Below are 72,089 nucleotides of genomic sequence, written 5' to 3' on the forward strand. Positions count from 1 at the left end.
GTTAGGGTTACTATACAGTATATTTACCCTTTGTTGACATTTATTACCCTCGAATTTACATACTTTCAAGGTTTGTCAACTTTAGTCCTTTATTTAATATTTAATGCCACGTGTAAACTCATGACACGTGTTAACACATTATTGGACCCAAAATTTCGAGGTGTTACATCCTCACCCCCTTAAAATAAATCTCAACCCGAGATTTACTCAAACAAATAAGGGTATTTTTCTTTCATCGTGGCCTCAACCTCCCACGTGAATTCGGGACCTCTACGGGCATCCCACTTGACCTTTACTATATGTACATGCTTCCTTTGAAGCTTCTTTACCTGTCGATCTTCAATCGACAAAGGTTTTTCCACAAATTTCAAGCTCTCATCTATATGCACATCTGTATGGGGTATTACCAGTGATTCGTCAGCGAAGCACTTTTTCAGATTGCAGATGTGGAACACATTGTGAATTCCATTGAGCTCTTCTGGTAAGTTTAACTTAAGGCAACAGACCCGACACGTTCGATAACCTTGAAAGGTCCTATGTATCTCGGGCTTAGTTTGCCTTTCTTACCGAAACGCATCACCCCCTTCCAGGGTGATACTTTAAGTAACACTTTTTCACCTACTTCTAAGTGAAAATCTTTACGCTTTGGATCCGCGTAACTCTTCTGCTTATCTCGGGCAGCTTTGAGACGGTCTCGAATCTGGACAATCCTGTCCGTCGTTTCGAAGACTATCTCTGGTCCTGATAATTGGACATCTCCAACTTCCGCCCAACAAACAGGCGATCTACACTTTCTACCGTATAATGCCTCGAAAGGCGCAGCCTTTATGCTGGTATGGTAGCTATTATTGTAGGAGAATTCGATTAATGGTAGGTTCTTATCCCAACTACCACCCAAATCGATAGCACATGCACGTAGCATGTCTTCCAACGTTTGAATAGTACACTCACTCTGACCGTCTGTCTGAGGATGGTAAGCCGTACTAAAATTCAAACGTGTGCCCAAAGATTGCTGGAAGCTTTTCCAGAAATGAGACGTGTATCTAGTATCTCTGTCGGAGATGATAGACACAGGTATGCCATGTAAGGCTACAATCTTATCAACGTATAACTGGGCTAACATGTCGGGGCTATAAGTCTCCTTGATGGGTAAGAAATGAGCTGACTTAGTCAGTCTGTCGACTATAACCCATATTGTGTCATTTCCTTTCCTCGTCTTGGGTAACCTGGTAATAAAATTCATAGTTACACATTCCCACTTCCAATCGGGAAGTTCAGGCTGTTGTAGCAAGCCAGACGGCTTTTGATGCTCAGCCTTGACTTGCGCACAAGTCAAGCATTTGGCTACATAAGCGGCTACAGACTTTTTCAAGCCTATCCACCAATAATTTGCCTTTAGATCCTGATACATCTTATCAGCTCCCGGGTGAACAGAATATTTGGAACTATGGGCTTCCTGGAGGATAACATCTCGTAGTCCTCCATAAATTGGAACCCATATTCGTCCATTTAATTGTAAAATTCCATCCTTGCTAAGAGTTAACTGCTCCTCAGTTACTCTTAACTTTTCCTTAGGATAGTTAGCTTCCAACACAGTTTCTCTCTGTGCAGCTAACACCCTTGCAATTAAATTATTCTTCACTTCAATGCTCTTGGCATTGATTCGGATGGGTTTCACCCTTTCCTTTCTACTTAAGGCATCAGCGACTACATTCGCCTTGCCGGGATGATATCTGATTTCACAATCATAATCATTTAAAGTCTCCATCCAACGGCATTGCCTCATGTTTAGCTCCTTCTGATTAAACAGATGTTGAAGGCTCTTGTGATCCGAATAGATCACAAACTTGATACCATACAGGTAATGCCTCCACAGTTTTAGTGCGAACACAACGGCACCCAGCTCCAAGTCATGGGTGGTGTAATTCTTCTCGTGCACCTTTAACTTTCTCGAAGCATAGGCAATAACCTTGCCTTTCTGCATGAGCACACATCCCATGCCAGTGTGTGATGCGTCGCAGTAAACTACGAACTCTTCGGTACCTTCAGGTAATGTCAGCACAGGAACGTTGGTCAGCTTTTGCTTTAGAATATCAAAGGACTCTTGCTGCTTAGGTCCCCAAACAAATTTTATCTTCTTCTTAGTCAGGGAAGTTAAGGGCGCAGCAATTCTTGAAAAATTTTCAATGAATCGCCTGTAATATCCTGCTAAGCCCAGGAAACTATGAATCTCTGTAGGCGTCTTTGGCTCTTGCCAATTCATTACGGCTTCTACTTTAGTGGGATCCACCTGGATACCACGCTCCCTGACAACGTGTCCTAGAAATTGGACTTCTCGAAGCCAAAATTCGCACTTAGAGAATTTGGCATAGAGTTTCTCATGATGTAGAAGTTTGAGAATACAGCGAAGGTGTTTCTCATGGTCAGCTCGGTTCTTCGAGTAGATAAGAATGTCGTCGATGAAAACGATGACGAATTTGTCTAAGTACGGCTTGCAGACGCGATTCATGAGATCCATGAGCGCAGCCGGTGCATTAGTGAGCCCAAAAGGCATCACTAGGAACTCGTAGTGACCGTAACGAGTCCTAAATGCGGTTTTATGTACGTCTTCATCTCTGACTTCCAGTTGATGGTAGCCTGACCTCAAATCGATTTTCGAGAAATAACTTGCCCCTTGTAACTGATCGAACAAATTGTCGATCCTCGGCAAGGGATATCTATTCTTTATCGTGACCTTATTAAGCTCGCGATAATCGATGCACAGACGCATCGATCCGTCCTTCTTCTTAACAAACAGGACAGGTGCTCCCCAGGGAGACGAACTAGGTTTGATGAAACCTTTAGCCAGCAGTTCATCCAGCTGGGTCCTTAACTCCTTCATTTCGGTTGGTGCTAGCCTGTAAGGTGCTCTAGCAATAGGTGCTGCTCCAGGGATGATATCGATCCTGAATTCCACTTGCCTATCTGGTGGCAAACCAGGTAGATCTTCAGGGAAAACTTCTGGATATTCCGAAATGACGGGAATGTCTTCTATCTTCGGTTTAGGCTCTTCAATAATCACCTGTGCCATGTAAATGACACAACCTTTCTTTAGACATTTTGAAGCCTTGAGCATAGTCACTTGCTCAGGCAATCCGTACTGGGTATCTCCCCGAATGGTAAGCGATTCACCAGACGGAGTCTTTATCACTACTTGCTTTCTGTTGCAGACGATTTGGGCCTGGTTGTGAGATAACCAGTCCATACCCAATACTAGGTCAAAACCGGCCAATTTAAAGGGAAGTAGAGATAGAGGAAAAGAGTGGTTCTTAATGGATATCACACATCCATCTAACACAGTGGAGACGGTTTCTATGGTGCCATCTGCTAGCTCTACCTCGTAATTCACATTTAAGGTTTTGACAGGCATATTCAGCAATTTGCAAAATTTATGATCTACGAAAGACTTATCAGCGCCTGAATCAAAAAGTACTCTTGCAAAGATATCATTTACGAGAAAAGTACCTGTGATCACGTTATCATCCAGCACTGCTTCTTTCGCCTCCATCCTGAAGACTCTTGCATTGGTCTTCTTGGCCTCTTCAGGCTTCTTGGCATATTTATGGCAGTTGCTTTTAATGTGCCCTTTCTCGTTGCAGTTATAGCAGGTTGCATCTTTTATCTTCTTGCAGTCCACGGTCTTGTGGTCCTTGGACTTGCACAACCCGCAAGCATACGACTTCGACTAAGTCTGCGAGTTTGATTCGAGCCTACACTTTCCAAAGTGATGTCTCTTGCAAGTTTTGCACTTGGGCTTCTCACCAGACTGTTGCCCATCCTTCCTTGACTCCGACCCCCTCTTGTTATCACCGTTTCCACGGTGCTTCTTGCCCGACCTCCGTGAAGTATCATCTTCACGCTTTCTCTTTTCAGCCTCTTTGTTCCTCAGCGATCTTTGTCGGACCACATCCAGAGTAAGGGACAAAGATATGTCGGCTACAGATCGAAAAGTCGCTGGCCGAGAGGCCTTCACGCTTGCCTTTATTTCGGGGGCTAACCCACCAATAAAACGAGCTATTCTCTTCGGCTCCGGGGTTACCAAATACGGAACCAACCGGGACATCGTGTTGAAGCTCGTTAGGTAAGCTTAAAGTCAAGGTTTGTCATCACCAAGGACAGGAAGTCAGTCTCTATCTTTTCAACCTCATGTTGAGGGCAGTAATTCTCCTTGATGAGAGAAACGAATTCCTCCCATGTCATGCTGTATAGAACAGCCTTTCCCGAGGCCTGAACTAACGACCTCCACCAAGCCAGGGCCTCGCCCTTGAATGATTGAGACACAAACTTTACCACATCTCTTTCTGCACAGTCGCTGATGTCCACTACGGTGTCCATCTCGTCAAGCCACGTCATACAATCGACCGCTCCTTTCTCCCCAGTGAAGTCTCGGGGTTTGCATGATACAAAGTACTTGTAGGTGCAGCCTCTGGCGCGAGACGCATCAGTATACACTCTCTCTTAACGGACACTGTTTTCATTGGACGAGTGATTATCATCGTCCTTTTTCGGCTTAGACAGCGGTTTGCTGTGAGATTTTGAGTGGGTTTTCGGCTTTGAGTGTGGTTTGGATATGGTTCTGCTCCGAGATTCAGTATACTCCTCGTATTGTCGATCCAGAGCTGCCTTAACAACATTGTCGACCAGAGCTTTCAGTTATGCGCCCGTCAAATGAACCTGGGCGTTATCATATTCGTCTTCTTTCGAGTGGCTATTTTCTCCACTAGGATCAGCCATGGTAACTTGAATCTGTTACAGAAGATAACGAAAATTTTATTTAGGAGTTTATTATGGAATTGTCTTTTATGGCAATTCATTAACCATGGTAAACAGAGACCATATCTGGTTAATTTGTTACTCACTTTTATTTAGGATTTGAATATAACTTATCCTAATTACAAACAATATTGCTAGTGGCATAAAAGCCTAGTCACGAGGACGTTTTTATAATATTAGCCAGGATTACAGAGAATCAAGGCATGAAGGTTTGAACCATAGTCCTTTTACCCTTTCTGACAGGGAGTCATAGACCACCACTGTCTTTTGTCTTATATGACAATAATTATGGCCCGTAGGCACTACATCACTAATGGATGTTTAATAAGTTTGGCCCGTAGGCACTACATCACTAATGGATGTTTAATAATTGATCATCTTTATTGACGATTTAACCCATGATTTATAAATCATTAATTTGGGCTTTGGAATCCTTAGAAGGATTCTTATATAAGAATGACGCGTGCGATTTTAACGAATCACATCTGCCATGAACGTTAACATGATTACAGAGGTTAACAGGAAATCTGAATCTTTTAATCAGGTCTTACCATCTTGGCCGGATCTTATAAAGACACCTGGCTAGGTTTCACTCTTAAGATTCTTTATTTTAGGCAGATTTTAATTTAAAAGGAATGATTTTTGATTTATTTCATATATAATAATAATAAAAATGAAATTTATAACATAACATTCCATAAATTTCAAATATGATTACACGCTGCCCTAAACGGGACTTTTAAATAAATAAATACCTACGCAGAGGCTCATAGAAAAACACATCCACGCAGGGACCAAATACAAGATAGGTGTCCTCGTAGGGACTAAAAGATAAGTCCACGTAGGGACTGAAATACGATAAATGTCCACGCAGGGACTAAATTGTAAATACAATATTACATAAGGAGACTAATGGTCTCATTTCTTCCTTCCCTTCAGTAGGTTTGCTAAGCCTTTGAGAAATCCACTATTACTCTTTCGTTCTTGTTCGAAGTCTCGTTCCACACGGTTTAAACGGTGGAGTATTTCTTCTTGCTCCGGTGGAGAAAAACGTGGCTGCTGCGCCGGTTGCTAAACTGGAGGTCTAGGAGGTATTGGATACCCATGAGCTGAGTAATCTGGTCTCCAAGAGGTTCCATGAAGGGCATTACAATTAGCCGCTACCACATATGGATCGGCATCATAGTTATAATTGTAGTGCGTGTGAGTCGGCTGCTCAAACGGATTGTACGCCGTGGAAGCGCCATACGCTGGTATCGGATTGTCATATCCGAATGGTGGCGGAGATGGTGCAACTGGTGCAGAATTCACCTATGCAGGGTGACCAGAAGGTTCCCCTAATTGTGGTTCTTCTTCAGGTACTGACGGAAAGTGACTAGCACTCGAGTGGCGAGGGGTGCTGAAATGAAATTCCCCTCCTCGGGTAGACATCCGTGCTCCTGATCTTCTACGCCTTGGCGGATCTGGAATTACTGGTTGAACCGGTGGCGGTGGCGGTGGCGTAACTGCCACAAACCGCGAATCCTCAGAAGGATCCTGTTGTTGCTGTTGATCATGAGGCGAGAAGTGATGTGAACGTGTAAAGTACCAATTATACTGGTCAAACCTCGCCTGGTAGCTGTCGGGACCTTGATAGGGTGTCCCATGGAAGGATAACCCATCCGAGATCTCGATTGGATGATTGGGAGTACCCCTTGCAGGCTCGACGGGATCTGTATCCTCGTCCATATCCACTGCATTGTCTTCAGAAAAGTGATCCTCTGGTCCTAAAGGGTTATACCCTATTGGCTCTTGGACATAATCCGCCGGGTTAAATTGTCCTACGAAGAAAGGTGAAGGATCGCCATAAGAACGGTGCAAAGCAGATCGCTGGAGAGGTATAAAGGATGGTTGAGGGTTATTGGGATTGTTTTCCGAGTCTGGTCCGAAAGAATGTCGGTATGAGGGTGTTGAGCTATGCGAGGTGGAATGTCTCGCAGGTTCAAAGAGGTTTCTTCTTCATCTCTGTGGTTCTTCACTCCTTGTACTGGAAGGAGCTCACATGTTCGAAGGTCCAGCCTCGTGATCATTGTGAGTAATGATCGTTCCTTTGCCTCTTCCTCCTCTTCCTCGTCTGATTGCAGGTGGCATATTCCTGCTTTCAAAACTTTAAATAACAATAAACAATAAAAAGACAAACTTGGAATAACAATTCGAATTTGTCCTATGTTCTTGTCTAGACTCAAGTATGTGCAATTGTGTAACTGAGATTAAACACAAAGGTTAGTGTTTAATTCACTCAGTGTTGGCTCTGATACCAACCTGTCACACCCCGATTTCCACGTGTCTCACCGGTGGGCCCGGTGGGGGATTACCGTGACGTAGTTGGCAACAATATAGTCAAACCACACAATATATGAATGCACAGCGGAAGCATAAAGATAAATATATATTTCAACGTTAAGTGTAATATCAAAGTATCACCATTGTTGAAATAAAATCCACAGGGGATCTAATAATAATAACAAAAGTATTGTTCAACAGACTTCAGGCATCTTAAGCTTGCGAGACTTCTAATGATGCTAAGGAGAAATCCCATCCAATTTCGCATAGTACCTGCATTTAGTCTTTTTGGGGAAAATACGTCAGTTTACACTGGTAAATACATTCAACTGACACTTTTGTAAAATGTTTAATAAAATTGGTTTAAATGCTCAAGGCACAAACTCTTTATAACTTGGGATAATTTATAATCAAATCTTGTAAAGAATTACATGTTACTATGCGTTCGGTCGCCCTGGTCGTGCCGGGTTAAAGTTTAATAGACACGCCACATAGCATAAAACCATGGCGGGTAACCAACGGCTACACTTTTATAGTCATGGACATAATGCCGGGTGTACGCCTACATCCGGATGTCGAGGTCGTGGCCATTCGTAAATGCTGCCAAGGATATCCGGGACATGGTCATTAAACCCCCAAAGGCGTAAAGCCAACAAAACAAGTTTTTAAACGGGTCACATTGATAATACCCAACTACTAATGAGTTGGGGTCAATTTCCCAACCAAGCGGTATTCTAAATACCGTAACCCAAGCCCGTATAACGGAAAATAAGTTAAAAGTATTTACCTTTGCAAGTATAATTCCTTAAATTGAAATAAATTGCAGATAGCTTTTACGGGTCCCCTAATCTGGAACGAAGGTTTAAATTAACCTATTAGAATCCTAACGGGTATTTAATTTAGCCGTAGCTTAGACCGGTCAGTTTCAAAGTATAGTTACGGTTTAATCGCGTGAAAGGCGAAAACCGTGAATGGAGTGTGATTTTGACCCAACAAGTTTGAAGACTTGTTTTATATGGGTATGATAATCATACTCTGGATTTTGGGGTCAAAACAATATGGTTTGACCCGTTTTGGCTAATTTATGTAAACTAGTTACATAAGCCGAACCGTGCGCGCAAAAGGCGCAACGGGTAACCGTAAGAGTCCTACACTATTTTCCTAAGTCAACATGCTTTAAAGAGGTTGTGGTATCAGTAGGATACCTTCCATAATGCCCGTAACGAGTTTAAGTTCATATTATGCCCTGTAGGGGTATTTCGGTCTTTTTAAAGATTATGAAAGAGGTTTATGAGTTCTACAGGAAATCTGAGTTTCCCGAACAGTTTATAAGGTCTAAAATACTTTATTTATTAAGTTATGGTCGAAAAGGGTATATCTGGTATTTACCGAACTGTTGCCATAACCGCAGGTTATGGGCAGGTTAAAAATAATTAAAAAAATCTTTAAAAATCCCAAAATATTATTTTACATCAGTGAGTAAAAGGTTTGGTGTCGAAATCCGGGTTTAGATAGGCGTTATGCTAATTGCGCTATTTAATTACTAAAGTGTCGCAATTTGCGCTATTTAGCATATCTCCTATTCTGGACCTCGGATTGACATGATTTTATTTTTTAGGGACATGCTTAGAAATCAGTAACTAAGGTTATGATTCTTTCACATGTCCGAAATTCTCGTTTTAAATTAAAAAGGGCGTTACGGTCAACTTTTAAGCATTTAACGGAAATGTGTAAAAGACTCGGACAAACAATGAACCGGTCACAGAGGGTTATACCATCATGTAACCTGGTCCTAAGAGAGTCCTAAGGCATATCTAAATCAAATTTTAACGGGTCAGAACTGAAGTCAATGCAAAAGTCAAACTTTTGCGACTTTCGGCTCCGAACCGGGTCTAAACGGAAAATGGTCGGATCAAACAAGCTTAGACTAGTTTATATACTTATTATCATGTTTTATGGGTGTTCAAACAGGTTACATATCATCTACATTACAGATTATGCAAGAAATCGCAAAATGACATTTCTGTTGACTTTTTCTAAGCACGTTTGACTCGACATTCGGACTAGTTAGAATGGGAATCAGAGGGTGCCCTTTTAGGGGTTTAATACCCACATGATTACTATCATATAACTATCTTTGATTCGACAAACCACTGGACCATTCGTGATTTATCGCAAAGTCAATCGTTAATTACGACGGATTGACTTTTAAGCTAAACTAAGCAAAAACTAAGCCATAAAAGGTTAGACACACTTACAGAAGCTTGGTGCACGACTTAGAATGTTAGAAGAGTGCTTGAGAGCTCCAGAGATGGTTTAGAATGCAGGTTTGAGGTGTGATTTACTTGTGCACAATGTATGGCCTTTTATAGTAACATTTCTTGCATAAGATCATTACACATCAACCTACAAGGCATCATGGATGTTCAGCAGGTGGCCCTGGGTGCTAGGGGGCATGTAGAGGGCGCCCATGCTTCATTTATTGCTCAAATGATCGTTCACAACTTCAAACAGCAAGTCTGTCTAAGAATTCTGCATCTGGGACTTGTACGCGGCCCGCATTAGATTCAGGCTACATGCACGCGGGCCGCCTGAATCTTCATGTCAGGAAATGTATCCACAGGTGGCTCGCGGCCCGCATTAACTTGCTTATTTCACTCAGGCGGGCCGCCTGAGGCCTGATTTCCAAGATTTTCAAATCTTTTGTAATCATTAACCTGACCTTTCGGTTTCGAAGGGGTAACTTTGCGATTTGGCCCTCGATTATTTACCGTTAAGGGCCTCGTGACCTTTACTCGCATTATTAAGTCCCCGGTTAGTTTAATTACTATCCGAAAAGCCTTAACTTTTATTGTTGACGCTTTTAACCCCTCTCATACGAATGTGATCATAACTTTCTCGTTTTAAAACGGAACTTCGCGGAATTTATATCGTATATTCTAGTGAGCGTATTTTACTGTTACAAAGCCTCGGGTTCGTCAAAGGGTCACTCAGAGGTATAAATTAAACATGTTGACACAATTAACCCTTGTAGCTTGTAATCTCTCACTTTCTTCCGCGTTTCGCTCCGTACGATCCATGATTTATTCGTTTGAAGGTACGAGCATCCGTTAGGGTTACTATACAGTATATTTACCCTTTGTTGACATTTATTACCCTCGAATTTACATACTTTCAAGGTTTGTCAACTTTAATCCTTTATTTAATATTTAATGCCACGTGTAAACTCATGACACGTGTTAACACATTATTGGACCCAAAATTTCGAGGTGTTACACTTCATAACGAAATTGCCAAGGACGCCCAAAGGCCACGATACTATTTGGGTAATAGTAGACCGGTTAACGAAATCTGCGCATTTCTTGCCCATCAGAGAAAAAGACAACAGGAGCAAATTAGCTGAGATATACATGAGAGAGATCGTTGCACGTCATGCAGTGCCTCTCTTAATCATCTCTGATAGAGATGGAAGGTTTGTGTCAAGGATTTGGCAATCCTTTCAAGAAGCATTCGGATCTCAGCTGAATCTGAGTACAGCTTTTCACCCGCAAACGGATGGACAGAACGAACGAACGATTCAGACTTTAGAAGATATGCTGAGAGCTTGCGTAATGGATTTAGGTGGAAGTTGGGATACTCACTTACCATTGGTCGAATTTTCATAGAATAACAGTTATCACGCAAGTATTCAAGCCGCACCGTTCGAAGCTCTTTATGGACGCAAATGTCGATCACCAATCTATTGGGCTGACGCAGGTGATAGATAATTATTTGGTCCGGAATTGGTCCAGGAAACCACAGACAAGACTGCACAGATCCGAGAACGCATCAAGGCGGCTCGCGATCGTCAGAAGTGTTATGCGGATTGAAGAAGGAAACCTCTGGAATTCGAGGTGGGAGTGTTACGCCCTAATACGTATTTGACTAAAAGTCACAGCGGAAGTTCAAGCCATAAACTTTCTTTCATTATAAACACCTTAACTTATTTAAAAATTAACTTTAACATAACTCTTTCACATAAATCCATCAATCGACTTATTTACTAAGTAAAAACATAGCTTATGTTTACTACATTATATACATCAACGTTCCCGTACAATCTCACTAGTGACTCGATCCTCGATCTCTGTTCCTTGATGATCCTTATGACTCGTACTACCTGCGCTCACCACATTAAATTCATAACATTAGTACGCATTATAAACATACAAGATTTATTCACGTTTACTTTTGTTCCGTTAATTCTTTACATCCCAGCTTTCCATCTGATCGTACATTCCGTGGTGAGACTTTCTCATTGTACCTGCGTTACACTTCGTTCACAAGGCACACTATTATTATCGTCAATACTCAATTTCATTGAATACATGCGTATGTACTTTCATACATACTTACATATGTGCATCCGTTCACACATAACTACTTACAAACCTACGTACCTACGTTCATACGTACGTTCCTACATACGTGCATACCTACATACATACATGCATACATGTCTACATACATACCTATTACATGCCTTCTCACAACCCTACATACGTGCACACACTTTCGTACATACTCACTTGGATATATATATACACATACACATACTACCTACATACACACCTACATACATACATACATACATACATTCATTCATACATACCACTTATATTCACACATACATACATACATACATACATACATACATACATACATACATACATACATACATACATACATACATACATACATACATACATACATACATACATACATACATACATACATACATACCTTCATACGTATCTACTTAAGGAAATTCTTAACTTAGAATCCCACATTTAGGTACCATATTACTACATATTCTTTAGGATCCCACATTTGGGTACCATATTACTACATATTCTTTAGGATCCCACCTTTGGGTACCATATTACTACATATTCTTTAGGATCCCACCTTTGGGTACCATATTACTACATATTCTTTAGGATCCCACCTTTGGGTACCATATTACTACATATTCTTTAGGATCCCACCTTTGGGTACCATATTACTACATATTCTTTAGGATCCCACCTTTGGGTACCATATTACTACATATTCTTTAGGATCCCACCTTTGGGTACCATATTACTACATATTCTTTAGGATCCCACCTTTGGGTACCATATTACTACATATTCTTTAGGATCCCACCTTTGGGTACCATATTACTACATATTCTTTAGGATCCCACCTTTGGGTACCATATTACTACATATTCTTTAGGATCCCACCTTTGGGTACCATATTACTACATATTCTTTAGGATCCCACCTTTGGGTACCATATTACTACATATTCTTTAGGATCCCACCTTTGGGTACCATATTACTACATATTCTTTAGGATCCCACCTTTGGGTACCATATTACTACATATTCTTTAGGATCCCACCTTTGGGTACCATATTACTACATATTCTTTAGGATCCCACCTTTAGGCCCCCTACCCGTCGGCGACGCCCTCTAGTTTTTTTGCAGTTTTCTGCAGGTTCGTTTCGTCGTCCGTACGCACTAAAACGCACGTAACTTTTGAACCGTTTACCCGTTTGACCTCCCGTTTCTTCCTACATGCTTGTAAATTCACATTCTATCATAATGAACATAAAATCTTACCTCCGGATTACGGAAATCCTTAACTTACATACATTCGACTTAACTATTTTCTAACTATTTGACCCGTTAAGGGTATTTGCGCATTAATTGGTCTATGACTGACCAAACCATCATCCCCACTTCCATACCTGTCCAAAACATTACTCTAATCGAATAACTTGCTTGTAAACCACTTTTAAGTTCGTTTACCCCAAAATACCCATCATGGGCATTTTGGTCAACCTTAAACCCATCATTTACGACGAAAGACCTTAACACATATTTGACCTCAAACATCATATTTAATTCATTACAACACTTTATTACTTACTTGTACTACGAAGTGATTACGGAAATCACTTACCTCGTGCATCCATGTTCGTAACCGCTACCTTGCCCCATTTCGACCCGTTAGCCTTTCATGCTTGGTCCATGCTAGTGTGGTTCCTATCCTTTCATGTCGTCATGCCATAATAATGTTAGTACTCATGCTTATTCATATTAATACACATTTTCCAGCTCTTATCTACATTGACTTTCACTAACACGCATACAACATAAATTGTCAACCACATTGTTCAGTTAAACAACCTAACGTAATTCATAACATCATCCTTTACTAGCATGGTCATATATTATATATTTAGTACACATTCACTTCTTGATTGAAATTAAGTGATTAATAAAAACACATGGGGAGCATCGCCCGTTCAAGCACAATGTACAAGCTTCTAATGCATAGTCTTGACCAACACATACATTCAACCCGAATTCTTGTATGAGTTCCATCTAAAGCACATTCCTCAAGTTAGTATACTACTAATTACATCATTATCATGTTTCATTCATATATGTCAAGCCATTTCATACAATCTCACATCCTAACTTCACCTAGACATTTCATCAAACACTTGGCGTGCGTACTACTAGCTATGCACAATGTACAACTAATTTATGCATGATCTTCCAAGTTCATACATAATTCATCAAATGAAACTAGAATAAACTAAATTACATACCATACTCAACCTATCTAGCAATAGTCCATTACATACAACATACACATTGATGATTCAAGCAAGGATTTGACATGGGTGAAACACCTATGTCATCATCTTCACCATAGAAGTGGGTTTCACTTCTAATCATCAAATTACTTAAAATCCTTCCCAACACAAGTTCTATTTGGTGATTCTAACACACAATCATGCTTAATTTCATATAAATTCACGGATTAATCATAACCCACTTCATACAACTTCACCAAATTACAAATTTCAACATACCTTATGTAGAGAACTCTTAGATGATTAAGAATTTCATCACATGCATAAGAATCTTGTCCTATTTCATCCTCAATTTGCTGAATTTCTACATGTAGTTGAAGAGGTGGGTTTTGTTTATTTCTTTCCTGCTTGAACTCGACACACACACATAAAATGCCCACCATTTGCTAAAAGTTTGTGTTTTATTATTTTCATAGCCATATTTCACTTTCAGCCCCTCATGTTTTCATAACATGTCATTTACATATCTAACCATTAACCAAGTTACTTTCCTCTTATTTAGTTTTATTCATTCTAAATAATTAGACTTACTAGCAAAATTAACCGACTATTATTATTGTAATAGTCTAAAATTACCATCTACCCTTACGGCATTATACATATAGTTTATATTAAAAGATATGAAATTTGGGGCGTTACAAGTCTACCACCCTTAATTGAGGTTTCGTCCCCGAAACCTTTCTTACCTTTATTTAACACCAATTATTCCTTCTTTACATGTACTCGACACAACCACGAGCTCATCACAATGACTATCATTCAATTTCAAAAACATTCCTATTAATGTTTCTTTCATGTTTATTTCATTATTCATATCATTGACTTCTCCCTAACAATTCCATACCTTCCTTATCATAATTTCGCATATCATTGTCATTTCCTTGGTCTGACAACCACGGTTCAATATACATACTTCTTTGACTTGTAATCACACACACCTATGTACTTAACTCTAACGTGATCATCCTTCTACGTTTTCTACAATTACTTGTACCATGCATACCTTTACGTTACTTTCTAACCATCTTTTTCATTTCACTTTACAATTATTCTCACTTCGTGCATTATTTAGTTTACATACGTATGTGTATCATGTATTTCATCTTACGAGAATTTAACTATTACCCGAAATCTATACATACTCATATATGCTTAACTTTAACGTTAACCTTAATCTACCTTTTCTACATTTACGTATACCTTGCATACCTTTATAGTATCTTTAAATCATTCCGTTCATTTCACATTACTATCGCTTTCACTTCATGCATTACTTAATTCACGTGTATAGACAGTTCATATCTCTCCAATCATGAGTTAGACATTTTACTAACCTCTTTTTCATTTCCCAACCACGATCTGCAACCCTGATCGATCATCTTCTCCTCGTGCACTAGCCGTACATGCCAAGTTTCATTCCTTCGTGTTATGAGCTTCCGCTCGTGCACGTCCTTTCACCAATACGATTGGTTTCATCGCCTCAGTAGTTCTAACATTATCATCAACAACATCGGCGGTTAGCATATGTCATTCAAACATTCATAACACTAGGTGATTACACACCTATAATTCTGTTACATATTTCCTGCGTACATGCTATAACACATCTTACATTCCATTTCTTACACGCAATTCTTTCATTTTAGTTACTTATTTCGTCAACCTTTGCAGTTTGACCTTTTAAGGTTAAACTGAATTTTCTTACTTATCATAGATGCATTGAAGTACACATTCGTGCTTCCTTCCATTCATGCTTACTTACAAAGACATTCATTACATCGTTTTAGTATTCTTAACAAACTTACCCTTTTTGTTCATACTTAAACCATTGTCTGGGTCATAGCCCGTCATTCATTCTGACTTCTAAGAGTCGATTTCTAACACATTTAACACATACCTTGTTCAAAACTTCCTTCTTTCGTTTTATAACTTAGGTCTGCATGCTCATTACGATCATTCTTTTGTTTCTTTACTTTACATTTGCCCATATGACTCATTTAACACAATCACGGTCAAACTATCGACACTTCTTATGTAGACTAGTTTCGTCTTTTATACCTTAAATATGTTTCGCGGATTCGAATGCATTATTCATACCTTTCGTACCTTCTATGTTTTGAATCCGTCTTGCGGATTCAAACATTGTATTCGCATCTTTCATTCTTTGAATCCGTCTCGCGGATTCAAACATTTCATTCATACATTGCTGATCCGTACTGTCTTACGGATTCAACATTCTTCATTCTTATCACTCATACTTTTCACTCTTACATAGTACTCTCAATTTCCCGAGAGTCTTACTACCCATTTCACCGCACGCCCACCTGTTACCCAGTTCTACCGGACACACCTGCGATAATTACCACGGTCTCACGAACGTCATATGCTTCTTGCGTACTGGCCAGGTGCGCAATCCACATACTAGTTTCGTGCCTTCGTGTAATCATCGCCTTATGTCCGAGAAATGGGTTTCAGTTTCGTGCACATTTCTAAAATTTCCCCAAGACCACATCATTGCCTTTCGTTTAATAATTACCTTCCCAAGGAGATTTCTTCCTTTTTCTTTCAACATTGATACCCATACATATTAACAGTGTGTACCTGGGGTTCATTAGCTTATTTACACCTTTGCCAGCCTTAGTATTCATCCTATCCTGCATCCACGGACCATCCTCTTCAGACACTTATGTTTACCTTGCACATATAAAACCGTTAGTTTCTTTATATGAATGTATTCATACATGCTTTCATTCCATTTCTACCTTTAGATCTTGATCGAGTCGTGGATTGTACGGGTTCTTTATCACAAGAGCACACAGGTTTGAGTTCAAGTATTTATCTCCTCGTACTTGATTCGCTCAAACCAGGGCTCTGATACCAACTTGTTACGCCCTAATACGTATTTGACTAAAAGTCGCAGCGGAAGTTCAAGCCATAAACTTTCTTTCATTATAAACACCTTAACTTATTTAAAAATTAACTTTAACATAACTCTTTCACATAAATCCATCAATCGACTTATTTACTAAGTAAAAACATAGCTTATGTTTACTACATTATATACATCAACGTTCCCGTACAATCTCACTAGTGACTCGATCCTCGATCTCTGTTCCTTGATGATCCTTATGACTCGTACTACCTGCGCTCACCACATTAAATTCATAACATTAGTACGCATTATAAACATACAAGATTTATTCACGTTTACTTTTGTTCCGTTAATTCTTTACATCCCAGCTTTCCATCTGATCGTACATTCCGTGGTGAGACTTTCTCATTGTACCTGCGTTACACTTCGTTCACAAGGCACACTATTATTATCGTCAATACTCAATTTCATTGAATACATGCGTATGTACTTTCATACATACTTACATATGTGCATCCGTTCACACATAACTACTTACAAACCTACGTACCTACGTTCATACGTACGTTCCTACATACGTGCATACCTACATACATACATGCATACATGTCTACATACATACATATTACATGCCTTCTCACAACCCTACATACGTGCACACACTTTCGTACATACTCACTTGGATATATATATACACATACACATACTACCTACATACACACCTACATACATACATACATACATTCATTCATACATACCACTTATATTCACACATACATACATACATACATACATACATACATACATACATACATACATACATACATACATACATACATACATACATACATACATACATACATACCTTCATACGTATCTACTTAAGGAAATTCTTAACTTAGAATCCCACATTTAGGTACCATATTACTACATATTCTTTAGGATCCCACATTTGGGTACCATATTACTACATATTCTTTAGGATCCCACCTTTGGGTACCATATTACTACATATTCTTTAGGATCCCACCTTTGGGTACCATATTACTACATATTCTTTAGGATCCCACCTTTGGGTACCATATTACTACATATTCTTTAGGATCCCACCTTTGGGTACCATATTACTACATATTCTTTAGGATCCCACCTTTGGGTACCATATTACTACATATTCTTTAGGATCCCACCTTTGGGTACCATATTACTACATATTCTTTAGGATCCCACCTTTGGGTACCATATTACTACATATTCTTTAGGATCCCACCTTTGGGTACCATATTACTACATATTCTTTAGGATCCCACCTTTGGGTACCATATTACTACATATTCTTTAGGATCCCACCTTTGGGTACCATATTACTACATATTCTTTAGGATCCCACCTTTGGGTACCATATTACTACATATTCTTTAGGATCCCACCTTTGGGTACCATATTACTACATATTCTTTAGGATCCCACCTTTGGGTACCATATTACTACATATTATTTAGGATCCCACCTTTAGGCCCCCTACCCGTCGGCGACGCCCTCTAGTTTTTTTGCAGTTTTCTGCAGGTTCGTTTCGTCGTCCGTACGCACTAAAACGCACGTAACTTTTGAACCGTTTACCCGTTTGACCTCCCGTTTCTTCCTACATGCTTGTAAATTCACATTCTATCATAATGAACATAAAATCTTACCTCCGGATTACGGAAATCCTTAACTTACATACATTCGACTTAACTATTTTCTAACTATTTGACCCGTTAAGGGTATTTGCGCATTGATTGGTCTATGACTGACCAAACCATCATCCCCACTTCCATACCTGTCCAAAACATTACTCTAATCGAATAACTTGCTTGTAAACCACTTTTAAGTTCGTTTACCCCAAAATACCCATCATGGGCATTTTGGTCAACCTTAAACCCATCATTTACGACGAAAGACCTTAACACATATTTGACCTCAAACATCATATTTAATTCATTACAACACTTTATTACTTACTTGTACTACGAAGTGATTACGGAAATCACTTACCTCGTGCATCCATGTTCGTAACCGCTACCTTGCCCCATTTCGACCCGTTAGCCTTTCATGCTTGGTCCATGCTAGTGTGGTTTCTATCCTTTCATGTCGTCATGCCATAATAATGTTAGTACTCATGCTTATTCATATTAATACACATTTTCCAGCTCTTATCTACATTGACTTTCACTAACACGCATACAACATAAATTGTCAACCACATTGTTCAGTTAAACAACCTAACGTAATTCATAACATCATCCTTTACTAGCATGGTCATATATTATATATTTAGTACACATTCACTTCTTGATTGAAATTAAGTGATTAATAAAAACACATGGGGAGCATCGCCCGTTCAAGCACAATGTACAAGCTTCTAATGCATAGTCTTGACCAACACATACATTCAACCCGAATTCTTGTATGAGTTCCATCTAAAGCACATTCCTCAAGTTAGTATACTACTAATTACATCATTATCATGTTTCATTCATATATGTCAAGCCATTTCATACAATCTCACATCCTAACTTCACCTAGACATTTCATCAAACACTTGGCGTGCGTACTACTAGCTATGCACAATGTACAACTAATTTATGCATGATCTTCCAAGTTCATACATAATTCATCAAATGAAACTAGAATAAACTAAATTACATACCATACTCAACCTATCTAGCAATAGTCCATTACATACAACATACACATTGATGATTCAAGCAAGGATTTGACATGGGTGAAACACCTATGTCATCATCTTCACCATAGAAGTGGGTTTCACTTCTAATCATCAAATTACTTAAAATCCTTCCCAACACAAGTTCTATTTGGTGATTCTAACACACAATCATGCTTAATTTCATATAAATTCACGGATTAATCATAACCCACTTCATACAACTTCACCAAATTACAAATTTCAACATACCTTATGTAGAGAACTCTTAGATGATTAAGAATTTCATCACATGCATAAGAATCTTGTCCTATTTCATCCTCAATTTGCTGAATTTCTACATGTAGTTGAAGAGGTGGGTTTTGTTTATTTCTTTCCTGCTTGAACTCGACACACACACATAAAATGCCCACCATTTGCTAAAAGTTTGTGTTTTATTATTTTCATAGCCATATTTCACTTTCAGCCCCTCATGTTTTCATAACATGTCATTTACATATCTAACCATTAACCAAGTTACTTTCCTCTTATTTAGTTTTATTCATTCTAAATAATTAGACTTACTAGCAAAATTAACCGACTATTATTATTGTAATAGTCTAAAATTACCATCTACCCTTACGGCATTATACATATAGTTTATATTAAAAGATATGAAATTTGGGGCGTTACAGGGAGACATGGTTTTGTTGAAGGGTTCACCCTGGAAGGGTGTGGCACGCTTTGGGAAGCGTGGAAAGTTGAATCCGCGTTACATTGGCCCATTCAGAATCCTGCAAAGGATTGGGCTTGTAGCATACAAGTTGGACTTACCTGCTGAACTTAACGGTGTTCATGATACATTCCATGTATCAAACCTGAAGAAGAGTCCGACTCAAGAGATGATAGTCATTCCCGCATACGAGATTCATATTGACGACACGCTCCACTTTGTCGAAGAACCCGTCGAGGTTACTGATTGGAAGATAAACAAAACACGCAGGAGTAGTGTCAAGCTCGTCAAAGTTCGATGGAATGCAAGACATAGTCCAGAATTCACATGGGAACGAGAGCATCGTATGAAAGAAAAATAACCCCATTTATTTCCTAAGACCCCTGCGACTAGAAGCAGAACCTAAAATTTTGGGACGAAATTTTCTTAACGGGGGGAGAATGTGACAACCCTCACAAATCCAGGTATCCGTACAATTAATTAATATTTAATTAATGCTTAATTACTGTGCTTGATTACAATTATGATTAAACTGCTTTCTGTTTTTTGATACATACATACTCATGCATCACACTTTATTACTGTCACTCCATTTATTACACACAAGCAATAGTGACAAACTTGATGCACAAAGCATAGTTAGCACGGTGAGCGGATAACCATAAAGACATGCTGACAATGCCAGCACTAGACAGACAATATTTTTGAGGCCAGTATGAGCCAGGAATAGAATACTACACTAGTAGGGAGTGTAGGGAGGTGAGGATCATAAAACTGCGTCACTAGGTGATAGTTATAGTGCCCGGAAGTGCCTAAAACATACTTAAAGTGCAGAATTCTGCACTAAATACCAAAAATTCAGCATTTAACAATGCTAGTAAAGTGCAAAAACTTGGCAAAATAGTCCTAGACACTTTCCAAAGTGTTGGGAATTTAATGTGTCACTAAAAACAATATAAAGGACACTTTAAAGCTTTATTTAGCACTTTAACGGATCAACATCCAATCGAACAACCGGACTTTACCCGGAACATAAAAATATTGCCAAACACATTGTTTTTACTTTTCTGAGCTAGTTAGGGTCCCCGAACACCCTAACACACCTTATATTACATAACACACACTAATACACTAACTACGCACTTTAGATCCTAACTAAATTGTAACTTTACCATTACAACCCAACCCCCTACCCCCCCCCCCCCCCCCACTTCGACGGTCACCATAAGGGTGACCCACCCTTGCATTCTTTTGATTATTTTATTAAGATATGTTGGATGGTTAAGGAGCATAATGTATGTTGGTTAATAGAGAAGTTGGTTTATAAATATGTATGAGAGTTAATCATCCTCTCACTTCTCAAACACACATCAACACAAGCTTTCTCTCTTCCTCTCCTTCCCCACCTACGGTCGCCACCACTAACCACCATAACACCACCATCAAGCCACTTTCAAGCCATCCATACATACCCAAAGGTGATAAAGATCATACAAGTAAGCTTGGTGCACTCGGAAGCTCAAGGACCACTCTTGTTTTCTTTTATCCACCACTTTTACATTTTGTTTCTCCCCTACCCTTGTGCTAGTAGTAAGTGCTTCAAATCTTCATCTTGTTCTTGTTTTTGGTGGTTAGTAGTTGATTGAATGGTAAAATGTTAAGAACACTAATGAACATAATCCAAGTCTTGGACATAAAGGATAAAGAGTGGATAAAGAGAAGATGTATGGTTAAATGATGTTGTAATCATGTTAATCTTGTGTTGTTATGCTTAATACATGTTGTTTGTTAATAGAAGTAAGATGGTTCATCACCTAAACTTGCTAGATCATGTTTAAAAACATGAACTAACAAGATGTAAAGAATAAAGATATGAAGGATGATGAAACCATCCACACATGAACCTTGAACTTGAATAAATATAAGATTTCTTGAAAAATAAAGATGTAAACTTGTAGATCTAAAGATCTATGAGCGGTTTTTCAGAAGAACCAAGTGAAAAATACAAGTTTTGTTAAAACCCAGATCTTGTATGAACTAAAAACATTTTTAGTAAGTAAACAAGTGTATGAACACTTGTGTAACAAGAAAATTTTACAAAGAAATATTTTTAGAAAATATGACTAGAAGTTGTGAAAATACACTTTCTTTAAAAATAAAGTTTTTAAGAAACTAATCATATTTTTAAAGATAACAAGACCTACTAAGTGTGTTGGTGATTTACTATATATTTTTACAAACTTTCAAGTTCAAGAGTTTATAATTTAGGCTTATTTTTGTCAAGATTAGTGATTAAAGATTGTATGTTGTTGATTGTTAAATTGTTTGATTGATTTTACCAAAGAAAATGGTATGCTAAAAAGCATGGACACCTCCATTTACAGAGGAAACTCTGGCGAAATTTTTCTAGAATTACAACACTTAGAAATATTTTTTCTAACAAGCGTTTACAAATATATTTTTAACTTGGTGTTCAAAATAAACTTCGCCATGATTTTTATTACAAAAATACCAAGTACCGGAGGTGGATTTTCATAAATGAAATTTGTTAAATATATATTTAGAATATATTTTATAATAAAACGCTTGTGTGATTGTTTGTTATTTTATGTACTAGTTATAATATTTTTAGGGTAAAAATAATATAACTTGAAAATACTGTGAAATTACGACTCCAAAATAATATCAACGCTCTCACAAAATAAATATTTAAGTTACACAAGTATTGTTATTACAACGCGAACTTTAAAACATAATTTAGGTATATTTCGGAAAATACTCTCATACGTATATTTTTGATAAAATAATATTTTTGGAAACTTATGAAATAAAATATAATATTTTTGGGAAAAATATGTATATCTTGAAAACTAAGATGTTTTATACAAATGATTTAAATATATTTTTCAAGTGAGACTTAAAAATATATTTTCGGAATTATAACGTGAACATGTATAAAAACCTCCATCCTTGGGAAGGAATATACTTATAAAATAATTAAGAAGTGTGAATACGAAATAGTTACCAAACTATTTTTCCAAGAACGTTAAACCCTAAGCCAAGGCACGGCCATCCGTCTAATAGGCATTAGTACGTGTAGGTCGTCACGCAGCAGATTGAATTGGAGATTGACGTTTCTGGATACGCACTTCTGTGAGTTCATGTCCCCCTTTTCTCTTTACTGTTTTCAGTTTTATACTTCGGGGGTGAAATACATGCGACAATTATTACAAACATTTATTTACATGGTATGGTTAGTGTAGGGAGGGTTTATACTACTAGATCATGTGAGGGGTGGGTACAACACTTGAGGCCATTAATCCTCGTTGTAGGACCAAGGGACACAAGAGTGACAGATCTATTTGGGTGTAGCGAGCCCACACCCGTGAGGCCGCGGAGGCCCATAGAGGTGACTGTGTCTTACAGCCGAAGCCCGGTAACAAATTTGCTAGGTTTGAGTTTCCCTGCACCTTCTCACACATACCAGTGGCTTTGCAACCCATTGGTGATCTCTTTTTCCTTATTGCTACATACCAGGGACTTTTATACATACTTTAAAGGTTTATTCATGCTCACTTTTACATGAACTCGCTCAACTTTTTGTTGATTTTTCAAACTACATGTATTTCAGGAAATTAGTGGATCTGGCATGGTATGCATCACGTCAAGCTGCGTAGGAATAATGATGTCATCCGAGTTTAGGAAGTGTGGCATTTGCCTGGATGGGTCACAAGTCTTAAACTGTGTTTTTATTCATGTCTTTTGTTATGTCGTTGAACATGTTTTAAATTATGTCATGTTGTAACTTGTTTTAAGTGTAAACAATGTTGTCGTGTTTACTTTAAAAACTTGATGAATGGATGAACATCATGGGTTTTATTTTCATATAGCATGGTTATGATAATTGCTATGTTATTAAGAAGTCACACCAAATAAACCCACGCTTCCGCAAAAGCCAGGGTGTGACAGCTTTACCTTGGACAAGTGGTTTATAAGCGTATACACCCGGTTTCACAGTTTGAATATTTGGAAAAAGGGTGTCTGTTATTCCTCCATCATCCGTCTTTGTTAATCCTTCATCATCTGGTTGTAGTATCCTGATGCGTGTGTAGTGTAATATATTTTAGATGTATATTTAAGCCCTTTTTACACTTTTAGCCAAGTTTTAAATTTATAAAACACGATATTCACTAACACTAAACACACATATGGGCAAGTGCACCCATCGTGGACGTAGTATAGTGTTGGTAAGATACCGAGGTCGTCCAAGGACACAAGAGCTTTTAGTACCGGTTTATCCTCAACGTCTAATCAAATCAAAAAGATAGAAAAGATTTTTAAACTAAGAAAATGAAAACTAACTAAATGCTGAAAAATAAAATAAAAAAAAATAAAAACAGATAGATAAGATGAATCACTTGGATCCGACTCGTGTATTAGTATAACCTTTGATTATTTTCGCACTTTTGCACTTGTTTAAGAGATTATCTTAGTTATTGTAGTAGGCCCCTCTTTGAAGGCGACGTTACCCTCAACCCAGTAGTTTGAGTCAGCAAGGATACAATCCTAAAGGGTCGGATTATTGAAAGATAATGAATTAAGTTATTAATGCAAATTATGGTAGGCCCCTCTTTTGGAGGTGACGTTACCCTCGACTAAGTAGTCTGAGTCAGCAGGGATACAGTCCTAAATAGCCGGGTTATAGTATTAATAGTAGTTAACTTATGAGGGGGTCAAAGAGTTTGGATCCTCGCCATCCAATACCTATGGGTATTGAAGGAGATCCTACTAAATTTGACCCAGGTCCCTTGCAGGACCTCTAAACGCTGAACAAGGGCAAGACCCTTACCAAACCGTTCCCTTAACCCCCGACCAGGTAGCCAACATACCTCCATATAGACCGTGGAGATATGACTGGTGAAAATCTTTTATTTTATATAGACAGTAAAATAATGCCAAGACACCACGGACAAACGATAAGGAAAGATCACCTTCAACATAAGCAACTAGTTATTAAAGTCATTAATACAAAACCAAATAAAAAGTGCAAAAGATTAAAAATAAAAAGTATTATACTAAACACTTGTCTTCACCAAGTGATGTAAGAGACTTAGGCAAACATGGCCTTGATTGTCAAGAACTCTTACGATCAATCTTGGATCCCGAGACGACTCACACACTCTATGATGGACAATGGATGATGGTGGTGGATGATGGTGTTGTGATGGTGGTGGGTGGTGGATGAAGTGTGAGAGAGGTGGTGTGCCAAGGGATGAGTTGCAATGAAACCAAGCACTCCTATTTATAGGCTGAACAGAAGGCTGGGCATGGCCCCGTGCCTGTCTGACACTCTCTCTCTTCATTAATTGTAATTCGCAATTACAATTAATGCGCCTGTTGTACTTTCGCCACGCCCCCGTGTTCACTGGGCACGGCCCCGTGGTGGGCAATAGAAGCTTCTATAGGTTTGTCTTTTCTGCTGCTTCTTGGGCACGGCCCCGTGTTGGCTGAGCACGGGGCGTGTTCAGTCTTCTGCCTTCTCTATTTTGCTTGGGAGGATGCTGTTGAGGGGTCGGGCAATCCACTTATGTTCCTTTTCTTGTATTTATGTTAGATTTAGCTGTCTTTTTGCTTCTTTTGTGAATTTAAGCTCATTTAATCCTGAAAATACAAAAGGAAGACAAAAACACTCTTTTTCCAACATTAGCACTTAAAAAGGGTTAGTTTTATGCCTCATTTGATGTAATTTATATGTTGCATTTTACACACATCAAATACCCCCATACTTGAATTTTTGCTTGTCCTCAAGCAAAACTCTTTAATACGTGGCTTACACTCCCAAATGAAATGGGTAGAAGAGAAGGTTTTGGCTTGTCATAGAGTGTCGGGAATCCAAGATCTTTTTGGTTTTATTTTTATTTATTTACAATCCTATTCGTTATGATTTATTTAGAACGTTTCATAGGATAAATTACTTATTTGGGCATAGCATGCCTTTTTAAAATTCCATTTATATACAAGTTCACATACCGACGGTGTATTTTTAGTGAATCACTCGAGAGCGGCGTGGAACTTATCCTTACCATAGGCTTGCCAAGCAATCAATCATCCTCCTTTTTAACTTGTTACCTTTGTAAATATCAAGAGGACTTTTTTGGGTAAAGGCTTGGGCTAAAGGTGGGTAGTTGGGTTAGTGGTTAGTAGAAAAGGGCGAAAAGCGTAAAAAGCGTCGGTTTTCGTAAAACATTTTGTTTTAGTGACTTTTTATTCTTAATGAAGTATTTCTTCAAACAAGCTTTTTGTTTTAAGAGCTTTGTTTGTTTATTTCTAACTTTATCATTTTTTTTAGTCACACGAAAAACCGAGCTTGTTACTAAAATAAAGGGTAAAAATAAAAAGGGTTTTGGTGGGTAAAAGGGTTTTAAGGTAAAGAAATGAAAGGTTTAGGCTCAAAGGGGTTAACTAGGGGGAGTTTTAGGTAGCTGAAAAGAAAAATGAAAATAATGGTTTTGAAAGAAAAAGGGTTAGTCCTAATGCCTCCATCATTTACTTACTTGGGTTTAAGTTGGTAAGGACCGGGAATGAATCGTCGTGGCAAGTTCTAGAGTCGTAAGAACCAAGCGGCTATTCACACAAGAAACGAAAAATGAGCATTTAATCTAAAGATGTGCATTTGTATGCTCAATAAAGGCTCAAAACTCACTTTTTGTGGGAATGGGTTTTTCTATGTGATCAAGTATATATAATCGAATTTTAACTAAGCTTGTCATGTCGTTTCATAATTTTCTTATGTTAGTTCTTTTTATCACGACGCTATCGGTTGTAAACTTGCAAAAATATAACCTTATTAATCTTAGAATTCCCAACTTAAACTTTAGACAAATAAAAAAAAATTTTTTTTTTGGGTGATTAGCGGTTCCAATAGAGTTTTGTGTAAGGCTTGTTATTAGGACTTGCAAAATTTCAAGGTTTTAGCATCCCCCCCACACTTAAATTACACATTGTCCTCAATGTGTCCCAAAAATAAATTTTTAGGTTGAGTGAATGTGTAACATGGTGTTTTAAAGCAAAAATTAATGTTACTGGCAGCCTGGACATGGCCCCGTGGGGACCGGACACGGCCCCGTGGTCAGTTGCCAGTAACGATAATTAAGAAAAAGAAACAGAAGCCTGGACACGGGGGCGTGTCTGGTGAACACGGCTCGTGTCCAGTTACCTGAACTGGGCATTTTTCTGCAGGGGGTTCAGCACGGGGCCGTGTTGGCTGGGCACGGCCCGTGTTGAACCTACTGTAACGGAGAAATTGTCGACGTGTGGCCTTGTTCTTGTGCATGGGGCCATGTTTCTCATTTCCCTTATCATCCTTTACCACCATGAGTGTGTTTTATTTCTGCAAATTAAAACTAAAAGATTAAACTAAGTTAAGGATAGTTCCGCGGAGTGCCTCCGTGGTGCGCCACGTTTATAAGAGTCCTTGGCTAGACCCAAAGTGAGGTTATATATTTTCTGAGTGGGATGTTTTGCATCCTATGTTGCACCGTCAGAGAGCGGCATCCAAACTCGAATCAATAACCTTCATGTAGTTGACCGGGTCATCGTCCTCTATTCTCCTCCCAACCCCGAACTTTACTTCATCATCTCCGTACCTTAAGGTGAGCGTTCCGTCATTCATGTCTACCACGGCTTGTGCGGTGGCTAGAAATGGTCTCCCTAGTATGAGGGGGACTTCGGTGTCTTCTTCCATATCAAGTATAACAAAGTCGGCCGGGTAGACAAATTTGTTTACCTTTACTAGGACATTTTCGATGACACCTTGTGGGAATTTGACGGATCGATCAGCAAGTTGTATGCTCATTTTTGTAGGACTCGTTGTTCCTAGGCCGAGTCTTTTGAACATTGATGAGGGCATGAGGTTAATGCTAGCCCCAAGGTCGGCTAGTGCATTACGAACGGGGGAGTCCCCGATCGAGCAAGTAATTGTGAAGCTTCCGGGATCGATTTTCTTTTGGGGGAGTTTGTTGAGTACGAGGGCATAGCATTCTTCGCCTAAGTTAACTAATTGCAACGTTTCAATTTTCTTTTGATGAGTGAGGAAGTCCCTCATGAACTCAGAATATTTAGGCATTTGGGTTAGGACATCAATAAAAGGAATGTTGACATGCAATTGTTTTAGTAGACTTTCGAATTTTGCGAATTGCTCATTGGTCTTTTGACGAATTAACCTACCGGGGTATGGAACTCGAGGAGCTTTGATAGGCTCTGATGATGGAGGGGAGTCCTTTCTTGCAGAGGTGGTGGTGTAGTCTCCTCGGTTGGTGGTGGCGCTTCCGCAGGCCCCACGGTACGGTTTCGTAACGTGATGAGATGAACTTGCGCTTTTGGGTTTGTTTCAGTATTGCTTGGTAATGCGCCTGGTGGTCTCTCAGAAAAATTTTGGGCTAGTTGACTTAATTGTTTTTCTATGTTTTGAATACTAGCTTGTTGATTTCTAAAATTTGATTCTAATTGTAGAAACCTTTCCGAGTTTTTCTTTTCAGTGTCGGAGATGAGGCGAGATACAGTATCTTCAAGCCTTTCTCGTCCACCTTGTTGTTGAGTGAAATTTTGTGACTCATTTCTTGGTTGTTGAAAGTTTGTTCGTTGGTTTTGTTGGTTACTACTATTGTCGGGTTCTCTCCAACCAAGGTTAGGATGATTCCGCCATCCTTGGTTGTAAGTGCCCGTTGGAGGACCCGACGGCCTAGGTCTATTGTCAATGTAGCTTACCGACTCTTGTTGATCGTCCGTTTCTTTCATACAACTCCAATTTTCATGTGGCCCACCACGTCCTTCACAAGCCATAACCGAGACCGTTTTTGTCATTTCCAATTTTTTTTATTTTTGAAGAAAGGGCCTCGATTTGGGCTTGTAAGGAAGTGTTTTCATCAACCTTATGGGCGCCCGGGGCAATAGATTTATTGCCTCGGGGAGTGTGCCACTGGAAATTGGTTTGAGCAATTTCCTCAATTTGGTTATATATTTCATGTGGGCGGCGATTACCTAAAAGTCCCCCGGAGCTAGAGTCAAGTGTCTGCCTTGTGTGTGGCAACAACCCATTATAGAAAGTGGATACTTGTTGCCATATCGCAAGGCCGTGATGTGGACACTTTCGCAATAGCTCCTTGAACCTTTCCCAAGTTTCATATAAGGATTCCCCGTCCTCTTGTGAATATGTATTAATTTCAGTCATTAATTTAGCCGTTTTAGCGGGAGGGAAATACTTATATAGAAATTTTTGGGCTAGTTCATCCCAGGTGTTTACCGATCCAGCTGGGAGGGCGTTAAGCGAAGCTTTTTCTCGGTCTTTTAGTGAGAAAGGAAACATTCGAAGGCGGATGGCTTCATTTGATGCTCCATTGATCCGAAAGGTATCACATATTTCTAAGAAGTTAGTAATATGTACATGGGGATCCTCGTCCGCAAGCCCATGGAACGTTGCGGAGTTTTGGAGCATTTGTATCAAATGCGGCCGAAGTTCGAAGTTATTGGCTTCAACATTCGGTGCATTAATAGCGTCGCCGAGGTTACCTACGGTGGGTCGTAGATAATCCATGAGAGTACGTTGATCCGCCATTGGGGGTGGATTTCCCGAAACTTTCTCTTGGTTTTTGGCTTTTAGTCTTTTTCTGAGAAAGCGTTCGGGTTCTTCTAGAGGTTCTTTTATGTCCTTATTAGAACTGGAGCTCATACACTACGTAGGGGTGGCGTCTGGTTCCAAGTCCTGCAATAAAAACAAAAAACAATGCTGGTCAGAAGGTTCACCATGGCCCCGTGCTCAGTGAACACGGCCCGTGGTCGGAGTTACAGTGATTGTTTTCCAGATCCCAGTTACTGGAGAGTTGGACACGGCCCCGTGTTGCACCGACACGGCCCCGTGGTCAGCCTTCTGTAACTTGGAAAACTAAAAACTGCCAGTAATAACGCTGGGCACGGCCCGTGTCCGACCAGGCACGGCCCGTGCTAAGCTCTTCAGAAGCTAAAAATCTAAGAAAATCCTAAAAAAAATAAAAAGCAAAATAAAAATATGATTAGGCCGTTGATTCCTAACTTTCTTAAAATCCTTGTGTCCCCGGCAACGGCGCCAAAAACTTGATGCGTGTGTAGTGTAATATATTTTAGATGTATATTTAAGCCCTTTTTACACTTTTAGCCAAGTTTTAAATTTATAAAACACGATATTCACTAACACTAAACACACATATGGGCAAGTGCACCCATCGTGGACGTAGTATAGTGTTGGTAAGATACCGAGGTCGTCCAAGGACACAAGAGCTTTTAGTACCGGTTTATCCTCAACGTCTAATCAAATCAAAAAGTTAGAAAAGATTTTTAAACTAAGAAAATGAAAACTAACTAAATGCTGAAAAATAAAATAAAAAAAATAAAAACAGATAGATAAGATGAATCATTTGGATCCGACTCGTGTATTAGTATAACCTTTGATTATTTTCGCACTTTTGCACTTGTTTAAGAGATTATCTTAGTTATTGTAGTAGGCCCCTCTTTTGAAGGCGACGTTACCCTTCAACCCAGTAGTTTGAGTCAGCAAGGATACAATCCTAAAGGGTCGGATTATTGAAAGATAATGAATTAAGTTATTAATGCAAATTATGGTAGGTCCCTCTTTTGGAGGTGACGTTACCCTCGACTAAGTAGTCTGAGTCAGCAGGGATACAGTCCTAAATAGTCGGGTTATAGTATTAATAGTAGTTAACTTATGAGGGGGTCAAAGAGTTTGGATCCCCGCCATCCAATACCTATGGGTATTGAAGGAGATCCTACTAAATTTGACCCAGGTCCCTTGCAGGACCTCTAAACGCTGAACAAGGGCAAGACCCTTACCAAACCGTTCCCTTAACCCCCGACCAGGTAGCCAACATACCTCCATATAGACCGTGGAGATATGAATGGTGAAAATCTTTTATTTTATATAGACAGTAAAATAATGCCAAGACACCACGGACAAACGATAAGGAAAGATCACCTTCAACATAAGCAACTAGTTATTAAAGTTATTAATACAAAACCAAATAAAAAGTGCAAAAGATTAAAAATAAAAAGTATTATACTAAACACTTGTCTTCACCAAGTGATGTAAGAGACTTAGGCAAACATGGCCTTGATTGTCAAGAACTCTTACGATCAATCTTGGATCCCGAGACGACTCACACACTCTATGATGGACAATGGATGATGGTGGTGGATGATGGTGTTGTGATGGTGGTGGGTGGTGGATGAAGTGTGAGAGAGGTGGTGTGCCAAGGGATGAGTTGCAATGAAACCAAGCACTCCTATTTATAGGCTGAACAGAAGGCTGGGCACGGCCCCGTGTCCGCTGGACACGGCCCCGTGCCTGTCTGACACTCTCTCTCTTCATTAATTGTAATTCGCAATTACAATTAATGCGCTTGCTGTACTTTCGCCGCGCCCCCGTGTTCACTGGGCACGGCCCCGTGGTGGGAAATAAAAGCTTCTCTAGGTTTGTCTTTTCTGCTGCTTCTTGGGCACGGCCCCGTGCTGGCTGAGCACGGGTCGTGTTCAGTCTTCTGCTTTCTCTATTTTGCTTGGGAGGATGCTGTTGAGGGGTCGGGCAATCCACTTATGTTCCTTTTCTTGTATTTATGTTAGATTTAGCTGTCTTTTTGCTTCTTTTGTGAATTTGAGCTCATTTAATCCTGAAAATACAAAAGGAAGACAAAAACACTCTTTTTCCAACATTAGCACTTAAAAAGGGTTAGCTTTATGTCTCATTTGATGTAATTTATATGTTGCATTTTACACACATCATATCCCTATACACAAATTATTGAATTTTAATAACTCAGAATCAAAATCGCAAGTTATACATGACAGGGCATGCGAAATCCAAAATCAATTGTATGCATGAAATCACATGTGTATTTAAGAAATTGTATGTGTATATGAAATACAATGTTTATATAAATCGCATGTGTTAATTTGAAATCGCATGTTTACCTTCTGATTCCATTTGTCTGACAGTGTCCACAACATTGGATATGACTTGTTGAGCTTCTTCATTCTCTATACATTTTTCATTTGTTTTATCTTCTTGATGAACATCAGAAGGTGCAGTTTCAGGCACTTGAACCGAATCAGGCGGCACATAAACTGGATTATTCCGAAGTGTGTCATCCCACTGCTTACAGGCTTCCATAATCTCCGGATCCCAAAAACACTTGGTTTTTGCATCTGAAATTAAGTTGTTCATCTCTTGAACAATTTGAACCATTGCAATGTATTTTTTGACATTGATCCTCATCCTTTTCAACTGATTCTATAATATTTTTAAGATAAAATACCATCAATCTAAATGTAAAAATAAATGGATAAAATGAAATTAATATTTGATGGGCTTACCTTTTTATTGATGTTCAAAGCCTCCCGATTTTGTTGCTGGTCTGAACCGTAGACTACAGTGGGTGAAAGTGGAACAGGAGTGCTACAATAGTCCAGCATTTTCTGTGTTTGTGTCCCAACTCCCATCACAAGGTTCAACTGAGACGTTTCCGGAATGTCAAAACTGAAATCCATCATATCATCAGTGTGCTCGTTAGGGTCCGCCTCGGTTTCTACGTTTTCTACTGCAGATGTAGTTCTTCTTCTATAACTTTTTGTGTTGTCAACGGGTCGTATTGTATACTCCTCCGTTGAACGACCCTGTTCATTTTCATTTTCATTTTCATTAGCCCACAGATGTCCGTTATCCGAAATATGTTCTTCGACTTTATCAATCTCCATAGATGTGATATAACGAATAACCGGTATCTCCACGACTTTCTAAAATAGCTGATGCCTCTTGCTGTACTCATGTGTCTATAGAAGCTGTTTAAATATAAAAAGGAGGTAATTTTTTACTTAGAATACGTATTTTTTTTATCTTCTTGTATATATGTTGACAAATGTAGTAAAGCATGCCGTAAGAAAGGCAACAGGTCCCATATACTATATTTTTGTGTTTTTCCAGTCCGCTCTTGTACGACGTAACGTGTCCAGTAGATACGAGCACAAATCTAGCGGTATATCCTGAACAGCCTCTACCCTAAGCAAACATCTATCATTTGCAGTTGTAGCTTTTGTAATCTCTACAAAAAAAATGTCATCCAATACACTAGGAAGTTGATTCTAAACAGGCTTCCACCCTCTCTTTGATTTTCCATTACTGTTGCAATTAAGATATGGGTAATTCTTGCGTTGTTTCCCCATTGACCAATGAATTTATCCATAATACTCTCTCCACTTTTGGGTTCTTTACTCTTTTCAGTCTTCTCAACTTTTTTAACTTTTCTTTTATCGACAATTATGACAACTGGCTTAGCCCCTTTTGGTATTCCAAATACCTCATAAACCGTGTCCGATGTAATTTTGATTTGATGTTTACCTATGTTTAGCTTATCGAACTCGTCGTCAAAGTTTCTCACTAGCCAAAATCCCAAACGTGTCGAAATATGGTTGATATTCATATCTAGAATAGCCTCAAAGCCCATATTTTTCACCTCATCAACTTGTTCTTTTGAAAATTTTTTCACAATTTTCATATATGATGTAGGTTGACATCTCAATAGTATTGCCTCGTTGTGGTATTCAAAGACAGCCCTAGGTTATGTTCTAGGTGGTTCAGACTGACTTGCTTTTTTCCCTTTTCCACTTTCTTTTGAAGGTTTATTTTTCTGTATTTTAAATTTCTTGTCCTGCTTCAGTTTCTCACCCTCTTTCTTCTTCTTTTTTTTTTTTTTTTTTTTTTGTAGTGGCTCAACAAAGTCATAATCATCAGAACTTTCTTCTACAACCTTTTTTTGTTTTTGTTCATGTTGTTCAATGTTTATATAGGCATTTCAAAGTCATCATCATCCTCAATTTCTACAAAATCGCATGTTACATAATTAAGACTTCTCATGTTATAAGAATCACATCTATTTCGCATGTTATAAAACAATCTATTTTGCATATTATAAAACCATCTATTAACATAATTCGCATATTACAATAACCTTAAATAACTCTTAATCACATGTATTTCGCATGTTACAATAACCTATTAACAGAATTCGCATATTAGAATAACCCATAAATAATTCTTACATCTATTTTCGCATATAGTTTAAATCCTGTTTTTCACAACACAATTACATGCATTGTATAATCAGATTCATACAAATCACTTACTAAACACAACTAATTCTTGTCTATTTCGCATACTATAAGGATTCCAACGAATACCTAACCTACTTAAAACCCCCTAATCATACCAAAACACAAGTATCATAGTTAACCATTAACAAAACTCCCTAATCTTATAAAATTGCATGTATCAGACGAAACCCTTACCAAACAATGCTAATCATACAAAATCGCATATGTCATACAAAACCCATATCAAAACACATTATAAAATCGCATGTTTAAGCAAATACCTGGATTCATCTTCTTTGATTGTGGTCTATCGTTGTTGATCTTGCTTCGTTGCTCAAAATTCATTAATCCTCATTTAATCGCACCGGAAAAGTGGAACGGAAGTTGGGGAAGAAGATTGTAATGTTTTCGAAATTGGTTTTACGGTATGATTTGTGAATATGTTTGCTTATTATCAGGGATTATGACTTCGCAATTGACGATTTTAACTTTGGTGGTTTGATATATATATATATTTTAATTTGATTAATTTAATGACGTAAATTAGTTAAGCACGGGGTTTAAATGAGGATGATCGGACGGTTGTGGGTATAGCGTACATAGGGTACGATTATGGCTATTGTACAATAACCGGCCTCTTATTATTATTATTATTATTATTATTATTATTATTATTATTATTATTATTATTATTATTATTATTATTATTATTATTATTATTATTATTTTGAAGAAAATACTTTACGTCTCATAGATTATATTCCGACATAATAACTTATCATAAACTTATAGTATTTATTATATTAGGGTTATAGAAGTTTCGCATATTATAATGTACTCAGTCGCAACGCGTGTGGGTTCTGTTGCGAATTTCTCTGAAGATTTTGGTTATGTTCCCCATTAAAAATAATCTTGGGCAAAAAGTACATGGAGAGGGTTGAGCCTACTTTGAACAAAAAGACAACCAATTATTGGGTGGTCTTATGATGCAACCGGTGTATTAAATAGTTAATATAACATGAAGCGATCAAGTTCTATTACTCTAAACTGGCGGTGCGTAATATTTTTTAAAAGCTTATAGCTTCCGATTGTATAGAATATCGGGTTATATCACACTAATTGGGTCTAGTACCGAATTTAAAGCGTACAACTCTCACATTTTCAACTTATTTCAATTGTATGTTTAGACAATGTTTTTCTGTTTTCTAGTAAATACATGTACGTATTTGCATAAGTTTTATCTTAAACAAACGCCCGTGACCCGTCTGTTTAAGAACTAAAGATGCGATCTCTTTAAAAAATAAGGATCAATTTACAACTTTTTATATTTAATTATATTTAAATATCATTTCCACAGGATCAATTTACAACTTTTTATATTTAATTATATTTAAATATCATTTCCACAATTATTTGTACAGCGCAATACGACAAAAATAATTCGTACAATGATTAGTTTCATTGTTGTAATTTTATATCTTTTCTTTGCTTACTTCTAAACCAAAAATAAAAGAACTTCCTTACTATACGAAATTTAAACAAAGAACAGTTTAATAATTCTTTTCCAATTCTTTTTAATAGTTAGACAGTTAATGTGGTTGACATTCTTCTTCTCAATTGATCAAACACTTCGTATGTGCTGTAATTTAATTATATATTCATTTTCAATACTATAATAATATATGTTAGGTACATCCCACACCCATATAAACCATGCAACCCATTAGCATATACTCATATTTTAGTGTTCACCAAATTCTGAAGAAAACAAAATCAATATTTCCATCACATATCGTAAGGTGCTTATCCCATATGGCTACGAAAAATTTCGACATGTTTAACAAGATCGTGGTTCAAAGAGGACTAGTTACACACTCGGTGGAGAACGGAGCGGTGAGAATGAAGATCTTAGTGAAGAGGGAAGAGCTGCAGCAAGTTCTTGAACAAGTTACGAATAATATTGGTGAGAACAAACAGAATCATGTTAATCTTGGACTGATGTCGAAACAACCAACATCAAAGTCGCTAGAACAGCGGTTGAAGGACATGAAGAGATCACGGATTCTAAGAAGCAGACAAATGAAGAGAGATTGCCGGAGATATTGGAGGCCTGCCCTTGAGAGCATCCCAGAGGCTAGAGTCTTGACCATCTGAATTGTTAAGGTTTCTTTTGTATCTAGGTATTGTTATATTAATGAGGTGATTAAGTATTATTTACATGTGTTTAGTGGAAATTGTTTAATTTCTTTTTTTACATGTATGAATTATTACATGTATTATTTTTTTGAAACAATTTTACTTAAGGATTTTTGTTATTTTATACATGTAGGTAAAAATAAACTGCATAAGTGATTCATTTTATTGTATGTGTTTTCCGGATTCAATCTTAAAATAGAAAAGTACATTTATTCTTATTTACAAAACTTATAGCACCTTAGTTTCATACTAAATTAATAAGAGAAACTAAATTGATCATTCAATTATATTAAACACAAGAGTTAGATTCTATGAGATGTCTTGTATTTAATTTAACCGATTCTATTAAAAGATTTTCTACTGAAACCCACGAGGAATAACCAAGCAGCTTAGCAGAAACTAAGGGTCTGTTTGGTATGAGGTAATGGAATGGACGAAGGAATGGAATGGACGAGGTAATGAAATGGACGAGGGAATGCAATGAATCATTACCATTCCATGTCTTGTTTGATTACCATGTGTGAATGGAATGAGTTATTATTGTGTATTGTTTGGTAGGCAAGAAAAACAGAGTAATAAAATCAGCGGTGAGTGGTGGTGGTGGTGGTGGTCGGTGGTAGTGATTGTGGGTGGTTATAGGTGGCGGTGGTGGGTGTCGGCGGCGGCGATGGGTTGTCGTGGTGGCGGCGAGTGGCGGTGCGGCGGCGACGACGAGTGGTGGTGGTGGCAAGGTGGTCGTTGGTGGTGGGTGGCAGCAGAGGTGGTGGTTGGTGGCGGCGGCGACGGTTGGTGGTGGCATCGACGATGGTGTTGGGCGGCGGCGGCGAGTGTCGTTAGCGGTTGGTCGCAGCTGTGGGTGACAACGGTGGCGAGTGGGTGGCGGCGGCGGCGGTGGTTGTCGGGGTGAGGTGGTGGCGGGTGGCGGCGATGGCGTCGGTGGTGGGTGGTGGTGGTGGTGGGTTGTGGCAAAGGTGGTGGGTTGTGGCAAAGGTGGTGGGTTGTGGTGTTGTTGATGAATGGTGCAAGAGTGGATGGAATGGAAAAAAAAACATGGGGGGTGGAAGGAATGATTTTGAGGGAATGGAATGCATTTTGGAATGGGTGATTCCATTCCATTGACCAACCAAACACCCTTTACTTCATTCCCTCGTAATCATCTATTCCATTCCACCTCTCATTCATACGTACCAACACTACCTAAATCAGTAGAAATTGTGCCTTTGGCCCCAACTGCCCTCAACAATAAATATTGTTGGCCATGAGTAGGAACTCTATCAACAACAATCGAATTGAGTCGTTGCTAGTATTAGTAGCAACCTAACCCATCAACGATGATTGCATTAGCAAAATGTTCCTACTGTTGAGCGCCATCAATAATGAAACATTATTTTACTATTTTTCTAAAATTCTCTGTATGAATAGAGATCGATCCATGTACAAGTGTTAAAACGCAATATTATCATATTATAAATAAGCAACATGTTGTTTCATATGGTTGTACATTTTGCATAGGGTGCTTTTTAAAAAAAATGTTTTTTTACTTTCAATCCAAAAGTCTTTTATCTTTTACATTTTAACTCTTTTGATTTTTTACCTTTAACCCAAAGCTTTTTAATCTTTTGCAATTTAACACAAAACTTTTTTATGTTCAACTTTAGTCTCTCAAACTTTTATCTTTTTCAAGTTTTTCGTTTTATGTTTCGTTCAAAATTTGCGAGTCAACATGACGCAATGTGCGTGTGGGGTTCAATGTTTTATGTCTATTTTTCCCGTTTGATAGGCTAATCGCAACGCGTTTATTTTTCTCCGTTTGAGAAGTTCATCACAACGTGCAGGTCCTAGATCGACTTAGTTATTCTTTTCTACGTTTTTACGTTACGGTCTAATTTTCGCATTAGCATGATGCAATGATTGTGCGTGGTTCAACAATATTTTACGTCTGTTTTTTTTTTTTCATTCGATGTTATTTATTCCTTTTTTATTTATTTTATTTTTACGAGCTTTCCTGATATTGGTGGTCATTGGCAGTGATGTGGCATTGGTTCTACTTGGCACGATTTTACAAACGTATTTAACCTATTAAGTTTTTTACTAATAATTTATTTCGAGCTTACCCCTATACCTTCTTTACTAAAAAAAACCATTTTTTACGTGCATATTTTTATGTATTTGTCGGTATGAGTTCGATTTGCTCTACGTTTCGACGTAAACTTTTTCTAAAAATGAGATAGGTCAAATATAATACGTTTTCGTATAAAAAAAAAAACTATTTTATGTACGTTTCCATATACATTCAAGTTGGTGTATGTTTCGACGTAAACTTTTTTGAGAAGCGAGTCAGGTCAAATATAATATGTTTTCGTGCTTATTTTATGAATGTTTGGTAAAATTTGTTTCGAATCGAGTGGAGTCAAATCAGGGTTTCTTTTTTTCACTTTTTTTAAAGTTCTAATTAATCTCTTTTAATTATACGTGTCAACTTCTCCGTTACATGTGTTATGTTTTCTATGTATGAGTTAGGTCACATATAATACATTATGATTGTACGATAGAAATTTAATTTACTTTATGTTCTGATCCAATCGCAATGCTTATATAGGTTACATTGAGTTCAATCGGGAAACGTCTAAACACACGTTTTCATATGATTAACGCATCACATAACATTTGAACCAATCCATTCGATGTTTGTGACATACCCACCCTGAAACGCGCGTGGGTGTTATTCGTAGTTTGTTATAAATTGTGGTTAATATTTATTTTGGATGATTAGAATATAAGTTATGCTATAATTACTTATTATGCATTGAAGTTCCTTACTATAATTAGTTATACATTGAAGTTCTCTGCATTGATAGTTTGATACCAATTAAACCAGAAAATATAAATCCAAATCTATATTATCTTAAAAGACAAAGTCGGTGGGGTTTCCCACCGGCTTTGTCTTCCCCCATACTTTCACGATGTTGCAAAACCCCTTGACTTTGGTACCTTCAAAGTTTCATTAAATGACAAATTTAGTCCATAAACTACTACTCCATTTACAAATAGTTTGCTTTTGACACCCCCACTTTGTAGTAGTTTCCTTTTCAGCCCCAGCTTTGTTATAGTTTCCTTCTTACGCCAAAACTTTATCAAATTTTATCTTTACTCTTTCTTAGCCCTTAAGTTTAGGAAATGCGATTTTTAACCACTAAACTTTTTATGAGCTTTGTAAATGTCACTTTGACCCCCTCGAGAGTTTTTGGCTTGACGCTATAAATTCGAGTTAGTCGGGTCGCGTATAATACGTTATGATTGTACGATATAAATTCGATTTATGTTACGTTTTGATCCAATCACAATGCAACTATAGGATACATTGAGTTCAATTGGATACTTTAAAACGTGCGTTTTCATATGGTTAACACATCACATAACGCTTGGACTAATCCGTTCGTTATTTGAGAAGCATCAGCGCCGCAACGCGCGCGGGTCTTATTACTAGTTAAGGTTGAATGTGAACCTTTAAACCTTTCTTACAAAAATATATTATTACTTAAGCTCTTAGTAGACGTTTTGTTCTTGACTATTAGTTATTATTTATAAAAATGTACGTACACAAATAGTTGCAATTGGCTTTGCCCATCTTCAGATATCTTTCCCAAATTGGGGTAGTCACTTCGTTTCTTCTTTAGATTTGTCCATGCAAATAAACTCATATTCCATCGTAGATCTGTCAACAATGGTTTGCTTGGCAACATCATAGACCTTGTATGCCTGATATTTAGATACCATCCTGGGCAAATCATTTTGGGTGAGAAGGTTAAAAGACGAGCACAAGATCTCCTTTATGGCTCTTCAAGAAATACAAATGTCTGGTATGCCCGAATTATTCGTGTCTCAATTCTGGGGAAGGGCTGCCCACAGGTCTGTTATTGTAGACCTAAGGGGCAACTCAGGGGGCTTGGTGTCTTGTTGGGATACAAATGTTTTCAACCTAGATTCTATCATAGAAGACCAATTCTTAATTCTTCATTGGGGCCTCAGGGATTCTGGTTTTGGGAGGGGATAGAATTAATATCATGAAGGTTTATGCTCCAAGGAATAAAAACTTGAGGTGGTAATTATGGGATAAAATTGTGATAGCGAGACAACAGCTCCTGGTTTTATGGGTAGCATTGGGAGACTTTAATGAGGTCCGGTCGGTGCACGAGAGATTGAATTCAGAGTTTGATCACAATGGGGTCTGATGGTTTAATAATTTCATCGCTAGAGTAGGCTTTTTGGAGTATAATATGGCAGGTAAATCGTTCACTTACAAGACAGATGACAAAACCAAGCTGAGTAAATTGGACTGTATTTTTGTGTGTGTTGATTTTGCATCCAAATGGCCGTGTGTGTCTTTATCTATGTTGAATCGTTAGCTTTCGGACCATAACCCGGTTGTCTTGAAGTGTACCATTGTGGACTTGGGCCTATTTCGGACCAACTATGTTAGGCACAAACATTTCAAGCCAACATGTAAAAGAGAAAGTCGAGCAAACCAACATGTAAAACCAAAAAACCTTGGTTTTGTTTCGGTTTGACCGTAAAACCGATCTAGGTACACCACCACCACTCTCACCCCCAAGACTGACTAACTAACTAAGCTTATGGCATTATGGCTTAGTGGCATCTTGAGGGTGAGATAAGGCTTGGGGACCATTATGTATTGGGTTCGATTCTCACATGGGGGGTTCACAGATTTGTTGGGTTTCCTCCTGAATTTGTGTATAGGCATTATTGTCTAGTGGAGATAAATATGATCAGGTGGTTCCACGAGTTGCACAATGATACTCTAGTGGTTTGTCAGTAATTTAAATTTAATGTTAAAAAAAGAAAAAGAAAAAATAAAGACCGACCAACTAAAACCTAGGGCCGGTTCACATTTTTATGAGTTTTCGGTTTAGGCTTAGGTCTGGTTTCTACTGTTCCTAGACGGGGGCAAGTGCACTTATCGTTGACGTAGTATAGTGATGGTATGATACCGAGGCTGTCCAAGGACATAAGAGTTTTATCATATTATAAATAAGCAACATGTTGTTGCTTCATATGGTTCTACACTTTGCATAGGGTGCTTTTAAAAAAAAATGTTTTTTTACTTTCAACCCAAAAGTCTTTTATCTTTTACATTTTAACTCTTTTGATTTTTTTACCTTTAACCCAAAGCTTTTTAATCTTTTGCAATTTAACACAAACACTTTTTTATGTTCAACTTTAGTCCCTCAAACTTTTATCTTTTGCAAGTTTTTCGTTTTATGTTTCGTTCAAAATTTGCGAGTCAACATGGCGCAATGTGCGTGTGGGGTTCAATGTTTTTTGTCTATTTTTTCCTGTTTGATAGGCTAATCGCAACGCGTTTATTTTTCTCCGTTTGAGAAGTTCATCACAACGTGCGGGTCCTAGATCGACTTAGTTATTCTTTTCTACGTTTTTACGTTACGGTCTAATTTTTCGCATTAGCATGACGCAATGACTATGCGTGGTTCAACAATATTTGACGTCTGGTTTTTTTTCTTTTGGTGTTATTTATTCATTTTTTATTTATTTTATTTTTACGAGCTTTCTTGATATTGGTGGTCATTGGCAGTGGTGTGGCATTGGTTCTACTTGGCACGATTTTACAAACGTATTTAACCTATTAAGTTTTTTACTAATAATTTGTTTCGAGTTTACCCCTATACCTCCTTTACTTAAAAAAAACTATTTTTTACGTGCATATTTTTTTGTATTTATCGGTATGAATTCGATTTGCTCTACGTTTCGACGTAAACTTTTTCTAAAAATGAGATAGGTCAAATATAATACGTTTTCATATAAAAAAACATTTAATGTACGTTTCGGTATACATTCAAGTGGGTGTATGTTTCGACGTAAACTTTTTTGAGAAGCGAGTCAGGTCAAATATAATATGTTTTCGTGCTTATTTTATGAATGTTTGGTAAAATTTGTTTCGAATCGAGTGGAGTCAAATCGGAGTTTCTTTTTTTCCCTTTTTTTAAAGTTCTAATTAATCTCTTTTAATTATAAGTGTCAACTTCTCCGTTACATGTGTTATGTTTTCTATGTATGAGTCGGGTCACATATAATACATTATGATTGTACGATATAAATTTGATTTACTTTATGTTTTGATCCAATCGCAATGCTTATATAGGTTACATTGAGTTCAATCGGGAAACGTCTAAACACACGTTTTCATATGATTAACGCATCACATAACATTTGAACCAATCCATTCGATGTTTGTGACATACCCATGAAGGAATAATCCAATCGCAATGCTTATATAGGCAGTTAACGTGCTTTATATAGACCGCAAAGACACGAATGAGTGAATCAACAAAACATGAAGGAATACATGAAGGAATGATAGAATAAAACTCACTTTCAATATAAAAAAAATATTATTAAAGTTATTACTACAAACTCAATTAAAAAGTTTACCAAAGATTGGAAATGAAAACTAATACATAAAAGACTTCGTCTTCACCAAGTGTTGTAAGAGATTAGCCAAGCATGGCCATAGTTTGACAAAGACTCTTACGATAAATCTTGGATCCCGAGACTACTATACACTCTAAACTCTAATGATTGTGGTGGAAGATGATGGTGTATTATGGGGTAGGTGTGAGAGAAATGGTTTGCCAAGGGATGAGTTGGAGTGAAACCAAGCATCCCTATTTATAGCTGGAAACAGACCCTTCACATGGCCCCGTGCCCTGCGGGCATGGCCCCGTGTCTTCCTTCTTCTCTATCTTCATTTAGTACGTATGTCAGATCAGTCTGCTACATAGCCCCGTGTGTCAACGGCACGACCTCGTGACCATTGTACTTGCTGTACTATCCCATATATGCAAATTTGGAAGTTGACCACGGCCCGTGTCCAATGGACACGACCCCGTGTTTCTTGTCTGCTTTTGTTTGTCTTTTTCTGATCTGGAATCTTGAAGGGGCACGGCCCCATGCCAACAAGGTAAGGCCCCGTGCTGGACTTCTGATTGGTTGTTTTTGTCTTTGGGGTGAAGCTTGGAGGGTCGGTATAGTGTATCAACTTCCTTCCTTCGTATTTATGCTGGACTTTGCCGTTAATTTTTCTTTTGTACAGTTAAGCTCTTTTAATCCTGAAAATCAAAAGTAAACAAAGAAACAAATTTTTTTCAACATTATTACAAAAAGAGTTCTTTTTATACCTTATTTGATACAATTTATATGGTGCATTTGACACATATCAGATACCCCCACACTTGAATATTTGCTTGTCCTCAAGTAAAACCCTTTTATAATTGTTTACACACCCTAATGGAATTGGTAGAGAAGAAGTTTTTGGGTCTTGTTTGTAGAGTATCGGGAATCCAAGTTCTTTTAATTCTTGTTTTTATATTATTTACAATCCTATTCGACATGATTTATTTAGAACACTTTCGTAAGAAAAATAAATATTTTTGGCCATAACATGCCTTTATAAAATTTCATTTAGCTATATATATACAAGTTCACACACCACATAAGTGATCACTCAACACTCGACCGAAAATGTAGTGAAACGCTCGATACCGGTATGGAACTTACTCCTACCATATGCTTGACAAGTAAATAGACCTCCTCCTTTTTAACAAAATCTTTGTAAATATCAAGAGGACTTTTAATAGGGTAGGTTTTGGTTAGGGGTAGGATAGTTTTATTGAAAAGTGGCTAAAAATGTAAAATGTCGATTTTCTTTTGAAAATTTAATTAATAATATACTTATTTATAAATTACACGTTTATAAGCAATAATGTAGCGAATGAGTGGGTCCCGAATTTTGGTGCTTTTGGTGTTGCTCGGATTGTAGACCCAAAATGTGTTTCTTGTGTTGGCGGGCAACTCAAAGATGCTATCACAGATGACGGGTTCCGCAAGCTCATCCTCGGTATAGAGCCCTATATCCATACCGAACTTTGCGACCGAAATCCCATACCACTTACCACCACACTAGAATGTCACAGCTTCAGTATCGAACATGTCCTCGATGTCTTTCTTGAGGGTAAAAGTGCTTAGGAATTCCAGATTGAATTCGTAAACAGACTGATGTGGTGCCTCAAGAAATAACCGAAGAGGTCCTGTGACAAGGCTGTCGTAACGGTCTCTTTGGCCAACCGTGTCCAAGGTGTCCTAGCAGACTTGCCTTGGCGGCTCTTCCGTACGGGTCTTGAGAATTTCCATTCGTTCCGCTCATTAAAGTGCTCTGTCGTGAATCTGAGCCACTTTTGTGGTGCCATTTCATGTACAGAACAGATATTTAAATAGTTAAGCTCGGTAAAACAGTGAAAATATGAAAAACAGAAGCTTGGGCACGGCCCCGTGTCTCTTGGACACGACCCCGTGCTGCAGATTTTCAGGGGACACGACCCCATGCCTCGGAGGCACGGCCCCGTGGTCGGCTACTGTTTTGACCCAATTTTTTAACTTTTCGCGTCAGTTTTGAAAAATCTAAAATTTTTGGATCCCTGTGTGCGGTATACCCCGAAAAGCAAACCCCAAGTATCAATTTTCACATACCAACCTGTTTTACCATTCGATTTTTAGTTTTTTTCGGTTATGAACAAGGGTTTGATAAAATGGGTTGTAAATGCCCAATTTTTCAACAATTGTTTGATTGTTTACTTATTAAAACACTAATACTAACTACTACTAACAACATCTATGAAACATTTTCAGATTCTTTGGACCGACATGGGTCTATTTCAAGAACCCTAGATTTTTCCCTAAATCTATATGTTATATAACATGCAAAGCGTAATCAAACAAATTTAGATGTTAGTAACATACCTCTTTGGTGGATTACGAAAGGAAAGCGTGAAAAAGTTGCAGGGAACTGGTGGGTGCAGAGAAACGGGGCGTGGCCGTTATGAAAAGAAAGGTCTGCCAGAAGGGTTTTATCCTGTCTGTAGATGGGCACGGCCCCGTGCCTCAACCGTGTCTTATATATATATGGGAAGGTTTAAATGAGAACGCTAGATATCGCGAGAACCGTGAGAACGAATGAAAAAACCACGAGAACTTGATAAAAACAATTCAAATTCAAAATTTCTTTTTACACTTGTCATTATTGTTCGAATACAATATTAGAAATTAAAGTTACACGTTTAAATTTACGTGAATTCGTAAATAAAGAAAATTTACACATGTGTAAGTTTGTCATTTACACATGTGTAAATTTGTTATATTTACACATGCGTAAAAAATCTAGTAAAAGTGATTTTGAGAGGAGAAATGAATTATTTGATGTTGTAAATTGTTTTTTGATGTTGTATTTTAATTACAATGAGGTTTATATTATAAATAAGCGGTTTTGATTGATTTTTTCATTCGTTCTCACGGTTCTCGCAATATTTAGCGTTCTCAAGATAACTCTCCCTTATATATATATATACATATATATATATATATATATATATATATATATATATATATAGGAACGGGATCAGGAGAGAACGCCTCAAAGTGTGAGAACGATTCTCAGCCCCAAGATCTTAGTGGTTTGTGGCTGAGATTGATGCGGTGGCATTTTTTGTAAATAATAGGGGCCTTGGAACTAACAGGAGGCGTAAAATAGGAAGATCCAAGCAAAGGTGCACATGCTAATCACATGCCATTTTCCCCCATCATATTTAAATGACAATAAATTTTTTATACGTGATTATTTTTCGAAAAAAAATTACACCATAAAACTCAGCGTTTTTTTTATCTTTCCAACGAGTATACTGTTGATATACTTTTCAAAAAAAAAAATTAACTGAGTTTTATGGAGTTTTTCTGAACCGGGTGTTTTATGGCGTTTTAGACTATGTATTTTTATGGCGTTTTTCTGAACTAGGTGTTTTTATGGCGTTTTAACTAGGTATTTTTTTCATGGCGTTTTTCTGAACTGAGTGTTTTATGGCGTTTTAAACTGAGTTTTTTATAGCGTTTTTCTGAACTAGGTGTTTTATGGCATTTTTAATTGGGTATTTTCATGGCGTTTTTCTAAATTGGGTGTTTTATGGCGTTTTATTTGAATGCCCAGTTCATGTGAGTGGGTTTTTTGACAATATTACCCCTTAGTGTAATTTAGTATCAATGCCACATGTCACCACCAAAATTGTTCTCACCGTTCTCACAATTTTCATCGTTCTCTCTAAATCCTGTCAGGATTTAGAGAAAACGGTGAAAAGTGTGAGAATGGTGAGAACGCTTATGGTCGTCTGATCAAAACAATCCATGGACTAGATTACGCGGTTGCGTTTTCGTAAATAACATCAATTTTATTATGCGGGACGTGCTTCATTAAGGGTAAAAGGGTCTTTTACCGCTCATATTCAAAACGCCATCAAATGATAACACGCTATTAAAAAAAAAACGCCATTAAAAACAAAACGCAAAAAATTAGTGATAAAACGCGTTGGATATTACAGGAAGATGAAACAACACAGTAACTGAATTTCTGTTATTAACATTTATTAGAAGAAATTCCCTCCTAAATTACGCGCCAAAAACATCATTATATAAACGAGGTAAAACATAGCTTCCATAATCACTTAAATCTATCCATTTCTACAAAAACATATAGCTAAATGAAATATTATAAAGGCATGTTATGGCCAAAAATATTTATTTTTCTTATGAAAGTGTTCTAAATAAATCATGTCGAATAGGATTGTAAATAATATAAAAACAAGAATAAAAAGAACTTGGATTCCTGATACTCTACAAACAAGACCCAAAAACTTCTTCTCTACCAATTCCATTAGGGTGTGTAAGTAATTATTAAAGGGTTTTACTTGAGGACAAGCAAATATTCAAGTGTGGGGGTATCTGATATGTGTCAAATGCACCATATAAATTGTATTAAATAAGGTATAAAAACAACTCTTTTAGTACTAATGTTGAAAAAAATTCGTTTCTTTGTTTACTTTTGATTTTCAGGATTAAAAGAGCTTAATTGTACAAAGGAAAAATTAACGGTAAAGTCCAGCATAAAAACGAAGGAAGGAAGTTGATACACTATACCGACCCTCCAAGCTTCACCCCAAAGACAAAAACAACCAATCAGAAGTCCAGCATGGGGCCTTACCTTGTTGGCATGGGGTCGTGCCCCTTCAAGATTCCAGATCAGAAAAAGACAAACAGAAGCAGACAAGAAACACGGGGTCGTGTCCCGTGGACACGGGCCATGGTCAACTTCTAAATTTGCATATATGGGATAGTACAACAATTACAATGGTCACGGGGTCGTGCCGTTGACACACGGGGCCATGTAGCAGACTGATCTGACATACATACTAAATGAAGACAAAGAAGAAGGAAGACACGGGGCCGTGCCCGCAGGGCACGGCGCCGTGTGAAGGGTCTGTTTCCAGCTATAAATAGGGGTGCTTGGTTTCACTCCAACTCATCCCTTGGCAAACCATTTCTCTCACACCTGCCCCATAATACACCATCATCTTCCACCACAATCGTTAGAGTTTAGAGTGTGTAGTAGTCTCGGGATCCAAGATTGATCGTAAGAGTCTTTCCCAAACTATGGCCATGCTTGGCTAATCTCTTACATCACTTGGTGAAGACGAAGTCTTTTATGTATTACTTTGGATTTCCAATCTTTGGTAAACATTTTAATTGGATTTGTAGTAATGACTTTAATAACATTTTTTTATATTGAAAGTGAGTTTTATTCTATCATTCCTTCATGTTTTGTTGATTCACTCATTCGTGTGTTTGCGGTCTATATAAAGCACATTAACTTCCTGAAAGGGGGTTAGAAGGGTGGTTTGGGTAAAACTCTTACCTCGTTCAGTGTATAGATACTGCGAAGACTTGGTTCAAGCTTATTAGGATCTCCTTTGAGGCAGATAGCATCAAATCGGGGGAAGCAATCCAAAAGAGGGACATGTCACATTTTGCTGTAATAACTCACTTAATTATCTTTGAGTATTCCGGCCTTGTGGGACTGTATCGCTGCTGACTCAGACCAATTTGGCTGAGGGTATTGTTGCTTCAAAAAGAGGAAGTTTATCAAAAGATTAAAAGTATGTACGCACATGTTAGAACATCATAAAAGTGTCCTAATATGTTTTTATTAGGACACTATTTTGGTTGTTCAAAGACATATTACGCGACCATAAAATTGGTTTCATAATCTTATTTGAGATGTTAGGACGCTTTTTTAGTTCCGGGACTTATTACGACCCCTTTACATGAAACGCTTTTACCGTTGGTCCTATTAAATGACAGGTCCAATAAAATAGCATTTTAGGACGTTTTTGCGCGTACTAAAAACCCAGTTTTCTTGTAGTGACATCTTTAACCAAAAACGCCAACTTAACCAAAACGCCAAAAATGGCAACAATCGTTTCGTGAAGATACACTCTGGCAATTAGGCGATTCGTCCTCCGTTTTGACAACAAAAGGAGGGTGTATGTCAAGACGGTCAGGGCAATTATGAAGATGGAAGAAGAGGTACAGAGGGGTATCTTATCCCTTGGCATCGCTCTAGACAACGAATGCCATGAAACACATATGCTTATGAAAGCATTAACCAGAAAATTTGGACCAATCAAAGCAGATGTGAAGCCGGACCCTGTCATGACATCATGGCATTTTGATGATGAAACAGACATGGTGACCGTTATATACGACATCGGAGAGCAAGAAGTCTACTGGCTTGAAAACATAATGACAAAGCAGGGTCTTGGTTTCATGGAAGAATTGCATAACGCCACTTGTACGAACACAAAAATGGACTCAAAATTGGAGTTAATGCAAGACATATTCAAGTGGAGGCTTCAGAATCTTCAGGAACAGGAATCCGATGAAGGTGAAGGTGATGACATGGATGAAGATCCAGATGAAGACTCCGAGGAAGAAGATGACGCAAGTGATGGATACTTTTCGGATAAAGTACCTTCTGACGAAGGGTTTTAATTTTTTTCCTCTTTTTTTTTCTTCTGTGTAATCTTCTTTTTTTAAGGTAATTAAATGATATATTTCTATCTTTATTAGCAAAACGCCAAAAAGATACTAAAAAGGTTATTTCTTACAAAACGCCAAAAATAACAAAAAATATTTTTCCTGCTTAATATTTTGTTTTCTACGTTAATGTATTTTGTCATCTTGGTCTGCATAATGCCATTTAAAAAAACGCCAAACTTAGAAGATGGGACGTCTATCACCTATAAAACTGATAAAAGCTGATCAAAACAGTAAATACAAAAACATAACTGAAAAGACGGTTACTTTGTTACTATCATTTATTACAATAAAAAAGTCCCGCCTAAACTACGCGCCAAAAAAACTCCTATTAGAGAGGGATCTATACACAATGAAATTGATCACACCCAAAAGAACAAACGTCGTATCCTCTAGAAACCACTCACTTTAAAACGCCACATAATGTTAGTTAAAATAACCACATATGGCAAAGCTTTCACTGAATGGATTCTTCTTCTGAGAGGGTTATCTCAATAAAATTTTGCTGAATAAGATGGACAAATATTCAAGAAAAAGAGACTGATGATAGTGATATGCCATCATGTGAGCTTTGTTCTTGATGAATATAGGCATGGAATAAAGGGATCAATACAAATGAAAAATGCTATTTTGGACTCCATTATTACAAATAGCATCAAGCAATAGTTGATCTTTAATGACATGCCACCAAACAAGAATATCACACCAATAAACAGGATACCACTAAGCAGCCATCTGAAAAAGACGGGGTTTATGTAGGAAAGTTGGCATCTAGCTAAGGTATTCAAAAGGTTCAAAACGCCAAAACAAATTCAAGAAGAATGAGCTGATGACAGTGAAGATTCGGAAGAGAAATTAGATTACCATTTTTAATTTTTTTTCTTTTTTATTTTATATTGTTTTGTTATCAAGTTATCTGTTGTTTTGTTATCTAATTATCTACAAATAAAATACATTATTATATAAAATGCCAAAAACTTCAAACACCAAAACGCTAGAATTGTGAAAACTGTGAGAACGGGTGCTGGCAAAGCAACTTGTCAAATGTATTAAACGCCAAAAAATTCACTAAACACCAAAAAAAACATTTGGTTTTATTGTTAACTTATGAAAATATTAATGACTCGTAGTAAATTATTATACAAAACGCCACAAAAACACCAAAAAAATTGACCAGAAAGCTATAACGCCAAAAAATTCTCTATGTGACACAAAAACAATTAATTCAACGTCAAAAAGTTTAATAAAATACAATTAACGCTAAAAAAATCTTAGACACTAGAAAATATTATACTGCGTTGGGAAAATAAAATAATATTGAAAAGACAAAAAAAACCCCTCGGACCTTGATCATGTCCCGCGCCACGTATTGAGCCAGAATGCGTTCTCACCGTTCTCACACTTTTGAGCGTTTTCTCCTGATCCCGTTTCTATATTTATACATATATATATGGATCATGAGAAAACTAGTTTAAATGAGAAAACCAAAAAACTAACTAAAAAGCCTAAAAAACATACCAAATTTTTTTTTTACAAATTTTTATAAAAAAATCGCTAGTTTTTATGCATGGAAAAAAATTTCAAAAAAAAAATAAAATTTTTTTGTTGTATTACACATGTGCACTATTACGGATATAGTGCACATGTGTAGTACCCATATAATGCACATATAATGCACATGTGCAATACAACAAAAAAAATTTTGAAAATTTTTTTATATATAAAAAATAGCAATTTTTTATAAAAAATTGTAAAAAAAAAGTTGGTATGTTTTTTAGGCTTTTTTAGTTAGTTTTCTCATTTAGATGTAGTTTTCTCATGATCCTCTCCCTATATATATATATATATATATATATATATATATATATATATATATATATATATATATATATATATATATATATGGGTGGGGTTCTAGAGTGAACATTAGTGTATTTGTGAGCTAAGTGAACAAATCTTGGCCATTGATCTACACACGTGTATGGCAAGATTCTCATCATCAAACCGTAAAATACACTAGTGTATTTCAACATCAAATCTTGGCCATTGATCTGCACACGTGTATGGCCAAGATTAGTTAACTCAGTTCGCAGGCTACACTAGTGTTCACTCTTGAACCTAATCCTATATATATATATATATATATATATATATATATATATATATATATATATATATATATATATGAGAAGGATCCGTTAGAAACCACCCTTTATTGCGAGAACCAGCGTGAACACAAACAGTAATACCTAAAAAATCTAAAAAACACCCAAAGAAAATTTTTTTTACTATTTTTTTTTGGAAAAATCGTTATATTTTGTTTATAATAAAAAATCAAAAAAAATCAAAAAAAAAAAATTCGAGTCATAGTTATCCATGCACATGTGCATTTGTATAATTTCTTTGACAAATTCAGTAATTCATTACAAATATTAGACAATTGCATTTTCATTTACACTACCACGTGTAATACACTACTTTTTACGTTAACAATATTAGAAATGCACATGTGCGTCTATATGTATCAACATGAAATAAGGTGTGTTGGTACACTACTTTCTCTTTCATCTATCATTCTATCCATAATACAAAAACATGCACATGTGCATTTTTGTCATGTCTTTGACAAATTCCGTAATTCATTACAAATATTAGACAATTGCACTTTCATTTACACTACCATATGTAATACATTACTTTTTACATTATCAATATTAGAAATGCACATGTGCATCTATATGTATCAACATGAAATAAGATTTTTGGTACACTACTTTGAATACAGTTTTCCTTTCATCTATCATACCATCTATAATAAACTACCATTACCTTCTACCATCCATAATACAATATCATTGCCTCCTACCATCCATAATACAACACCATTACCAACATTTTCACTTTGTTACATGTATATCAACACCATTTATACCATCCAATCATCATATTAGATCATAAAGTAACAACTATAGCCAAACCATCAACCACTAGATATAACTAACCAAAAAACTTGTATATGGGCCTACTTCTCCATTCAAAATCCCAAAATTATTGTACCAAAACATGTTATATCATGGTTATACCTAATAATGCACATATGCATTTTGAATATTGGTAATGTAAAAAGTAGTGTATTACGGATGGTATTGTAGATTAATGTGCAATTGTCTATTACTGATAACGTATTATGGAATTTGTCGAAGTAATAATACATATGCACATGTGCATGGATAACTGTTACTAAAGAAAAACATTTTTTTGATAACTAAATATAGCATTTTTTGTTAAAAAAAATAAAAAAATTTTGAGTGCTTTTTTAATTTTTTTTAGATTTTATTTTGTGTTCACATTGGTTCTCGCAATAAGGGTGGTTCTCAAATGAACCTTACCCTATATATATATATATATATATATATAGGGGAAGATTCAAATGAAAACCACTATTTATCTCGAAACTAACTAAAAAAGCCTATAAAACCTACCAATTTTTTTTTTGCATACCAATTTTCTCTATTTATAATATATAAAAAAATAATTTTCAAAAAAAAATTGTTATGCACATGTGGAATATTACATATGTGTATGTGTACCACACATGTGAATTATTACACATGTGCACTACAATTTTTTTTTTGAAAAAAAATTATATAAAAAAACTAGCGATTTTTATAAAAAAAAAAATTGAAAAAAAATTTGTGTGTTTTTTCGGCTTTTTTAGTTAGTTTTCGAGTTTTCGCAATAAAAGTGGTTTTCATTTGAACCATCCCCTGTATATATATATATATATATATATATATATATATATATATATATATATATATATATATATATATATATATATATATATATATATATATATATATGGTAGGGATAGTGTACATTAATTCAGAAGTGTGAGAAGTGTATTATAACAGTATATATAACACTATATAACACCATATAAACACCTTATAACACTATGTAACACCATATAACACTATGTAACACTAAATGACACTATATAACACTATACATCTATCATAAACATGCTATCAGACAAACTATAGTGTTATATTTGTTATATAGTGTTACATAGTGTTATGTGGTGTTATATGGTGTTACATATTGTTATACGGTGTTTATATGGTGCTATATAGTGTTATATATAGTGTTATAATACACTTCTCACACTTCTGGATTAATGTACAGGATCCTCTACCTATATATATATATATATATATATATATATATATATATATATATATATATATATATAGGGTGGGAGTTGGCTACGAAGTCCATTTTTCCTACAAAGTGTACAAAGTCATAAAACACCATAATGTCAACCATAAAACACACTCAAAACCCACAAATAACATAGCGGAGGTTACTAAAACACCATATTTGTGGGTTTTGTGTTGTGTTTTGAATAATAAGGCTTTGATTATCGAATGACTAACATTAGTGTGTTTTATGTTGATTATCATATTGTGTTTTATATTCATAGTTGTACGATGGTGTGTTTGAAGTTTTTAAGGAATGTTAGGGTTTGGATACTGTGTTTTAGTGATCTTCACTATATTATTTGTAGGTTTTGAGTGTGTTTTATGGCTGAAATTGTGGTATTTTAAGACTTTGTACACTTTGTAGGAAAAATAGACTTTGTAGCGGAACCCCACCCTATATATATATATATATAGTGAAGAGTTCAAATGAGAAGAAATTATAAAATAAGAATAAAAAGAAAAAAGGGTACAAAAGTAATTTGAATAAATTATTTAATGAGTCTATTCTTTATTTTTGCTATTCAAATTAATGAACCCTAATCATTCAATGAGTCATCCTATAAAATAGTTTTGCACCTTACACAATAAAAAAAATCATGCACATGATTCTACATATTCAACGTTTCCTACACCATAAAAATAATATTTCCTACACCATAAAAACGATGTTTTGGTGTAAGGTACATAATGTGTAGGACCCCAACACTTTTAAATAATTTTGTGACTCATAAGAAAAATGCGTAGGACACAACATTTTTAAATAATTTGATCACTTCTAATAAAATTGGTGTAGGACGAACACATTAATGGTGGTGAAGGAGGAAATTATGGTGGCATTAATAAGACTTGAGTAACCCATTATAATATTTATTAGTATTCTACATCAAAATGTCTATTCTACCCTTATTAATTAAAGCATTAATTAAAAGTAGACAAAAAATTTATCTTGATTCACGACCATTAATCAAAAAAATATAGGGACTAGATTAATTTATTTTTCTTCTTGCAAGAAAATTCTTCTCAAATGAACCTCCCTCTATAATATATATGGGAATGTTCATTTGAGAAGAAATTTAATGTGAGAAGAAAAAGAAGAAAGGGCATAATGGTAAAACATTAATTAGTTTGTAACTCCTTCCATTAATTATGTTATCTCTAATTAATAAAGCAAAAAACATTTTATCCTACACATTTCAAAATTCATCCTATATATATCTTACACTTACCGAAATTTACCTACATATCTAAATTTATCTTACACATTTAAGAATTTATCCTACACATATACTAAAATTTATCCTACACATGTCGAGAATTGTCATTTACCCTAAATTATTTTATCTTGAAAGAGTATATTTAAAAGTGAGTTACAACTTTAATTTTTTTTTTTTTGAATAGCAAACTGAAACCTCTATTTAAAACCAAAACCAAAAACAAGCATAGTTCCCAGCCAGGAGCTGGATATTTACAGCAAGAACAAAAACTTCAAAAAGGAAAAAACATACAGGAAAAGAAAAAGTCAGCCCCTTATTGCAACATTACATTAAAATCCCACCATTCTTGCCTCGATATTGAATGAAATTTTGATCTCTGTTTCATTCCTTGAAAAGTGTTCTCCTTTTTGTCTTCCACTACCATCTGAATCACGCCTTGTTTTCCATTAAAAATCCGATCGTTTCTTGTCTTCCACAGCGTCCACAACGTTTGAATAGCTGCCGCGTGTATCGCTTTCCTTACATTCCTGCTTTTAGGCAACTCAACAATCTCCAATAGTAGTTCCGATATGTTCCTCCCCGTGTTGACCATCGGAATTTTTAACCATGAAGTAATCTCCTCCCAAACTCTTTTCGCGAAATTGCACCCAATGAGTATATGAACAGCAGTTTCCTCCGCCGCCCCACAGGTTTTACATGTTACGTCCAGTAAATTCATTCCTCTACCTCTTAACGCAGCCGCCGAGGGTATTTTTTCGTCAATCGCTCTCCATACGAATGCAATACTTTTGCTCGTAACCCAATTGTTCCAGTTAAACGTGCTCGGTGTGGCATTCAGATCCAAATTCTGACCTAAAGAATACTTTACATTTTTTACGCAGAATTCCTGATGTTCGAAGCTTTTCCAGAACCATACGTCGCCGCTTTGAGATATAGGTTGTTGCTGCAATCTATCTCTTAAACTGTCCATCTCTTGTTTTTCAACATCACTTGATGGTGCCCTTATCCAAGGCCATTCCCAGCATCTCCCTCCGTTTAGAACCTTGTAACTTTCTTGAACCGTCGCCTTTTTCTTTTCCGATAATTGAAACAAACTCGGATATTGTTCTTTCAATGGCTGATTCCCTACCCAAGTGTCGATCCAAAATAATGTTTTATCCCCCTTTCCCACGTTACTCCTTAGACTTGTTTTGATGTTTATGTTGTTTTTCAAAAACTCCTTAGCTATGTCACCAATACTTTTCCACACACCAGGTAATGATTTTTTTACCGGAATGGAATCCAATTTTCTTTGGTTCGTATGTAATGAAGTTATTACCTTTGCCCATAAGCACTCCGGCTCCATTTTGATTCTCCACCACCATTTTAACAATAGTGCCAAATTCATGTCTCTTATATTCCCGATGCCGAGGCCACCAAAATCTTTTGTCGCCACCACCTTTTCCCATTTAACCCATCTTATTTTATTATTTATATTGCATCCACCCCATAAAAATTTCCTTCGAATTCCTTCCAAGGTTTTTATGACACCAATCGGACATTTATAGAGTGAGAGAAAATAGTTCGGTAAACTTCCGAGCACTGACTTTATAAGAACTACTCTACCTGCAAAAGATAGATTCTTCGCCTTCCAGTTTGAGAGTCTCTTATTGAACATGTCAATAACTTCCTTCCAGTTCGCTATTCTATTCATGTTTGCTCCTACCTTTAAACCAAGGTGTACAAATGGGAATTTCACAGCTTTGCAATTAAACTTTGACGCCATATTTTTTACTTCGTCTTCGTTCATCCCAACCCCATATAGCTGACTCTTACGTGGATTAACTTTTAATCCTGATATCAGACTGAAAATGCGAAGGATCCTCTTTAGGTTGTTTGCATTATTTTCCCCACATTCACCAATGAAAATAGAGTCGTCTGCATATAACATATGAGTAAGATAAGGGCCCTCCCTAGGTAGTTTAATGCCGAAAAAAATATTGTTTTGTTTTGCCCGTTCCATCATCACGTGTAATGCCTCCATAGCTGTGATAAAAAGAAAGGGTGATAGTGGGTCACCTTGTCTTAAGCCTCTCTTATATTCGAATTCACCTGTTGGTGAGCCGTTAACTAAAACTGACCCCCTGCCTACGAACAAAATGCCCATTATCCAGTTTCTCCATTTTGACGGAAAACCCATATGTGTAAGAATGGAAATTAAGAATTTCCAGTTAAGCGTGTCGTACGCTTTTTCTATGTCGGCTTTAAACACAAACAGATTATTACCTCTTCTTTTCGGCCAACCCACCACTTCGTTTATTATTAGAGGCGCATCGATAAAACTTTAATTAGTTAGCTAATTAATTGCAATTAGAAATTTAACTTTATGCCCTTATTAATAACATTAAATACACATATTAAATGAAGTAAAATGGAGCATTTCTATTAGTTTAAAAGTTATTCTTTTTATTCTTACAAAATATTTATCAGAAGTCTGTTGAGTAGCTTTTACAAAGACAGTAGGTTTGTTATTGTTTGTTCTTACATAACCCAACCCTTCTCCTTTGTTCTTTGGAGTGGACTCTATGAAATTTATGAATTCTTTTGCTTCTTGAAAACCTCTTACATTAATTTCTTTATCATTGATTTTCTTGTAAAGATCTCTTCTTTCATTTTCACAGAACTCGATTTTAGCTCTTTGATCTAAACTTTGTTCTATCAGTAATTGGTTTTCAAGAATGATTCTATTCAAGGTCCTCTGCAACTCATCAGATTTTTTACCATCTGATTGATGTTTAACTTGCAAGTTTAAAAAATCTGACATGAGCTCATTTAGCTTGTGTTCAAGATCAAGATTGTCTAAACTTACCTGTTGTCTTGAAGTCTCTGGTATGTCATCAGAAAGTGCCATGAGACATAAGTTGGCCATTTCTTCTTCTTCTTCATCAGAAGAATCATCAGATAGCCATGTATCTGTTCCAGCAATTAAGCTGACTTGCTGTTGTTGCTTCTTAGCTTCCTCAAGCTTCTTTTCATAGTAAGCAACATCTTTCAGCTTCTTGGTCTTAGACTCAGATGCATAATGACCTTTTTGCTTGCACTTGTAACACACCACCTCAGCCTTTCCTTTATCCTTAGATCTAACATCTTCTTTAGATCTATCATCCATCCTCCTTCTATCACTCCTCTGGTACCTCTGGCCTCCTCCCCTCAACCTTTGCTCAAATGTTTTGGTGAGCAGTGCTATTGCATCAGCAAAGGCTAAAAAATCTGATGATGAATCAGAAGTTTCAAGGGCCTGGCTGTTTGATGGTTGTGGATCATTGGAAGTTGTTTGTCTTTGTGAGTTAGAGATAAGAGCTAAAGATCCCCCTCTTTGAATGGTTTCTTCAAATATTTCTTCCTCTCTGGGGATCAAGATGCTATATAAGTCATGAAGACTCATGTTTCCTAGTTCTAAGGTTGAGGACAAAGTCATTGTTAGACTTCTCCATTCTCTAGGCAAAGCATTAAGAAATTTTATGTTTCTTTCATCATTTGATTTAGTTATTCCAAATTTCTTTAGCTCGTTTAAAAGTTTTGTGAACCTTTGATATGTGTCATTTAACTTTTCATTAGGTAAACTTTTAAACCTTTCATAGGATGAGACGTTGTTTGTTCTCTTGTTTCTTTTCATCCTTTCTCCTCCTTCACAAAGATTTTCCAACTGATCCCATATTTCCTTGGCTGATGCACAAGCATCAACTTGTGAAAATATGTCATTGGGAATGGCCATTATTAAGAGTGATTTTGCTCTTTCATCCCCTGCTACCAGTTCCTTGTCTTCCTCACTCCAAAGTATTTCACTTTTAGAGCTCGGGAGGCAGGGATAGCAGGTAGTTGGTCAGTTGCTGGAATTGCAGGTATTTCAGTCATTGGTATATGTGGACCCCTTTCAATGGATCTAAACAGAGCTCGGTCATGACCATTAAGGAAATTGACCATCCTGATTTTCCATTGGGGGTATTCCTCCCTGACCAGAGTCGGAGGTTTTGACATAGAACCAATATTGAAAGCATTATTCCAGGTTTGAAAGCTGGCCATATTTAGAAAAAAGAAGAAGAACGATTGATCATTTGAAAATAATTTATTCAATCTGCTCTGATACCAATTGTTGGACCCAGTATGGCCTTAACAACTTCTTTTTACGTAATATGGCAAGTGATTTCAGTATATGTGAAAAAGATGTGCGGAAATGGAAATCAGACTTTCAAGAAACAAGACCTACAGAATTATCAAGTTTATATCACTTTGAAACAAATTAGTTTAACAAGGTGATTGTAAGATTATTATCTAATACAAATGAATCTTGATTTCTGTGGGTGAGAAGAGCAGTTGGAGTTTGAGTGTTTGTATGTGAATGCTAAGCTTCAAACTCAATTATCTTCTGCCTCTCGAGCCTTCTATTTATAGACGGCTGTGGACATGAATAAACAATTGTTTATTCATGCAATAAGTCCTGCATAAAGTAGCAATTTGACATATTCATTGAATCCATCGTTCAAGTTGCATTTGTGATCATGAAAACCAATAATGTCATGCTTCGGTCATGGGTGGCAGGATAGAGTTGTGATTTTAGACAAGTGGGTCTGTCATCAGAATTTCTGATAAGCCACTTCATCAGAAATTCTGGTGAACAAATCATCAGAAAGTTTGATGATCAGAATTTGTCAGAAACTGATGATATTTCATCAGAAATATCATCAGATCCATCAGAAACGACCTTCTCTGATAATCCAAATCAACTCTTTATCAACTTGAGATTCTTTGTAGTAGATACTTTGCTTTTCAGTTGTCCCAACTGATTTTCTTCATCTTGCCGTGTTCTTCAGGACTGTTATCTTCTTCAGAGATCCAGTTGATTGAGATTTTCTTCAATACTTACAAATAAAGTTACCTAACAGTTTCCCCCTAAGTATTGTAAGAAAATGAACTATCTCTATGTCCAAATGTAAACAACTTTTAACTAATTCTTGAAAAAGAAAGATCAAGTGACTATGTCCCACAGACATAAAGCATAAAACATAAAAGTTTAAAGCATAGACCATCCAACCATTGTAAAAGAAACAGAAAAACAAATTCTAAATATTGTTCAAAAAAATTACTATCTCATCAATTCATTCAATTGATCTTCACTCCACCTCTGTGTTTGTCTCCTGGTTTCAGCTTCTTCTTGTGATCAATTATCTTTTGGGTTGCCTTGTACATTGATTTGTACCATTCTCTTGCTTCCATCCAATCTTCAATGCAATCTTCAATTTTCTTTCTCAGCTGTTCATTGTTCTTTCCTTTCATCTTGAGTTGCTCTTGTTTCTCATTTATGCAGTTTCTTATATACTTTAAAGTTTGGTTTGAATACCTGCAAATTTCACTGATTTTGAATAGAGCTTTCTCATTATGAGCATCTTTGAAGACTGCACAAATTTCTGGTGTGTCAAAGATTGCACCAGTTCTTGCTAATTTTGAAGGGATTTCAGCTGGAATAATTGTGTTGGGTGGACGTATTAACACTTTAGTGTTGTACTCGAAATTGATACACAGATCAAAGTCTGCTAATGCCGCTCTTTTGTATAATTTCGCTCCTACACTTTTAACACTGTCAAGGGCTCTCCTGATCACTACTGAACCACCTTTCCATTCATCAATGATGTTCTTCATCTTGACTATGTCCATTGGATGAATTTTATCAGCCAGGTTTGCATCAGTAACCTTTTGAACATCTTTGTCTTTTCTGACTAGGGTGTACTTGTTTTGACTTTCATTCCCTAGTAAGCCTCCTCCAGTAGTCAAAGTATCAACTCTTTCAATTGATACTATTGGATTGGTCAATTTGTTGTGCAATATTACCCAGCTGCCATTTTTTCTTTCTTCATAAATACCTTTACTCATTGGTGAGAGTGGCCTTGTTGGGTTGTCTTCTGGACCTTTCCAATAGTAGTGCTTCAGATGTTTTTCTGGATACATGATTGTGTGTAGATCACCTTCCAGCACTTCTGATTCTTTGATGTTGCGTTCTGAGTCTTCTCTCATTATTTTTCTTGGCCTTTTTGAAGAGGTCACTTCATGTTCCATTCTTCGCTTCTCTTTTGTGTCCATCCTTACGCTAAATTATGTTTCTCTAGTGATGGTTGTAGTTGATGGTTGATGGTTGATGGTTGAGCTGAAGTGTATTCTTTATGTTGGATACTTGAAGTGTCTGGCTTTGATATGCTTGGTGGAGGACCCATGGGTAACTTTCGTTTATCTGGTGGTGGACCCATGGTCTGCTTTTCTTTTTGAATTGTTACAGCTTCTGTTTGCTTCATTTGTTCTTGTTGGATGGTTTCTGGTTGATGTTGGGGACTTTCTGACTCTTTTGCTTGTCTTTCTTGTGGAATTGGAGTCTTTAGTTTATGAAGATCAACTTTTGCCAGTGTGGCAACATTGTATTGCAATCTTTTTACTAGCAAGTGAATGTTAGTAAGAGCTTGACTGTTTCTTTCTTCTTGCTTCTTTATCTTCTGAAACTCCTGATTTTCTTTATTTCTTTGTTCACTTAATTCCAGTACCAACTTTTCAAAAGCCTCAGTTAGGCTGCTACTGTTGGCTCTGAGAAGTTGTATTTCTTCAAGAAGCCTTCCTGAACTTGAACTTTCTCCTGCAGTTGCAATCTCTGTCATCTTTTTCTTGATATCATGCAGTTCTTTAAGAGCCTCCTCTATTTCTGAAGAACTTCCTTTGTTTTCTGATGACTTTTGTATTTCTTTGAGAGCTGCACTATTTTCTTCAGTTTGTTTCTGCACAGCTTTGACAGTCTCTGATAGAGCTTTGACTTCTGATTTTTGATTTCTGATTTCTTCCAGTATCAGATCAAGTTTTTCATTCATGACTGTTTTGTCAGTAGCAGCTTCATCTTCAAGTTCTTTGTGAAGTTGTTTTGGAGACATAGATGGTTGTTCTTGGAAAGTAGGAGAAACAACAGATGTTTCCCTTCTAACACCACCAGAAAACACATTTTCTGATGTGCTGAGGTTAAGAGGATTGGAAGTATCCAAATTCTCTGTTTCCTCACCAGAAATTTGAAACAAATTCAAGTCCTGGTTTTCCTCACATCCTTGAACCTTTTCAGGTTCTCCATGAGTTGTTGAGAAACTTTTATTTTTCTCATCCAGGTTTCCTTGATCAGTGAACTGATCTCCACCTGTTGTTACCACATTTTCCTCCTCAGAGTCTGACTCAGAAAATGGGTCTTTTGTTTCACTCACATTTTGTTTTGTAAAACCAGTGCTTTTTGTAATATTTCATATCTTGGTTGAATTGATTCATCAGAATCACTTTCAGAAGTATAAAATATATTGAGTTTAGATTTTGTTGCACCTGTTTCTCCCATATGTGAGCCTTCAGCATGATGTTCTTCTGTTGCATGAGTCAACTGCACATCTTTATCAGCTGGATGTGGATCAGATTCATCCTGCTGCTCTATTCTTGGTGTGCTTGATTCTTCTGCATCATGCTCCATGGGTGACACCTTTTCAAATCCTTCTTTTGTTTCTGCTTGCCTACTTAACATTCTCATATATTCTGCTCTGCATAATGAATTTTCTGGTACAAGACCCATCATATTTTCTGGCAGAACAGGTACATCAAAGTCTGACTTCCATGACCCTGCAGCACTCCAAGGTCTCATAATTTCTGATCTCCACATATATTTTGATTTTGGAGTTTGTAGATTTCTTTCAGAAAAAGCATCAGAAATTATGATGGATAGAAATCTGGGGAATGGTAGATGTGAATCTATCTTTCCAGTTTTAGTCAGAATTGATCTTTTGATCAGATTAAATATTTCTGTTCCAAGATCAATATTTAACCTAGTTATAAGGCTGAACATGATTGTTAGAATATTCATATTTATCTGAGCCGTACCTCCGATCTTGGATGATAAACACTTATTCAATATTTCCATCAATACTTGCCAGAAGGCAGGCAGCTTGTTCCTCTTGAACTCATTGATTTTTGAAATCTTTTCCTTGCATCCCATTACGGCATCAAGTTGTTCAAACATGTCTTCTTTTGGTGGTGCTTCTTCATACTCTTGATTTAAGGGTAGTTCCAAACATTCCCTTATTTTCTCTGGTGTGATTATGATGAAGATATCTTCCCATACATGTGTTGTTAGCTCCATATTTGTACTATGAGCTTCGAGAGTTTTTACAACTTGTTGTAGCAGTCTTTCTGGTACCTCCCTGGTCTTTGTAAGAGCATGAGCTATTGGGCTTCTGATCAGAAACTCAATGAGAATTTGACACTTCACATCATATTGTTCGATATTGGTGTTCATTGCTTCATTGCTGTTCTTCAAAGGAAGATATTCAGCTTCAGTGATTAAGGGAACAGAGTGTTCAGCTGGAGGTGGACTGTTGTTGGAGGCAGCCATTTAGGATTTGGGTTTTTGCTTTTGAAAAGGGTTTTTAGAGTTTTGAGAATGGAGATTGAAGATGGACATCTCTGTTGTTGGAGGGGATATTTATAGTGAGCTGAGACAGAGATTTTTGAGTGTTTTTCGTGGGTTGTTTATATTCAAGGTGTTTTATGACACCTTAATGATGTTTTAATCTTTTAAAGACGCAACCGTTTTTGAAAAACCCTTGGTTTATCTCTAATTTAATGTATATCTCATTTAAGACAATTAGAGATTCCAACGATTTTTAAAAGATAAACACTAGTATCCAACTTGCACCTTTTTATGTGGGACCCCTTTTGTTTTCAGAATTGGTCCAATCAAAAGCCTTTTCTTCAATTTAGTGCTTTCCCATGTTGTCCTTTTAATGATATATATATTGAAAGATCTCTAAATGTTTCTTAAAGAGTTGAATTTTCTCATATATATATCATTAGAAGACATTTGATTCAATTATAGGAATCTGAATCAATTTTTTTTTAAGATGAGAGGGAATGAGTGGAGTTTGATAAATTTCTTACCTTTACCTTGTGAACTTCACACCTTTGTTCTGATGTATCAAGAAGTCTCTTTCATATAGCTTGTTCCAGTCCTCAGAAAAAAATTTAAAGAAACACATCTAAAAATAATCTAACTTCTTTTTTTTTGTTTCTTTGTATCTGATCGACCTTGGTTAAGACTCACAAATTCTGATGTTTTAATGAAGTTTCTTAAAAAATTTATCAGATTCTGATGATTTATCACATCCTATCAGATTTCATTTGATTCTTACCAGATTTTCCTTGTTATCATCAGACAAGATTTCTTAGTTCCCCTGGACCTATTGACATATCTAACTAACATTCAATTAAGAAAAACTGAATATATTACTGAACAAGAGTGGGTTAGAACACACACAAAATAACAAAAAAAAGTTAAACAGGCAAAAACAAACACCGATAGACCTAACTACTCATCCTCTTCATCCAATACGTTATACATGCACTTCACATATAACCAGAGACTGGTTATTCTTCCTGTATGAAAGGTTGATGGAACCAGGGAAGAAACTCTTAATTTTTCTTGAAATGCCAGTTCAGCTCTTGTATAACAACTTCTCACACCACCAAAGTCAAGCTGACTTGTGACTACTTTGGTTACGAAACGAGGGTAGATCAGAAAAGGATTACGGTCATGGACGTTTCCTTCTAAGTCTCTCATGAGAAACTTAGCATAATTGTAAGGTTTTTCCTGTACAATAGCATGCGCCACTTCCATCATCCTGTAAGACAGCTCATGAAAGTGTCCAGTCTTTTTCGAAAAGCAGACACTCAGCTGTGTTACCAAATATTGAAAAGGTGGTATGAACCCAGATTTGCAAATTTGACTTGACACATTGCTTAAATTGTAGCCCATTTCAGTCAAGGTCCTTTGCACTTCTGCCTTTTCCAATATGCTGATCCTTCGATAATCACTCAATTTGAGGACATCTCTGAGTGTTTCCTCTTTTAGGGTGATCTCTACCCCCATAACCTCACTTCTTATCCACATAGAAGTGCCACTCATAACAACTTGAGCATTCCACCAGAACTCTTGAAGAAGTTCTGGATATATGGTGACATGTGTAGACATGGCAAAGCCCAAGGGACTTCTCATGATCATATTGTATACAAACCTGCAGTCCTCCCATGCAGGTCCTTCTAAGTTGGATCTTAATCTGAGATTATGATGTTCGTAAAGTTTGAGAGGGAATTGGTTGGATTCCATTGATTTTGGGTGGTTCATTTTGAAATAAGAAGTTTTTCTGATGGTAGGCTTTTGAAGAGAAGATTTTGTTGTGAAGAATGTCTTTTTCAGATTGTTAATATTTATAAGTGAAAGTGATAGTTTCATATTAACAAAAAAAATTTCTTCTCTTCATTTAAGACGATATCTATTGCAGTGAATATGACAGTCTACTGAGCCTTTTATGTGAGTAAGCATTCAATAGGTGGGCGGCTACTTTCATAGCTCCTAATGATATTGGTGCTTACGTGTTTCTGTTAAACTCCTTATAACCGAATGACGTTGCATGTTAAAAAAATCCCTTTTTAAAAAAAAAATCATTTGTGACGATTGAATTCTTTGGATTTAATTTTATCTTCATGCATGTCATCAATGTTTCCCCCCCTTTTTTTTGTTTTTTTTTAAATTAAAAAATAAATTTACACAAATGGAATATGTATGAAGATATGGACTTTTGATGATTACTGATTATTATGTACAATTAAACAAAAGTTCCTGATGTAAATCAGAATTTCTGGTAAATCATCACATTTTATTGATGATTTATTAAATCTTCTGATTTTTCATCAGATAGATGAATTTCTGCATCAGAATTTTGTTCAATTGTCCTTTCATTCTCAGTATCTTGGTGATTATCAATTTGGTTTTCATTTTGTTTTGCTTTGCTTTTATTTCTGAAACATTTTCATCTCTTATGTTGACCATGCCAAGTTTGCTGATCAAAAAATTATGTCTCTTTTCATCAAGAGGTTTTGTAAATATATCAGCAATTTGGTTTTCAGTTGGAACAAAATACATTTCAATGTTACCTTTCTCCGCATGATCTTTTATGAAGTGATATCTGACATCTATGTGTTTGGTTCTTGAGTGATGAACTGGATTTTCTGTTATTGCAATTGCACTCTTTGAATCACACAAAATTGGTATTTTTGTCAGATTTACTCCATAGTCCTTCAGTTGAGTTTGCATCCACAGCACTTGTGAACAACAGCTTGCTGCTGCAACATATTCTAACTCTGCTGTTGATGTGGCAACACAGTTTTGCTTCTTGCTTGCCCAACATACCAATTTTTCCCCCAAGATTTGACAAGCACCAGATGTGCTTTTTCTGTCAATCTTACACCTGCATAATCTGCATCTGTGTATGCAATTAATTCAAGGCTTGTATCCTTTGGATACCAGAGACCAAGTTCTGACGTGCCTTTTAGATATTTGAAAACCCTTTTTACAGCTTTTAAATGGGATTCCTTAGGGTCACATTGATATCTGGCCAGAAAGCATGTAGCAAACATGATGTCTGGTCTACTTGTAGTTAAGTATAACAATGACCCTATCATCCCCCTATAGGTTTTAATATCTATACTGATTCCATCTTTATCAGAATCCAATTTGTTCCCTGTTGCCATGGGAGTTTTTGAAACAGAGCAGTTTTCAAGTGAATATTTTTGTAGAATTGTTTTGACATATTTTGATTGACTCAAAAATATTCCATCACTTCTTTGTTTGACTTGTAACCCTAAGAAAAAGGTTAATTCACCCATCATGCTCATTTCAAAATGGCTGGTCATTAATTTTTGAAACTTTTTTGCAAAATTTTTCATTTGTTGATCCAAATATAATGTCATCAACATATATCTGAACCAACAAGGTATGGTTTTTGTGTGTTTTGAGAAAAAGTGTGGTGTCAATAGTACCTTTGGTAAATCCAGAATTGAGTAAGAAGTTTGATAATGTTTCATACCAGGCTCTTGGAGCTTGCTTCAATCCATACAAGGCTTTGTTTAATCTATAAACATGATTTTGAAATTTTGGATCAACAAAGCCTTCAGGTTGTTGCACATAAACTTCTTCTTCAATTTTACCATTTAGGAAAGCTGATTTTACATCCATTTAATAAACTTTGAAATCCTTGGATGCAGCATAAGCAAGAAAAATTCTTACAGCTTCTAATCTAGCTACTGGTGCAAAGGTTTCATCATAATCAATACCTTCTTGTTGATAGTAACCTTTGACTACTAACCTTGCTTTGTTCCTTGTGATTATGCCATTTTCATCAGATTTATTCCTGTATACCCATTTTGAGCCTATGACAGATTTGTCTTTGGGCTTGGGTACCAGATCCCATACCTTGCTCTTTTCGAATTGATCCAGCTCTTCTTGCATAGCTTGTATCCAATCTGGATCATTCAGAGCTTCTTTGGCAGATTTGGGTTCTATTGTGCTTAAGAACCCAGCATATGCACATTCATGTGCAGTTGCAGATCTTGTTCTCACACCATCAGCTGGATTGCCAATGATATCAGAATGAACATGCCCTTTGATCCATCTTAACCTGTTTTGAACAATTGTTGGTTCTGATGGATTTGAAGTTTCCCCCTGTTCAGTTACCTTTGTTTCATGTAAAGCACCAGAATTTTGATTTTCTGTTGTGCCATTTACTTGTTCTTCAGGGTTAGTACATGATATTTCTGATGATTTAAATGTACAAGCTTTATCATGTTCTAAAAAATCTTCTGATATCATTTCAAAGAGATGCTCATAAATTTCTTGTTTGTCAGAAAAGTTTATTTCTTTCATGTATTCATCAGAAACTTCAGTCTCTGATGAGTCATCAAATGAGACATATAAACTTTCTCTGATTGTCCTTGTATTAAGAATAAAAATTCTATAAGCTTTTGAGGACAAAGAATATCCAAGAAAAATACCTTTTTCTGCTTTTCTGTCAAATTTTTCAAGCCTTTCAAAATCATTGAAAACAAAACATCTACAACCAAATGTGTGTAAAAATTTTACACTTGGAATTCTATTATTTATAATGTTGTAGGGTGTTTTGTTTAGCCTTTTGTTGATGAGAGTCCTGTTTTGAGTAAAACATGCATTTGCAATTGCTTCTGCCCAAAAGTGAGTGGGCATTTTGGCATATGCAAGCATTGTTCTGGCAGCTTCTACTAAGGTTCTATTTTTTCTTTCAACAACCCCATTTTGTTGAGGGGTTCTGGGAGCAGAAAAGTCATGAGAGATTCCTTTGTTTACAAGAAAGCTTTCAATTTTTGAATTTTTGAATTCTGTCCCATTTTCTGATCTGATCCTTCTTGCTGTTAGTTTTAACAGATTTTCAATTTTCTTTATAAAATTAATGATCAAATCAGGTGTTTCACTTTTCTTTCTCAAAAATTCAACCCATGTATATCTGGAAAAATCATCAACTATTACTAGAATATATTTCTTTCCAGAAAAACTTTCTGTGCCTATGGGTCCACACAAATCCATGTGTAAAAGTTCCAAATTTTGTGTAACTGAAGATTCATAAATTGACTTGTGAGAGCTTCTTTTTGACTTTCCCATCTCACAAGCATCACAAATTTTATCCTTTTTAGAGGATATGAAAGATAACCCTTTTACCAGACCGTTACTTGCTAATTTGTTCAGGTTTTTGAAATTTAAGTGAGCCAATCTTTTATGCCACAACCAACTACTTCCTTTGTTAATTTTTGAAAATAAACATAGTTTAGGATGTTCATTTTCTTCTTTGAAGTCAAAGTAATAGATTGATTGTCTTATCCTTTTCCCACTCAAATATATTTTATTATCATTTATTCTTATTAGCAAGCATTTTTCTGGTAAAAATGTTACTTGAAAACCTTTGTCACAGAATTGACCACAGCTCAGCAAATTATACTTTAAACCTTCAACATAAGCTACTCTTTCAATGGTCAAACATCCATACTTGATACATCCGTATCCCATTATCCTTCCTTTCACTCCGTTTCCAAAGTTCACCATTTTACCCAGCTTTGAGACAAAGTTGCTGAGTAAGCTCCTATCTCCAGTCATGTGCTTGGAGCTTCCTGAGTCGCAGTACCAGATCTGCTGCACATGATGGTCCTGAAATGAAATGATTAGAGGGTTTTAGGTACCCAGGCATGCTTGGGTACACTTTCTAATGATATTCTGGTTCTACTATTTCTTCTAGATGACCTTTCATCAGAATTTCTATTGAATGCTGAGCCATTAACAGAATTTTTGTTTTTCTTTTGGAGATGGTGTTGAACAAGCTTCAGTATTTCAACACACATACAGGAATCATCAGAAATTTCTGATTTTCCTTCTTGTGATGGAATGAAGGGATAGTTTTGAAAAGATGAGTGAACTGCTTTTGGAGTTTTTACAAACTCTTGACTGCATTCATTTCTTTTTGGTTCAAAATTTGGCTTGTCAAAGGAGTATTCAGAACATGTTGATTTGCAAGTTTCAGAATCAGATTCTGATGAATATTTATCAGAAGTCTGTTGAGTAGCTTTTACAAAGACAGTAGGTTTGTTATTGTTTGTTCTTACATAACCCAACCCTTCTCCTATGTTCTTTGGAGTGGACTCTATGAAATTTATGAATTCTTTTGCTTCTTGAAAACCTCTTACATTAATTTCTTTATCATTGATTTTCTTGTAAAGATCTCTTCTTTCATTGTCATAGAACTCGATTTTAGCTCTTTGATCTAAACTTTGTTCTATCAGTAATTGGTTTTCAAGAATGATTTTATTCAAGGTCCTCTGCAACTCATCAGATTTTTTACCATCTGATTGATGTTTAACTTGTAAGTTTAAAAAATCTGACATGTGCTCATTTAGCTTGTGTTCAAGATCAAGATTGTCTAAGCTTACCTGTTGTCTTGAAGTCTCTGGTATGTCATCAGAAAGTGCCATGAGACATAAGTTGGCCATTTCTTCTTCTTCTTCATCAAAAGAATCATCAGATAGCCATGTCTCTGTTCCAGCAATTAAGCTGACTTGCTGTTGTTGCTTCTTAGCTTCCTCAAGCTTCTTTTCATAGTAAGCAACATCTTTCAGCTTCTTGGTCTTACACTCAGATGCATAATGACCTTTTTTCTTGCACTTGTAACACACCACCTCAGCCTTTCCTTTATCCTTAGATCTATCATCCATCCTCTTTCTATCACTCCTCTAGTACCTCTGGCCTCCTCCCCCTCAACCTTTGCTCAAATGTTTTGGTGAGCAGTGCTATTGCATCAGCAAAGGCTAAAAAATCTGATGATGAATCAGAAGTTTCAAGGGCCTGGCTATTTGATGGTTGTGGATCATTGGAAGTTGTTTGTCTTTGTGAGTTAGAGATAAGAGCTAAAGATCCCCTTCTTTGAATGGTTTCTTCAAATATTTCTTCTTCTCTGGGGATCAAGATGCTATATAAGTCATGAAGACTCATGTTTCCTAGTTCTAAGGTTGAGGACAAAGTCATTGTTAGACTTCTCCATTCTCTAGGCAAAGCATTAAGAAATTTTATGTTTCTTTCATCATTTGATTTAGTTATTCCAAATTTCTTTAGCTCGTTTAAAAGTTTTGTGAACCTTTGATATGTGTCATTTAACTTTTCATTAGGTAAACTTTTAAACCTTTCATAGGATGAGACGTTGTTTGTTCTCTTGTTTCTTTTCATCCTTTCTCCTCCTTCATAAAGATTTTCCAACTGATCCCATATTTCCTTGGCTGATGCACAAGCATCAACTTGTGAAAATATGTCATTGGGGATGGCCATTATTAAGAGTGATTTTGCTCTTTCATCCCCTGCTACCAGTTCCTTGTCTTCCTCACTCCAAAGTATTTCACTTTTAGAGCTCGGGAGGCAGGGATAGCAGGTAGTTGGTCAGTTGCTGGAATTGCAGGTATTTCAGTCATTGGTATATGTGGACCCCTTTCAATGGATCTAAACAGAGCTCGGTCATGACCATTAAGGAAATTGACCATCCTGATTTTCCATTGGGGGTATTCCTCCCTGACCAGAGTCGGAGGTTTTGACATAGAACCAATATTGAAAGCATTATTCCAGGTTTGAAAGCTGGCCATATTTAGAAAAAAGAAGAAGAACGATTGATCATTTGAAAATAATTTATTCAATCTGCTCTGATACCAATTGTTGGACCCAGTATGGCCTTAACAACTTCTTTTTACGTAATATGGCAAGTGATTTCAGTATATGTGAAAAAGATGTGCGGAAATGGAAATCAGACTTTCAAGAAACAAGACCTACAGAATTATCAAGTTTATATCACTTTGAAACAAATTAGTTTAACAAGGTGATTGTAAGATTATTATCTAATACAAATGAATCTTGATTTCTGTGGGTGAGAAGAGCAGTTGGAGTTTGAGTGTTTGTATGTGAATGCTAAGCTTCAAACTCAATTATCTTCTGCCTCTCGAGCCTTCTATTTATAGACGGATGTGGACATGAATAAACAATTGTTTATTCATGCAATAAGTCCTGCATAAAGTAGCAATTTGACATATTCATTGAATCCATCGTTCAAGTTGCATTTGTAATCATGAAAACCAATAATGTCATGCTTCAGTCATGGGTGGCAGGATAGAGTTGTGATTTTAGACAAGTGGGTCTGTCATCAGAATTTCTGATAAGCCACTTCATCAGAAATTCTGGTGAACAAATCATCAGAAAGTTTGATGATCAGAATTTGTCAGAAACTGATGATATTTCATCAGAAATATCATCAGATCCATCAGAAACGACATTCTCTGATAATCCAAATCAACTCTTTATCAACTTGAGATTCTTTGTAGTAGATACTTTGCTTTTCAGTTGTCCCAACTGATTTTCTTCATCTTGCTGTGTTCTTCAGGACTGTTATCTTCTTCAGAGATCCAGTTGATTGAGATTTTCTTCAATACTTACAAATAAAGTTACCTAACAGAATTTAAGCCTTTGTCCATTTACTTTAAATGGTTCTCCATTTGGAGGCTTAATATCTATTGCACCATGTGGGTAAACTTTTGTGATGGTGAAAGGTCCGAACCATCGGGACTTAACTTTTCTCGGAAAAAGACGTAGCCTTGAGTTAAAGAGAAGCACTTGAT

The 72,089-nt window shown here is 36.7% G+C and overlaps 1 non-coding gene across 1 annotated transcript; it reads left to right on the forward strand.

Moving 5' to 3' along the window:
• The first annotated feature begins 29,244 nt into the window (after positions 1 to 29,244).
• LOC118483521 lies at positions 29,245 to 29,351 on the forward strand. The gene has a single exon (XR_004870811.1). It is a non-coding gene; the product is annotated as a small nucleolar RNA R71 (small nucleolar RNA).
• The last annotated feature ends 42,738 nt before the right edge of the window (positions 29,352 to 72,089 follow it).

Source organism: Helianthus annuus, chromosome 10, assembly GCF_002127325.2.
Source record: "Helianthus annuus cultivar XRQ/B chromosome 10, HanXRQr2.0-SUNRISE, whole genome shotgun sequence".
NCBI classification, from domain to species: Eukaryota; Viridiplantae; Streptophyta; class Magnoliopsida; order Asterales; family Asteraceae; genus Helianthus; species Helianthus annuus.